Here is a 60948-nt window from a genome sequence, read left to right as displayed (position 1 = left end):
AGATAGAGAGAGGAGAAGAGATCGGGCTAAGTATTTCACATGAAGAAATTAATGTGATTCTCTGCATGTGATTTTTTTGTTTAGCTTGCTACAATCCATACGTGTCAACTCTTCATTCGCAGGTCTTAAACATGGTATTTCACTCATCCAGCTGGTAGCACCTCTCATACATGAGGGTTTTGGCGTGTAAGTCAGTTACAAGTTAGGCTACTTCCAAATTAAGAAATCACCATGGCGGCTTGAAAGGGAAGAAAATCCCAAAATATTAAAACATAATTAGGCAAAATATTAGTAATAATAATGATAAAAATAAAAATAACTTAAAATCCTTAAATATGATGTCAAGTGTTATAGTACATTTATCTCATTCCTTTAACTAGAGAGCCTTTGATTTTTGCCTCCATGGAATCTCCTCCATCAAGACCACTCTCTCAAGTTTTGAAACAATGATACTTTTCCTTGAGATCTCATCCAAAAGAGTTCTACCCTTCACCCTACTCTCCAAACCCTACAGCTCCTCAAGAAGAGACTATTTATGGTTATCCACATTCCTAAAGACTTGCACATTCTAGGTCTTCAAGTCCTCTTTAGAACCTTTAATTTTTTTCCAATATAAAACTTGAGGTACCCCTTAACTGGTAGAATGATCACCTTTATTTCACCATGTCTTTGAAACCATAAGCCTTAAGCCACATGTTTTTTAACTTAGACTATCTTCGACTCCTATGAATACAACCACGGTCCAAGAGAATAGGAAAATGATTTGAGCAAATCCGTGAAAGTCTCTTTTGATACACCTCTGAAAAGTTAGCCTCCCATGAAGAAGATACTAAGAATTTGTCCAATCGGGACCAAACCTGATTGTTGGACCAAGTAAAAACAACCCCCGCAAGAGGTAAGTCCACAAAATTTGACTAAACAATAAACTCCAAGAACTCCCTCGTAGCCAAAGTAAAAGATGAATCCCCTAATTTCTCATATTGGAATCAAGTAACATCGAAGTCCTCTCCAACGCACCATGAAAATCTCAGCACTAAGCAAACCAGCTACCTCTTCCCACAACAGTCTTCTACTACTATCAACATTTGGACCATATATTGCAGCAAGATCCACATGTTTCTAAAGTGACAAGCCACCAAAAACTTTCCCATACAATCCTTCAAATTCTCCACTATCCTCCTATCCCACATTACCAACACACCACCCGATGCTCCATTAGAAGCGAGAAATGCCCATCCCACATATGAACAACCCTACAACCTTATAATAATAATTCTATTAATCCATCTCAATTTTGTTTTTTTGCAAATATACAATATCTACCTTCTATAGCCTCAACAAATTCTTAATATAAAGACACTTATTGAAATCATTTAGCATCTGAACGTTCCAGGATAAGATCTTAGGCTTTATAAAAAAACAATTATATCCCTCTACCCTTGGATCTACCTTGGCTTACATTGCCTTCCTTCATATAATAATTTAAAAAGCATGTAAGTCTCTTTAGCTCTCTACCATGTTTTGAAGCTGATTTTGCTGAAGGAGAACGACCTGACTCAATTGCAATAAGCAAAGTTTGAAATTGTTCTTCAAATCCCTCACATGAGATGCTCACACAATCTTGAGTCTCTCTCACTTTATTAAGCACCCATTTCAATGGTGAAACCACTATCTCAGAATGCGGAAGCAAGGAGCATAAATGAGTTGGATCGAAGCTCTCCCTCCATTGTTGCCCACAAGACTCTATACAGTCCCAATCCTAAGCACCATCTGTATATCCTCCAACATCTGTACTTCCCCTAACCCTATTTGTTATTTTTTATCTTGCATACAAGAATCTAAAACCTAAGCCTGAATCAACGCATCTTTATTCTCAACAAAAAGCAAGTTTATTGCACATCCACCTCCACCTCCACTTTTGTGTTTTCACACGCTGCCATTTCCTCTTACTCTGGGCCACCTTCCTTCGACTAGGAATGTATCGACAGAGTCTTAAAACTAATATTTACTTCACCATCAACATTGGAGAATAGGACCAGTGTTGTCCTGACACCATTAAACGTCACTAGAGCATCATCCACTGACGCTTGGGCACAGTGCATATGCTCTGTAACTACTGGCGAGGATTTTTGTGAAGTCTCTATCACTTGGGCTGAAACAATAGACTCCCCTAAAAGATATATCGAGGACAAAACTACTAAAATTTTATTCCTGACACAACTTTTCTTCTCACAAGAATGCACCAGTGTAATTACTCGGAAGCTGCTGGCGACTTCTTCTATGTATGCCTCGACGCTAGAGGAGGAGGGGATGATGTCCCCTTATGGATATTCAAAGACAACCATAAGACCCCATGGTAGCTTTGACCAGCCGCTACGAAATGGGTTGGGCTGACTTTAGCTGAGAAGGCCCAACTTTTTCCTTCCCTTTCTCATTAAGCCTAGTCTCGCTCTTATGGGGCACACCGAACAAAGAAAACCCATAGGCCCTAGAGATGCAGCCTGACAACAACTCTTGCACAACAACTTTAGATTGACCATGGGCCCCCACATTTATGTTGGCCTTAAAAGCACACCCCAACCCTAGTCCCAAGCCCAGACCCATGTCAATCTTTTGCAAAATATTATTAATCCTCTCCTTAATCACCAATAACTCACTCCTTACACACTCCAACGTCCCTTCATCTTCCCTAACTGACACGTTGCCCTCGGTAACCTCAACATCTCCTTTCCTAAAATATGGCAAACGATTGTATAGAGTATGCTCGCCAGCTTACCCTTCATCACCCACACTGCCACCTTTAGCACCTGACACCCCACGACTTACGATGGGATTTTGGATGGTCAGAGGACGAACTAGTCACTCCAATTACCATCTTATACTACTCACCTCTCTCAACCGTGCCATCCTTCCAATGAGGCCTATTCAAAAACTCACATTGTCGACCCATACGATTACCATCCTTACCTCTCTTTTCACTCCTCGTCACATAGGACTTCATTTTAACCACCTCAATCAGAGAAACAGAGAAACTATGCCAGTCATTCCCATTTTCTCCCTTCGATATAATGATAAAACCTTGTCTTCCACTTCCCTTATATTATGCTACCACCATGAATCGACCATAAAAATTCGTGCACCTTTGTACCACAAATGCACAATTACCATCCTTGCTTAATTCATAAAAATTCTTATTGTTTTTTAAATGGACGCAAGCCTATAATGTATCAACCAACCATTCCACCATTGCCCCATCCAAAGAGATATATTTACTGACTTTTCTACTCCTCTATGTAATTCTAAGATAATTTTCATCCTCTCTTGAGAAAATAAAATTCTTTGAGTCCACCAATAACCACCCCAAAGAACCCATTACTAAAAAAATAAAGATCACAAATAAAGGACTAGATGGGAAGCGCCAGAATTGGCCATCGGAGAGAGAGAGAGAGAGATTGTCCAAACTATTTTCATATCCCATAACCATTTTCCAAGTAAAACATGTGTGAATTCAAGAAAACTGCAGGTATCCAATCCTCCCTAAAAAATCGGAGAGCATACTTGATTCAATTTATGAGGTAAAATTTGAATTTTTTTTCCTATCCCATCTCATTGCATCCTCTCTATATGTTTGGCCACACTAGTAGGGAAAAATCGACGATATATGTAGGTAAATTTGGAAAGTGTACTCGTAAGCAAAGTGTTCCTACCACCTTTTGACAAGTACATCCCCTTTCAACGAGCTAATCTACGCTTGATCTTCTCAATGAAACTATTCCAAATGGACTTCATCAATATTATCGATGACAAAGGTGTTTAGATTCCTTAATCCTAATTCTCCATTCCACCAAGAGAAATTTGAAGTCCACGACTATCCCACCCAATACCCAAAATTCTAGTACAATTTTTTCCAATCTATTTTTTGTTATAATTTGTAACAATCTACTTGGCAAGTGGGACTTACACATAAGAATCTGGTTATATGAACAAGAAAGAAAAGGATCTCTATTTAATATGCAATAAATAATCCCCCCTTTTGCCGATAATGTAAGAAATATTAAAAAAAAACACATAAAAGAATGAAATAAAGAACATACCAAAAAAGCATTTTAGGTCTGAGCACCGACTCAATCAGAGTGAGTATCCCCTAAATTCGACTCTGATTTCTACTTTTTCAGAGTTCGAATCCAAACTCTGATTCTGAATCTAACTTACATAGGCTCCGATTCGACTTTGACTATGATTTATCAAAGCGGAACAGGTGCGGAGTCGGAAATACACATACATACATTTTAGACACACGCATATCTCGCCTAAAACCAACCATGTTTTGAACAATAAAAAAATCTGAATCTTCCTTCATCACCTAAAACAAACAAATAATACTCAAATTAAATAAGACCCGAGAGAGAGAGAGATATTGATCTAGAGAGATAGAGATTGAATTATTCAAATTAAACAAATTGCATACAGGTCAGGGAGGAGATAAATGACGGGCTGGCGGAGAGCAATTAGATGAGGAGAGGATCCAACAGCTAGGGGCAGTAGTGGATAGTGAGTGAAGTAAAGAGGGTTTTGGGTGACAATGAAAAGAAATGGGTTTCGAGCGACAGAGAGGGGTTAGGGTTATAAATGGAGGCACAAAATGACTTCGTTTAGGTGGGGGGAAAATAGCACCGTTTTAATTAATGGCATTGGGCTGAGGCACTAAACTTACAACCTAAACAATGCCATTTTATATCACCCAAACAACATCGTTTCTGTCGAAATGGGCTAGGGCGCTTTTTGGGCTTGGCTGATTATGCGGTTTTGGGCTTTTTTTTCCAAAACCATAAATTTAATTATTTTTTAAAAAAAATTCTAGTTTTTCTAAACACTAAATTTAATTGTTTGTTTTGAATCATTAAAAATTAAAAATTACTAAGTACTAGTATTAAGTTATGCGTAGTTTATAAGTTATAACTACTAAAATTGTTCTATATCTACAATTTCACACAATCATTTTTCTAGGTATGTACTATTATATTAGAATCTAGATAATAGATTAATAGTCGTACGATATATACATTATACATACATGACTTATTATTAGTTAGTCAAGTTTCATCTACCTTAATATATGTAATATGTATGATAGTAATACTATGATGTGTAGTGCGTACATGTAATTGATTACTAATCTATTAATATTATCATTTAACAATCATCACATTTATTATTAGTCTATTATTACTCTTGAATTTAATTAGATAAAGTCTATATTAATATGTAACTTATCTTTGTACAAGACTTATACTATAGTGTCTGATTATATGTTATTATACTATAGTAGTATATATTATTATATTACACTAATGTCTAACTTATTTATGTACTATACTTATTTCTAGTGTCTAATTACACGTTATTATACTTTAGTAAACTAGTATTATGTGTTATTAACTTATTATATTAGACTTATTTCTATAGTAGTGTCTAATTTATCTTTGTACAAGACTTATATTATAGTGTTTGATTACATGTTATTATACATTAGTATTACAGGTTATTATTATACTAAGGTGTCTAATTACATATTATAATAGTGTCTAACTTATTTCTAACCTAAATATATACTATACTTATTTCTAGTTTCTAATTACATGTTGTACTATTATGTATAGTAGTAATACTATCATGTTGCATATACTAAACTATTATTAGTCTATTTATATTATAGTATAAATATATTATTTTATAATAATTAGCTCATACTAGTATACTATTGAATTTAATTATATAAGTTCTAGTTATATAACTATACTAGTACATATGATCAACATATAGATAAATACATATTTTTATAACATATGTACAATATCGGAGTCGGAGCATAAAGTCGAACTCGTAATTGGTTCGGCCTCTGACTCCAACTCTAACTAAAATATTAAAAAAATCCAGCTCTGACTTTGAGCGAAGTCGGAGTGGGAGTGGAGTCAGATTCGAAGTTGAGTTTTTAGATTTTTGCTCACCCTTAAGGGCCTTTATGGGCCCCCATTACTTGGTGAGAGTCCTAGCGAGGATTTATGGTGTTAAGGGTGTCAGCCAAGTCTCTGTTCTCAAGGTTTGGGTTGGATCGACTATCCTCGGGCATCACTCCTGGTTCTAACTCTACATCAAAGTCTATGGTCTAGAGGATGAAACCATAGGTAGGTTAGGTGGCTATGACAAAAACTACAAACAAGATATAAAGACTCCTAAAGATGAAATTAATAGTTTCATATAAACAGTGGAAGAACATATATATGTATGCTTGGTGAGAAATCACCCTCTCTCGGATAAACAAATGGATATATAAACATAGTGAGGAATCACCCTCTTAGTGAAATACACATACACACACATACATATATATATATATATAAGCATGGCGAAGAATTACTCTCTACATAATGTATTTTAAAGCATAGATATTATTTAGGCGAGAAATCACCTTTCACTCCAATAGGTAAAATCCACAAAATGACATTGGTTCCAAAGGCACGATCGCCTTTACGCAGATGCTCATCACATAGATATTCATCATATAGACATATATTGCCTGATAGGCCAACAGGGGATGGACCTTTCCACCGTTGAAATCAAGGAAATCCCTTCTACCCGACCAACATGATGCAAGTCAGCTACATGTATCCCAACATAGGTCAACTCTCACACAGAGATAACATGTTGTACTAAAGAAATGTTTGTCCAGCCAACTAACTTGAAAACGTCAACATGTGATACGTTGGGAGATTCTACATCCCTACTATCAAGTGAGACCAAATACGATATCGCTCTACCCTAGTCACCACGAGGCATTCTCTTTCCATGTGAAGTTGGTGATAACGTCTTGCATGAATGGTTTGGGGAAATCTTTGTCCCATCCCATGATGATTGACACACGTCTCTCTCTCTCTCTCTCTCTCTCTCTCTCTTTCTCTCTCTCTCTCTCTCACAAAGAGATAATGGTTTCTCACACAACGATCATAAATCAGTGAAAACAACAAACAAGTTCAAAGCTTCGAAAAACAGGTAATAAAGGATAGTTGGAATAGTCTAGTTGCAAAAGTTCTATCGGCAGGCCTGCCCATAGTCTATTCAAAGCAACCTGGTGTATGCTTGTTGGCAAGCTTATGTCATCAAAAGCAACTGCAATTGCAAGAGATGATTTCAATCGAAAACTATTTAACATGTGAACTTTATCATAAACTATTTAATATGTATAAACACGATTTTTCTTTTGGGCAGGAAAGGGTGACTAGAGGTGACTACAGTACTTGAACGTGACCATATAAGCATCTTACCCGCTGGAAACTAGACAAGAGGAATCTGGATGGCGAAGAATTGTAGGTGCTTTCTCAAGTTGAGTTTAATTCATAGCTTAGAGTCTTAAACCCCAACTATGCTAGGAAAATCAATAAATTCTTAGGCGTCTAATACTAATAGTTTAAGGTGAATCCATCAATATTTTTCTTGGTAGCAAATTAAGAAACCTTTAAAAGTTGCTTTATTTTGTAGGGAAGATACTCATTTTGGATAAGCTTAAGTATGATAGATAGGCTATTATTGCATTGTGAGTATGGGTGCTACCCGCACCCCCGAACGGGGGCCACCCTAGTCTCACCCCTGTCCCCACATGGTTGGGGGAAGAGTTTGGCTCCCGATGGGTGGGGGCCCTAGTTCGTATGCTGGGGGGCGGATTGACCCCCATGGTCATCCGACCCCCTCTAAACCACAGCCAAAAAAATCAAACTTTGGCATAGAGAGAGATAGACATACCTAGGACTGGGAGGCAGGGTCGACAACTAGAGGAAGAAAGAGAGACAACGATGGACGGCGGGAGTTCAGGCAAGGCCACGAGAGGAAGAGGCACTGAGAGAGGAAAGAGTGAGAGAGGGAAAAGAGAGAGAGACGCTGAGGGGGAGGTGACTAGTGCGAGCAGGTGGCGGTGCCCAGCCACCCAACCCTAATTATTAGGTGACTAGTGGTAATTGGAATGGTATCATTAAGTTGTTCGCTTAAATTGAGTGGTCTTGTGACATGGTGGACTTTATCGACATGTTAAAAATCGAGGAAATGACACATTGTAGAAAATGACTTCGAGTTACTTGTTGTTGTACATGCGTAGAGAGAAATAAGTAGAACTTCAGATCTTATTTAAAATATGAATGAATAGAGCTTTGAGGATAATGAAAACGAGTTTGTAGTTGGACTATAGCAAAGCTTGTGAACTCACCTTTATCCTAATTTACCACTTCAAGACTCCTTGACACCTTGTTTGTAGTCCACCAAATGAAGAATGTTTGAGTCCCCATAATTTAGAGATAATTTAGATAAAGATTCCTCAAAATTGTTTGCCTACCGGCACTATGTATAATTAGAGAGCTATAAATATGAACACTACAACATATTTGTTAACCTTAGGATTCTCATAAATTTTCAACATCTTTCAACTTTTCTCATAACTCCATTCCTAAACATTACTCAAAAAAAAAAAAAAAAATCTATTTTATCTAATAATTACCTAATTATTACTCAAATAAAAAAATTAATACAAATTTTAAAAATTCCAAAATAAAGGATAATCTTAAAAAATTATATTCAAGCAACTTTTCAATTTTATCTATCCGCTTTTATAAACTCAAATGCAATACTTATTTTAAAATATTCTTATTTAAGAATTTCTCTCTCATTTTTTAAAACCTAATCTCAAACAAATTTCTAAAATTTTCAAATATTTCCAAACATTTTTTTATATCCAAACATGGCCTAATCTCAAACAAATTTCTAATATTTTCAAACATTTTGTTTTTGTATCCGAACATGACCTTAGAAAATATACGAACAAAACATTAAATAGAGCGAATTTACATATCTTCCCAATTATAAAAAGTGTTCATATACAAATAATTGGAATGAATTTCTCTAAGTGAATATACAAAATGACATATTTTGATTTATGAAATGGTCCCATAAATTTATCTATGCTTTTTAACCCGACCTTTAGAATTCAGGCCAGGACCAGACCCAGCCCGCCCGGTTTCCAAAAAGAATGAAATGACCCAAAACGACGAGGTTTTGGTCGGGCCCTTAGATCATTTCTTCTTTTCTTCTTCCCCAGCCTCCCGACGTCTCTCGCTCACATCCGTCGGCACCTCCACACCAAGCCACGCCGCCCGATGCTCGCTCTCTCTCTCTCTCTCTCTCTCTCTCTCTCTCCGTGTCCGTTTCCGTCTCTGATTTTCTCTCTTATCTCTCACGTCTCTCCGCCGGCAGGGGCCGTGACATGAAACCACAAACTTTTCTCCTAAATTCCTTAAAAACCAACAAAACCTCATTTGCAAAAAACTGAGAAAAACTACCATCTCTCATTCTGAAGTCTCCCGCCATTACCCCGCTCCCCTAGCATAGCATGCTCCTCGCTTTCTTCCTTCATGTAAAACCAAAGCCGCTTCTTCCATTCAATCCCTTCACCACCTGCTTCTTCTGTACTACTACTAGAACACCCACAATTCCTCTCATCACAGCCACATTTTTTAAACAATGCAAGACCTTAATACAAGCCAAGCTCCTCCATCAGCAAATCTTGGTCCAGGGCCTCACAAACATGGCCACCAGCCTCATGGGCACCTACATAGCCTGCAAAGCTCCAGGGCAAGCAATTTTGGTGCTCGAACGCCTTGTTCCAACGTACTCCACCGTGTTTTGGTGGAACGCCCTGATAAGGCATGCCGTGCATCTCGGGTTTCTTGAGGACGTGCTGGGTTTGTATAGAAAAATGCAGAGACTTGGGTGGAGACCAGACCACTACACTTTCCCTTTTGTTCTTAAAGCTTGCGGTGAGCTTCCGTCATATCGTCGAGGCGCTTCGGTCCATGCCGTTGTGTTTGCAAATGGGTTTGACTCCAATGTGTTTATTTGTAATGCGGTGGTGGCAATGTATGGAAGGTGTGGTGTATTGGATGGGGCACGTCGGGTGTTTGAAGATTTATGCCAAAGAGGGATAGGTGATGTGGTTTCGTGGAATTCGATTGTGGCTGCTTATGTACAAAGCGGTGACGCAAACAATGCACTAAAAATCTTTGGTAGAATGACTGCAGATACTAGAATCTGTCCGGATGCTGTTAGTATTGTAAATACTCTTCCAGCATGTGCTTCATTGGGCGCGTGGTCTCAGGGTAAGGAGGTTCATGGTTTTGCAGTTCGGTGTGGGTTAGTGGAGGATGTTTTCGTGGGTAATGCTATCGTGGACATGTATGCCAAGTGTCAGATGATGGATGAAGCAAACAAGGTTTTTGAGCGGATGGTGGTTAAGGATGTTGTCTCTTGGAATGCTATGGTAACTGGGTACTCTCAGATTGGTAGATTTGAGGATGCTCTTGCTCTGTTTGAGAAGATGCGGGAGGAGAAGATCAAGTTGAATGTCGTAACATGGAGTGCGGTGATTGCTGGGTATGCTCAGAGGGGCCATGGTTATGAAGCATTGGGCGTGTTTCGACAAATGCGAGCTTGTGGTTTAGAGCCGAATGTTGTTACTCTTATGTCTCTTCTTTCTGGTTGTGCTTCTGTGGGAGCACTCTTTCATGGAAAAGAGACCCATTGTTATGCGATAAAATGTATTCTGAATTTGGAGGGAGGTGATTCTGGGGATGATCTAATGGTAATTAATGGTCTCATTGACATGTATGGTAAGTGCAAAAGTACAAAAGTAGCACGAATGATGTTTGACTCGATGGCACCAAGGAGTAGGAATGTGGTAACCTGGACTGTCATGATTGGTGGTTATGCACAGCATGGGGAAGCCAATGATGCCCTGGAGCTTTTCTCCAAGATGCTTGGACCTAAGAATTTCCTAAAGCCAAACGCTTTTACTCTATCTTGTGCTCTGATGGCTTGTTCTCGTTTGGGTGCTCTTAGATGTGGTAAAGAAATTCATGCTCATGTGTTCCGTAATCAGTATGATTCTGCGATGGTGTTTGTAGCTAATTGTCTCATAGATATGTATTCCAAATCTGGAGACATTGATGCTGCTCGAGTTTTGTTTGATAACATGAGGCGGAGGAATGATGTCTCTTGGACATCTCTAATGACAGGTTATGGCATGCATGGTCGTGGAGAAGAAGCTCTCCAGGTTTTTGATGAGATGAGGAGAGCAGGGTGGGTGCCTGATGGTGTGACATTGGTTGTTGCTCTTTATGCTTGCAGCCATACTGGGATGGTTGAGAAGGGTATCCAATACTTCAATGACATGAGGGAAGAATTTGCGGTTGTTCCTGGAGTGGAACATTATGCTTGCATGGTTGACCTCTTGGGTCGTGCCGGTCGCTTGGATGAAGCCTTGAGACTCATTGAAGGCATGCCTATGGAACCGACCCCGATAGTGTGGGTGGCATTGCTTAGTGCTTGCAGGACCCATTCAAATGTTAAACTTGGGGAATATGCTGCAAAGCGATTGTCAGAATTGGAATCTGAGAATGATGGGTCATATACTTTACTTTCGAACATATATGCCAATGCCAGGCGTTGGAAAGATGTGGCCAGAATCAGATCTCTGATGAAACATACAGGGATCAGAAAGAGGCCTGGCTGCAGTTGGGTCCAAGGAAAGAAAGGCACTGCAACATTCTTTGTGGGAGACAGGTCTCATCCACTGTCTCAACAAATATATGAGATCCTTGCTGACCTAATTCAACGCATCAAAGCCATGGGGTATATTCCTGAGACGAGCTATGCTCTTCATGATGTTGACGATGAGGAGAAGGGTGACCTTCTTTTTGAACACAGTGAGAAGTTGGCGCTTGCCTATGGCATCCTAACATCACCAGAGGGAGCACCGATCCGAATCACCAAGAACTTGCGGGTCTGTGGTGATTGCCACACTGCCATTACCTATATATCCAAGATCATTGACAATGAAATTATTTTGAGAGATGCGAGTCGATTCCATCATTTTAGGAATGGATCCTGCTCGTGCAGAGGCTATTGGTGACGAATGAATTATGCATGTCTACTTTTTTCTTTCTTCTTTTGATACAAATGTAACTGGCACTGAGATTATTGAGTGATATGGATAAATTTTAGACTATTCTAATGGAAGCCAAAGGCAACATTGTAGAACAGTAAAAATAAAATTACATGTGGTTCTCAACTGCTAGCATTCCACAATTCTCACTGACTTGATCAGATCTCTTAATTATGATACAAAATTGCTTGACTCAACACTGATGCAACAGGAGGAATTTGGAATGAAATAGCAGGCGCTGATAATTAGCTTTTGGGTGAGGTATCTATTCAGGCTATTTAATTGCAGCAATATGTGGTTTAATGGACAACAGCCTCATCTAGTGATGTCCAACAGCCTAAATGAATGACCAAACCAACATTGATCTGCTGATACATTGTGGTTGGCTCATGCTTTACTTCCGAGCAATTTCACCGATTTGTTGCATCCTTTTATTCTGCTTTACTTCAGAATAAAAGGAAAGCATGAAAATGTAAAGAAAGGAATAATCACTTCAACAATGAAGGTTTTGGTATGCAGCAAGGAAAAAGGAAAGGCAAATTCAGAACAATATGAAATAAAGAGGAATATAAAATGAGTCAAAAAGAAGAACGCCACATGACTTATCACCCCTAATACTGCTGATTGGCTCCAATGTATACATCCTAGAAGATGAGACGGAAATGGTTGTCCATGCTCGAGGACCATTACAGTTACCATCAACATTAATTTCCCCACCCACAACTGCTTGAGACCATTCATTATAGCGTGTAAGGTACACGCCACAAGAACCCACTATTTTGGTGTAAATTGATTAAGAGAACATTTATTTAAATTTTTGTTTAAAAATTCCAAAGAATAACACCCAGTTGCTTTATGATGTCGATCAGTTATGACGATGGAACTAATAGAATAAAATGTCACATCCAGGATAGCTTTGGCTTGATGATAAAATGTTTTGCAAAGAATTTTCACAACTCTTCTCAACTCCTATGTGCACAAAACAGCACAAACAACCTCAAAACGGCATGGAGGTCATTCAGAATTTTGTAGGCATTGTTGCTAAAATGCCAATGCGAGCTATGGATTGTAGTGAACTGCAAATTGTTGTTGGTTAACTCCTGTTGTTTGGTTGTAGAAGTTGTGCATTACATCTATGCTAGATGGCATGGATGTTGATTGTTGTTGGTTATCTGGCCTGTATAGCATCTCTGTGCAAAATTCTAAGTGGATAGGGTGTGGTCATGCTCAGATAGAGAAACCACCTCCGGTTACCCCCTCCTATCCTTTTTGTCCTTAAGAAAAACTATGTGCTAGGCTTATTTCTGGCATCATTCTAGAGAACTGCACCTATATGTTCTTAAGCTCTGCTTCCAATAAGGATGTTTTTTTGTTTTGTTTTGTTTTGTTTTTCCCTCCTTGAAAAAGAGATCCCACGGCCATTTGGTATTGGTTTTTCTTCCCAAGGAACTGTGTTGCAAAACATACGGTGGGATTACAACTTGAAACAAAAATAAATAGGTCAATTTCAACTCCATGCACCACCATTAAAAGAAAAGGTGAAATAGTAGGAAAATTGTGTGCAAAAGAAACTTATAACCAAACTTAAGGGTAACTTCAAAACTATATCCAACTAGTAGTGCTACTCATCATCCTAATTATCATTATCCTCTCATCATCTCATGATGTGGTATTAGATGATTAGAGACTACTTATTATATTTTATTTGTGAACCTATCATCTAATGCCACATCATGAAATGATGAATAGATTTACTCATCTCACAATGCCAAGATACCGGGATAACATGGTTTAGATTTGAAAGGTTGACATATGAATCTCCAAAAAAATATTAATTAGGTGCCGTTGCCTATCAACTTTTGAATTTTTTTTTTTAATTAAAAAACATGCAAGAAATAATCCAAGAGTGATGAAAATTCAACAGTGGGATGAAAATCGAATAGCATTAAAACAAGTAATTTTATTGTTTTCGAAGTTCAAATACTTAAATCATTTACATGTATTCATTACAAAGGCAAATGCTCCAAACCAAGCAATCCTCCTCTTTCTTCAGTCACTAGTTTTACAGGTTGTGTAAGAAAAATGAAACAGGGTCAGATTCTCAACATAAGGCTTGCCTTAGTGTTTTAATCAGCTACCCCTTTTTTCTCCTTTTTTTCATTGGAAAGCCTTTTCCAAGGTTCCATAGAAATGGTCACTAGATAAGAAGTTCTAGTTCGAGAACTTCTCAATACTCTCTCTTACTGCACCATCTGCCATCAAACCCTAAAATTCAACCATTCAATTATGTCTTCCACAATAGCCTCTCGTTCCAGTTCAAAAAGGAGATCATGTAAGCATCCCTCATACAATTTGATGGCTTTGTCAGCCGAAGAAGCTTCTTCATACAGTTTCTGAGAAGCTTCTGGGTCAGTTACAGTGTCAGCAGTGCCATGGAGAACTAAAAAAGGCACTCTCAATTTGCTCAGATTCTGCTGCAAGTAGGAGGTCATTTGGAGAATCTCATAACCAGTCCTTACCCTGATGGATCCAGTATACACTAGTGGATCTGAATACTTGGCTATTAGGGCATTTGGGTCCCGAGAAACTGGTGTTCCCTTCTTAATAGCAGCACGAAGTTGATATTTTGGCAACAAAAATGACAAAATTGGGGCCAGTACCTGCCATAAAGAAAAAATATGATAAGGAAGATTCTACTAACTGATCAATATGCCACTTTTACGGGGTGTATTTTTAAATTCAACAAAGTGGTACTCGATAAAGGTATCTCAACCCGTGAGCAGTTGGCAATCAGATACAATAGAATATCACTACAAGAATATTCTCACCGCAAAAATGGGATGGGATGGCTCAACTCCAACTGCAGGTGATGTCAGTACTGCACCAGATACACGGGCTTCCACCTTTGGGTCATGCATTGCCTAAAATTACACGAAACAAATACAAACCTAACATAAATTCCAGGTCTATTGGGTCCGTAAAGAGATTGAAGTTTCATTATCAATCGGTGGATAAGTTGCACATTGCAAGTATCATATCCTACAACCAAACTTTACCTTCAGAACAATTGCTGCACCTGTTGAATGTCCAAAGCAAAAACATGGAAGCCCAGGATTCTCTGCTAAAATCTTCCTGATGAATGACTTCTGTACAGATATTAAGAGTTGCAGATGCACATCGTTAAAAGCAAAACAGTTTATTTTTGCTAGCAATTAAGTTGAACACAATGCCCCTGTCCATGCCTATATGCTAGGAAAGAATTAATAACCAAAGATTTATGTTGATTATTTTGACTATATTCTCATCAGCCCCCCTTGTAAATGAACCTCATAACATACCATATCTGTAATAGCGTCATCAAGCGAATGAACATATGCATGCAGCCCATCACTTCCACCATGACCTACGGGAATAGGAACGAACAGACAGATGAGAACATATATACTATAACCAAAAAGAATGAGCTACTGAACTGGAAAAAAAAAGCATCAGGTAGCTGGGGCTAAAGTGAGCTGTACACCCAAGGATATGAGATTTTATTGTTACATTTTAATCCATCCCGTCTAGCAGCTCAAGTAGGTGTGCGGTCAAATTTGCAAAGCTAATAAAGAGCCCAATTATAATATTTGCAGCCACCTAATAGAAGTGATTTGTTGAGGTTCAGAAGAAGACCAAAAAAGCATATTTTTAGCTTAAGAAATTAACAGCACAAAAAGAAAAATAAAAACATAAAAGAGAAAAAAAATACAATCCAATTTGCCCATATAAATTATAATATTACAAGGGTAACAATAGAGTTCAGTACATATGCAGAGGTCAGATCCAAACACAAGTTACAAACACCACCCAAAAGTGTGTATTAAGCATATACCTATAGATCAAAGTCCCGTGGTCACATGCATCTAGATGCAAGTTCGATTATTAAAATGTTTGACATTCTTAAAAAGTTTGACTCTGCAAAGGCATCACATTCCCAAACTATTGTTATCAATTCAAAAGGCTCCCACCAATCAGGAAAAAAATGAAGAACTATAAAGACAGATTTGGATTATGAATCTGTTTCCCCAGCACAAAAAGAAAATTAAAAATGTAAAAGAAATAAGTACAAGGTTATATGGAAATCGTTTAGAAAAAATGTTCGCCATTTCCTTGCCCCAAATACTAAAAGATGAAGACTAATCTATATTTAATATATAAATCCATGCCAGGGATATTAATGGAGTACACATAATATGTTAAGAGAAGAGGGCCAAAAATAACAGGCCATGTTATAATACATCACGGGCAATCTCCTTCACATGCAGTAACAGAGTTCAAAAGGGAAAAAAACTAAAGGAGAATGCAAGTACCATCCGAGTCCCTTTCTATGCACTTTGTGGATTGTTAGTTCTGGGCTTACTTAACAAAAAATTATTGGAATGCTTTGGATTATATATACGTTTCTTCACCATTTAATTTGAGATCCCTATCCCATTCTACAGTTCAGAATCAGAGATTCAGGCCTGAGAGGTATCATATTGATTAAACTCATAAAGTAGCTTCATGAAAACATAGTAAGGGCATTGCAAATTGGATATGCTCCTTAACTTACAATTCTGTTCCTTCTTTCTACTGAACGAGAGCCCATCAATTATAATGCTTTGGTAAGTAAGAGAGCACATCAGTCAATTATATCAAAGATACTTTTATCTACCTTTTCTTTCACACATTTCATAAATTGCTTCAGCAAGACTGTTCATAACTTGCAATATTGAGAAAGAACACCACTAAAAAAACACTGGGTATCATCAATATATCTTTGATTTTATTGTTCGTGATACCATCATAAAAGAAGCATATGGAGATACACTAGGTCTATCAAGGAGGTAATGAGAGTCTGATATCATCTCTGATTTTAAAATAAATCACCACAAAAACTAAAAAACCAAAACTTTTTTTTTTTTTTTTGATAAGTAAAAATATTATACATATATATATGTCAAAATGAGTAACCAAGTACACTGATGTATACAAGAGAACACCTTGCCCATAATAGAAAACCCCTAATAACCCAAAAAGCCCGTGAAAAACAACCCAAAATACACCAAGCCCAAGCCCAACCCCTTGTTTCTCGTAGAATTAAAAACTCTGCCCAAAAACCCCACCCCAACCCCTTGTTTCCCGTCTTCACAATGCCCTCCCTTTAGACTTCCCTCTAGTTGAGCTACCACCCTTAACATCGTAGTTGATTGTCGAAAAGAGACGCTGTAACTCCATGCTTTTCTTGAAACTTGATTTGGTTTCAAGCGAGATGCTTGCCTCGATCGCAGTAATTAATTCTTTAAATTGGTTTTCACATCCTCCATGTGAAATTTCAACAAACTGCTGAATCTCGTTAACTTTAGGTAGAATCCAATCTGCTATTGGAGGAAGAGAGACCAAGGGAGCCACAATATCCAACTGCACTCCCGACTCTAGGCAAGGCACCAATGCCAAATCCATATTCAAATCCCGTACCTCCTCAGCAACTCCATTGGTTATCTCCAATGGTATGACATCAAGTCCCTTCACCTCTGGTGACCCATTATGTGCAACTTCAGCGAGTCCCTTCACCAATGGTATGACATCATTTTCCTTCAACTCCGACGAGGGAGCCATTGTTTCTTCGGGTACAAAAGTCACCTAAGGCGAATGGCATTCTATTACAGATGTCTCTACGCCGATACCCGACGTAGAACCCACTTCAAATAACTCAAACTTCCTTTTGACCTGCCATACTCTTCTGGATCTGGTTATAGGAACAAGGCCGAATCCGATTTTCCGTTTTCTTTTATCTGAATTTAAAGGATTCGAGCCTATCTTAGTCTTGTTCTTTACAACCTTGTTGCCTCCAGTTGAAAGTAGGTCTATTTTAGTAGACAAAAAGCTATCGCTGCCTTCAATTCGACAAGTTGGGTTTCCATCTCCTTTAAAGAATTATGTATCGCGACATGCTGGTTCTGAGGCGTGATCTGCAAACCACTTACATCATTCCCCTCACTATGAACCCCAGAATCATGACCGGTCTTCAGAGCTGCCACATATGATCGTCTCGCCACCGTGGATGTACTATGGTCTTTATGATTCACCTCCAAGTTGATATTCTCATTCTTCTTTAGTTTTCCTTTAACCCATCAGCGAAAAGCATATCCGCAGCTCAGCGTAATTCCACAGCAAATTTCTCCCAACCCTGACCTTCATACCCTTCAGGAATGGCTACAAGACTCCGCCGGCCTCCTCCACCATATTCAGTGACAATTAAAAACCTAACATGCTTATTGGAGCATCTTTGAGCTATGAATGTTCTGCTGCCTTCGCGCAAGTGTTTTGTGAAGTCCAAATTTTTTCCTGCTTGTAGTACTGCTTCCATCATAGTCGTCAACCATTCTAGACCACTGCGACCCATCACTACGGATCTCCACACCCTTCTACTTCTCTCCACAATTTTTAATGATGATCTCCATGATTCTGGCAAAAGCTCAAAAGCCTTCGATTCCACCCAAAAGCGCACCAGCTAACCCATACTGATCAACCCTTCGACTTCAGATGCAAGGGCATCCCACGCTGAAATGCATCATTCTGTCGAGTAAAAGCAGTGCGCGAAGGTGGCTGGAGTTATCAGGTTGGGAAAACCAGAGCCCAAGGCGCACCAGGTTCGTAAAAGCAAAACCCCTTAACTAAGATAACGGAAACTTCCAGTCGACGGAGAATGACTGGAGTCAAAGACCCCACAATGGGGTCGCCGGAGTCCGTCGAACACGTCTGTAACGATGGCTAATGCAAAGGCTCAGGTCGCGTGAAGTAATGGAGGAAATAACGGAAAAAGACTCACAAGGGCTCACCGGAGTCTGTCGTCCAAGTCTGTGGCGGAGTTGAAAGTGCACGGCGACAGTACAACACCTTCGACAGAGATGAAGTGAAAAAACCAAGTTCGCCGGCAAGGACCGACGCAGGATGGCCCTCAGCGAGGACGCCGGGGTCCACCGGCCTCATCTGTGACGGAGGTGAGATATCACACTCCGATTGATGATGGGTGAGGGGTGGCGGTGGGTTGGTTGAGTTAGGGTTTCTCGCTTCACTGTTCACCCACGGGAATCGCAAGGTGTACGGAGAGAATCGCACTAGTGGATTTATCTCCTAAAAAAACAAAACTTAAGAGGTACGAATGAAATAAAATTTGAGCATTGATATATAGAAGAACACGTACAGATAATGATGGCTTAATTAGAAGGTGAAACTCAATGGTGAGCATGTGAAGATGATTCTTGGACTCACCAATCCAATCCATTCCATAAGCCTTAAAGCCATTAGCATTCAGCTGCTTTGCAAAATCATTATATCTGCCACTGTTTCCAATAACAGAATTCTTGAGAAATACATCATACTTTATTGGCAATTGAAAATGACTTCAAAACAGACCTGTGTTCATTCAAGCCATGCATAATAAGAACCACCCCCCTGCACAAATTAGATGACAATTAGGCCTTTGATCCCCAACAAAAGCTGAAGACCTGGGTGAAACTGCTATAGAACCCAAGAACAGTAAGAACCACTTCAAGGGGCCAACTTTGGGCAGGAATGACAGCTTCATTAATTCAAAGATGGACCTAAATAGTGAATACATGTTGGACCAACAATAATGAACTGACTTGGACCAAGATTCCTAAAGTTTTTGTCCGAGCTCTAGGGTCTAAACTGTGGGTTCCACAACATACTATTGTCCTTGTAAATAAATGCTTAGTAAAAACTGTAGAATCCAATCTACACCTATCTCTAATCCTACTGTCATAACAAATTTCACAACATTATTATTGTCCTTCCTCGTTAGACGACGAGTTCATCTTTATGATCACCACTCCCGGGATGCCATTTTTCCCATAAGACGTCTGCCTCTCAAGCCACATAACAAAAAGAACAACTGAAAAAGCCAATACACTCCTCATAACAATCTAAAAAGATACCCATTTCGGCAGTTCCTAAACTACAATTAAATAACCATCAAACGTTGTTTCAAGAAAGAAAAATGAACTGAAAACAATGGTAATTTCCAAAAAACAGCAGATTCTGTGTTCCAAGGAACAGAGAAGTAGATTATTGAACCGATTTTTAGAGATTGAAACTATCTATAAAACTAGAGGAAGTTCAAACAATATTCCCAAAACCACCAAGCTAATGAAAATAGAAAAGAAATAGAGAAACCATTTACCTCTTCCTGATTGAAACTGGCGTCCATGACTGCGTGAAAATGGTATCGCCTCTCGTCGTAACAAACAGAGAGTACTCCCTCACCAAGCTCTTGTCATCACCATCATCCTGCAACACTCTCCTCATCGCCAGAGCTCTCCTCTTCGCGACTTCCTGCTCCACTACGCCCCTCTTCAACCACAGAAGAATCTTCGCCGGGACCCGAACCAAGGGTCCACCGTCACCACCCTTCCTGTGATGATGCTGGGTCCCGCCGCTTTCCTCACGCTTCTCTTCCCTTCTCGGCCACGAGGATGACGGGCTCCGCCTTCGCCTTCGCCCACAGACCGGGACCAGGAGAAGCAGCACAAACGCGTTGATAAGCATCACCAGGCTCCTCCACACCCGAGGCGAGAGAAGCGCGTTCATGCGCCCACTAGCCCCAGAAGTCAACATCAGCGACAACGGTGACGTATCGAGGGCGTTCGCCATTTTCTTTGTCTTCCACCTGAAAACCAATTCGGGTTTGTATCGGGTCAACCCCACCGATATCAGGTTCCTCTTTGTGACATGTAATGGCGAAGGCTTCGCCAAAAGAACTGGGATTTGAATTTCTATAGGGATCGAAACCGATGTCTTGCTTAAACAGCTCATAGACAGAGAGTAAACTAAAAAGCTTCTTTCTATCTGTTCCTGTTCGAAACAAAGCTCTTCTCTTTTCTTTTCTTGTGATTGTAAGTACAGTGTTCTGCCTAAGTTCGAGGATGAGGATGATTTTGCCCTTTTCTCTGCGTGGCTTTGCTGCTTCTGCTTTTGCGAATGTTTTTGTCGTTCTGATCTCTCAACCGGGATTGGTCAGACATTGCCACGTGTTTTAGGAAAATTATGCACTAAAATGGATGAGTAATATTGGAGATAATAATAGATAAATTATTATAGTAGTGTATACGTCGTACTTACTGCATAACTATTTTTAATTTATTATTTTTAATATTCATTTAGATAGATGTGTGATCTAGATAATATTATATTATGTATACAAAATGAATACTCTTAATAATAATTTATATCTATATTTATTCAAAATGAATATATGAAAAGGAGACAGAAATGAGGTGTCGTGTTGAGAGGGACACACCTATCAAAACACGGCACGGCGACGTGGCCGGTACTACTAAATTCTTTTCTATTTTTCTACTTTAAAATTTTAATTTTTTAAATAATTTTGGTAAAAATAAAATATAATAAATAATTTCGAATTATTAATTATTTTTCAAATAATTTGTAAATAATAATAATAAAATATTAAATAATAGTAAGAATAAAAAACATAGAAAAATAATGATAAAATATTAAATAGTAGTGTTGTGATCTCAATTATATCAAAGTATTAATAATGGACTCAACAAAATTATATTTTGACTAAAAATTAACTATATTGCATGAAAATTCATTATAGTAGACTCAACAGAGTTACAGTACTTTTAACTTTGATCATTTTCACTGGCCAAATCTGTTGAGTCCAAGTTGCTGACCAAATATTAGTTTGGCATAAAAAATTTCCTCTCTCGCGTGCTATTCATTTCACTCGAGCTCACAACTCCAAAAAATTCATATTCATTTCAAAAGCACGAAGCACCCAAATCTCAAACCCAACCATAGAAAGTAGTCAGTCTCCATTAGTCATCATTTTAATGACGTGGCATTATCTTGTTGGAGTGCTTCAAGTTCTAATTCTACAATATTAATATTATTTTATGCCAATTTTTTCTTTTAAAATTTTATATCAACGTTAGAAAATTAATGTATATTTTTTTTAATGACAAATAAATATTCAAATTGTAATTAAAATTAAAATAAATAAAAATGTCAAAATCAATATTTTAATATAATAGTGATAAATTTAAAGAGTCTATAATTTGGTATTGTTAAAAAGTGGCTACATAAATTTATATAAGTGAATTCTCTAACTAAATTTTTATCAAACTTTATTGAGCCCACTATTAATTCTCTCAAGTTTTAGGATAGTAGTCAAATGGCTACTAGGTAGTCAAATGGCTACTAGATAGCATTTCTTTTTAAATAGAGAAAGAGTAATGATACCGAACAATACATTTCAAAATATATACACATGTTTTAAAATGAGGTTAACTTTTATAAGTTATTGTAATATGTATGTCAATACATTGTATTTGTTACTTTTAATTACTAATGTGTTTTATTATGTGATTAAGTGGGTGATGCTTTTGGCTCGATCTTAACCGTTGAAGCTAATAAGGCAGAGTTAAAAGGGGCACGTGAGAAGCTCGTGAGAAGCTCGTGGCTTTAATCTGAAGGCTTATGTGTTGAAACGTTGGATCTCTACACGTGGTGGCATCTGTTGCAATCTATATATACATCCTCATGCGTTGTAACATAGCAGAGTGTTTTCATTTTCTATAATTACAGCTGTTTTGAGAGAGAGAGCAGAGAAGGGAGCGATTCTAGGGTTTTAGGGTTTGCTCTTAGAGAGAAGAAATCTATGCGATTTCTTGTGATTTCAGTGAGGGATTTGTAACTCTAGTGTACTGAGGCTTCTCTGTGAAGTACTGTTCATCAATAAAAGACCTCTGAGGCTTCTCTGAGGCCATTACTGCCGTGGATGTAGACCATTATGGTCGAACCAAGTATATCGATGTGTTCTTTCATTTATTTCTTTTATTTTCTTTTACAGGTTATATTTCATTTTCTTTCTTGTTTGTTGTTTATGATTCTTGATAAGTTTCGTGCTTCATATTGTTCTATACTGCTCGATAATTGTAATCTGGTTAAATCTTGTAATATTGGTATTTCTTTGGTTATGGTTGGTATCAAACTGCGATCCTTGTGATTATTGTATTTTCTGTTTGGGTGAAAAACTAAAAGTTTTATAACAAAGAAACATAAATGTTTTATCACAAAATTATTGAAAGTTTTCGTAATAAAAACAAATATTTTTTTTATAACAATTATATTACAAAAATGCTCCTCATTTTAAAATATAGTTGTGTAAAATATTGTGAAAAGTTATGTGTTTATAATTTTTATAGAGAAATACTCTAACCACAAATAGATTACGTAAAAATAATCTTACAAACTGTCAGTATGTTTCCGCATACAGGATGTCAGTCCGTTCTGCGACGAGGACGCAGGGCAATTGTCCCTACCATTTTTGTTTGTGTTAATACTACACCTAGAATTTACATCACGAGAAGAACAAAATAAAAGCCCAAATTATGTGAATGACAGAGGACTCACCAGAGAAGGATGTTGTACCTATGATTCACTAATGGAAGAAGACGCTACGGAGCTAGGTGAGGTGAACGGTGGCTAGCGCAGTGGTAGATTACTGAGAGAGAGAGAGAGAGAGAGAGTATTGGGCGCACTGCTACACCAAGAAGCCAACGAAAAAATGGAGGGAGATTTACGATGAATGCGACAGATTTGGGGCTGAGCTTCGATGAGGACTAATGGGTCTACTATGTGCATGGTAGTGAAGCAAGAGAAAAAGGTACCATGCAACACCATGGATGACAGAAATTGTGGCTGGACGGTTGCCAGTTGCTCGCCTGTGAGGAGATAGGGTGGCAAACGTTGGTTTCGTGGTGAAGGGAGCTTGAACGTGGGGTTGTTGTGCGTGTATAGTGCATATTTCTTGTTGGTCGCAGCAATTTGGGTTGGCCTCCATCAACGGGTTGGAAGGTGGCTTGCATGGGGGAGGTGCTACGTGAGGGGTTTGTTGCCGTTTGAGAGGGCTTCATATGGTGGTCTCTATGGTTTCAGTCTGTTGCCATTTGACAGTGGCTCCACTGTGTTTATGACAAGGCAAGGGCTGAGGTGTGAGGGAGTGGATTTCTCGTTTTTTGTTGCATAAGGCCTATTGGGTGGCTGGAAATTATGGGTGTCTCGGTTTAGAGAGAGAGAGAGAGAGAGAGAGAGAGAGAGAGAGAACTATTGTAAGTGAGATGGTAGTGTGAAGAAGGAGATGGCTGCGAGAATTGAATGTGAAGAAGAGAAAAGGAGTCGTGTGAGGAAGGAGATGGCCGCAGGAAGGAGAAGGAAAAGAGGCGTGAATTTGCGATAAACTAGTGGGAAGGAAACCCAAACGACCGTGCAATAGAAATGAATAAAATATTAATATGAAGGTGATACAGTCATCTTCATATATGAAAAGTGGGATGAATTTACTGTAGATAATATTTGAGATGAATTGTATTTAACTAATCCAAGGTAGACTCAATTTAATGAACATTTTTTAAAATATGACTTTCACTAGCATTTGGCTAATCCAATACCAATGCTATGGCGAGTAGTTAGCTAGGTTTATCCCTTTGAAGGAAAGTCTGCAATCATCTTCTTCACTTTGTTGTTGCTCTTCAGTAACTTCTTCAGCCCGTGCCGATCTCATCTCCGCCGCCTACATCTCTCTCCCTCACACACAGAGACATAAATCTCCATTGAAATGATATATACACCACATGATGCAAATAACTCCAGAATATTTGAGCACCGTCAACAATTTTTTTTAAATATCACGACTTTCACTAGCATGCATCTGGCTAATCCAATGTCAATACTATGGTATTTTTTTTCTAGTAGTTAGGTTTATCCCTTTGAAAGAAACGAAAAAACACCAGAATATTTGAGCACCATCAAGTACTTTTCAGATTGTGTACGTTTCTGCCGTTCGTGACACATCCTTTTAATAAATTCTGGCTATTGGTTTCCTCCACCATCCCCTATAAATACCCTTGACCCCAAAACACTCCAAAACACCCAACACAATCTCGATTTATACCATTCATCTTCTCTTAAAACATTGTTTCTCTTTCGAGTTCCTACAATTTGCAGGTCCCTTCTCTAATAAGTTGCATGCATTGTGAGCGATAATGTTGTCTTTATCAAGTGGTAATCTGTCTATCTAGGTAAGTGGATTTAATTAATTTAGTATTTTTATTGATAATTTATGGGCATTTATTTTTATTAAGCATATATGAAATTATGTTATTGCTTAGAAAAATTTATTTTGCATTGCATAATAATGTTAGTACAGTTTATTCAGATACAAGATTATGGGGTAGATCCCAAATGGAGATGAGTCTACCTTTGGAAGGGGTAGTTCCTTATGTGGGCGAAATTTTTGGAATTGCTTCTTTATATGATACAAGATTTTTAATTCACGTTCAATACTATCATCTCATTTATCATTTTAATTTTCAGTTTATTCTTAATTTAATAAATGAGGCTCATATGTTACACTTAGCTTAATCAATCGTATTTATTGAGACGTGAACTTATCTTCTACTTGTAAAATTTCTTATTTTACAGATATTAAAGAGGAGCATGCCAATAAATAGGCTTAGAAGACACATGAGAGGGTTAGAATGAGATATATGAAATAAGTGTCGTATATATATTTGTTAAAGTTTTATTTGAAATTTTATGAAATAACCATTTGAGTTGATTTGATGGTTTGGACTCAATTTATTATATTTGAAGGCTTTTAGTTCATTTTTCCTTGTTATTATTTAAGTTACCATTGTAACACTAATAGATTCACATTCAATATTTAGAAAAATTGGGGTGTGACAGTTTGGTATAAGAGTAAAGGTTTTATACCTTTTGCAAATTCTAGGATCTTGATAAGTTTTGAAATTTGGTAGGATTGGATAAAGTAAGAGGTTGACTGATTGATGATGATTGCTTAGTTAATTTTGTATGCTTAGTTATTTTAGTTTTGAACAGTTAATTTGATTTTTAGGATGGCTTCTCATCATAATTCCTTCCAATTTTAATGATACATTCAACGAGGAGATTTCGGCTAGACTAAGTCCCAAGGTTCTGCAGTAATATGAGAAGTAGCACAACAAGTTAGGGAAGAAATTATACATCACTTCGCGATTCGAAATGGACATTTAGTGAATGAAGGATGTACTATAGAACAATTTAACTGTTTGCGACTCTGAACTTTTGAAGGAATGGCTGATCTGATTGCTTCGGAAGATTGGATTCAGGACACCGAAGAAATACTTTTTGCGAGGCACTGATGAGCAAGAAGTTTTGTGCTCAAAATTTAATTGACTATGGAAGCAAAACGTTGGTGGATCTCAAGAATGACTCTCTTGGAATAAGGGTTGATGAACATTCACCAATATGGAGAGAAATTTTATTGAGCTTTCTCACTTTGTGTAGCGTCCCATTCCTCATGAAGAATTAGGCGAGGATTCGTGGTGTCCAAGAAGCTTGCCAATGGTCAACACCCGAGAAGAAATAGAATAGGCGTGTAGTTTTCCAGAGGGAAGTACACGTGTAAGATATCCATTTATGGAATTGCAGCAGAATTTCATAAAGAATTTGTTGTCGTAACAACTATAACTACCAAGTAATAGAATAATAAACTTCCCAATAAAAATGGGGCTTCTGGCCCTTCATTAAATCTTAAAATATTATATCATCTAAAAGTATATAAAGTTAATCACCACAAGGGATGGACTGGATACAAGTAATCGCCTAACATAGTATTATACAGGTTGCTAATAAAGGCACAAGGTAGTTATAATGGGAACTAGCACTAAGACGGGTACTAGTCTTCGTACTTAGACTTAGGTGGGTTTGACTTCTCTTCCTCGGACATCATGTCAAGATCTGGACCTGCATCACAAATCTGTGGTCTGGAGAACGAAACCATAGGTAGGTTAAGCAGTTAGGACAAGACAGCTAATGAGAGATAATGCTATCAAAAATGCTATGAACACTTTTCATGTAAATACTAGACAGACACATATATGCGTGGTGAGCAACCACCCTCACTCTTACAACTATGCGCATCCTTAAATATGACGAGGAATCGCCCTTTAGATAAACACATATATATAGGCATATCAGTGAATCACCCTCTAAAGACCTTGCCCTTTCGATATGCAAACTAGGTAAAAACATAATAATATTAGTAAGGCGAGGAATAATCCATCACCAATAATAAAAACCCATAAAAATCATTATTTGGCATACTACAGCCACAATAATAGTTTTTAATCACACAGGTGCTCATCACATAGATATTCGCCTCACAGACAGTTATTCCCCACACAAACAAATTCTTGTTGTACTGGGGATACTTCTATCCAACCAATCAACTCGAGGACATCACCACATGATATGCTAGGGGATCCCACATCCCAACTATCAGGTGTAGCCAAATACGACACCGTTCCACCTCAATCCCCACAAGACATTCTCCTTCTCTTGTGAAGCACGTGGCAACATTTCGCGGAATGGTCCCGATGAATTCTCTGTCCTGTACCATGATTATAGATTCACACTACCAATTACTCACACAGATATAGACATTCATACACAGAGATGTTGAGTTTCCATACATAGGTTCATGCTAGGGGTGTAAATTCAAACCGGAAAATCGGACCGGACCGGACCGAATCGGACCGATTTTACCTGTTTTGAACCGGTCCGGTCCGGAACCGGTTTTTAAAACGTAAAAATCGGTCGGTTCCGGTCTGGTTCCGGTTCCGGGATTTTTTGGACATGACCGGACCCGTTGATTAAAAAAAATAAAAAATAATATTTTTATATATAAGTTTTATACAAAATATTTTATATATATTAAATATTAATATATATAAATTTTATATATAATGTATAATTATAAATTTTTATGTGAAATTTTATATATAACATATATATTCATATATGAAATAATTTCTTATTATAATTTATAAATTATTACATAAAATGTTAATACTAAATCACTAAAAGTTTATAACTAATACTAATATATAACTTATAACTATACCAATAGTCTAATATTAATACTATTATATAGTCTAATATATTAATAAAAGTATAAAACAGTTTTTTTTAAATCAATTTTTTTTTTATAAACAAATTTTTAATGACAAATTATGAAATTTACATTTTAAAAAAATCGAAAAACCGGACCGGACCGGACAGGACCGGAAACCAGTAAAACCAGAAGTACCGGTTTAGGAGGGTAACCGGTGCTTAATCGGTTTTGAAAAATACAAAACCGATACATACCGGTTCGGTCCTAGATTTTATCCAAAACTGGACCGGACTGGACCGGTTACACCCCTAGTTCATGCTTGTGTATTGAAAACAGTTAAAACACTCACATCGAAAAATCAGTGAATAAATATAGACAAAGACATAATGATTAAAATATTTATTCACTTATTTACAGACTTCCAAGAGAATTTACTAACTTTGGCATATGAGACTCTCCTACCCCAAGGCCGCCCTTTTCCAGTTGCCTTCTTTCCTATATTTTGCAGCCCAAATTTTGAAGACCTGAGTTGCCAGAACTTGGTCCAAAGACATATGAAACATGACGTTAACAAATGGTAATGGGTGAAAGCAACTCCTTGAGAGTTTTTGCATCCTCAAAGTTTTCCCCAATTGTAGACAATGAATCAGAATCGAGACTAACAAGACAATGTGTATGATCATGTACCTATGTTTCCATACACCACACAATATTGCAATTTTCTTCTAATTTTTGAATTCTTGAATTTTTAAAAACAAATTTAATAAAGATAAACTAACTACAACTAGTAGAAAGATAAATTTAGTCAATATTCAATGTATTTTCCTAACCAAATCCCCGACAATGACGCCAAAAACTTATTGTGAAATTTTAATTGCACTCATAAGTGCACAAACAGTACCAAAGTATAGTTTTAGCTAAAATAAGGTTGAACCCACATGGACTTGTAAAAACGTAAGAAACCAATCAAATATAAACCAAATAAATTTAATCTAGTTTAGAAAGACGAATTCTCAAATAAAATAAGAAATTAAGAACTAAAAAATCAATAAATCAAAGCAAAAAATAATTAATTTAATTAACTAAATCACCATAAAATAAACTAAAATAAATTCAAAATATGCAAATTAATCTAAACAATGAAAAAACTAGTAATGGAGAATGAACAAAGGTTTTGGAATCCATCTAATTAATTCATAGTAATAATCCGAATTCTACATGATAATCTAGAAATCAATCTTGTTGTCATGGAAAATATCATCGTTGAAGTTTTTTTTTAGAAAATATCCAAAATATGTTCTTCTTCACTCAAAAATATAAAATCTTATCATCACTTGTATTTGTTAAAACAAATCACAAAAAATATAAGATTTTATTTTTAACAAAATTATGAAACATGCTTTCTTTCAACTTATTAAGATTATTCTAGATCATGAGAAAAAATGATTGAACTCCTATCAAGAACTCTATCTTTCTCAATTGATATGAAACAATTACAATATATCGTTGAATACATAAATTACAGAGGAAAAAAATCAATTTCATAAATAATATTACTAATCTTCAATGAGGTTTCATCATCAACCTTAGACATTGAAAATTTAACTAGATCACATGCTCATAAAAATAAATTCCAAAAACTGAACGTAAATAAACATTAATATATTATTTAAAAGAAATTAAAGAAAAATAAAAATTATAATAGATCTACTATTTGTTAACAAATTGTTTACATCTAAGAATTAAAATAATATATTTTTTAAAATCTAAGTTTGAATTTTATTTTAATTTGATGTTTTTAAATATTTAAAAATTATTACTTTATTAAAAATTATAAGCCTATCACTACTCAGTCTATTTATATACCTTGAAGGGACCCTTTCTATCTCGTACTCTGCTAAGCCCTCGTCTGTTTTTCTTTTTTTTATTCTTTTTTTTTTTCAAGCCGCAGTCCAACCCTTCTTTTCAGTTTTCATGCCTTTTTTTTTTTTTTCCATTATCTCCGTTCTTCAATTTTTTTTCTTCCTTCCAACATCAGTTTCTTTTTCTTTATCTTTGCTTTTATGCTCACATCCAAAGCAATTTTTTTACTACTCTGATAAAATATATATATATATATATATTTCAAGACTAATAAATAATAAGAATTAACGCAATATAGTTGTGATAATATTTTATTTAAAATAGTAAAATTATGCACAATTCGACTATTATCAGTGGCTCATCTTAGGCAAGTAGTCTTATCCAAAGTTTTAAATTTCATACCGTACCGGCCGGTACGGTTGAAATTTTCTTTACCGGCCACTAGGCCGGTACAGGTACCCCATATGTTTCGTACTGGTCCAAATACCGGCCGGTACCGATAGTACCGGCCTTAATTTCGGCCGGTACCGTCTGATATTTTGGCCTTCTATTTTTTTTTTCATTTTTTCAAACTACAAGTTTATTTTTTGACCATCAATTCAGACTAGGCTATTTATAATTTATATATATATATGTATTTATATATAATTTATTCATATATAGACTATTATTTTAGAATATAATATATATATATTTATATATATAATTTATTCATATATCGACTATCCCGAAACGGTACCGGTATCAAAATATTTTGTTCCAGTGTCTTGATCAGTACGGCTTCCAGTACGGTATTTAAAACATTGGTCCTATCTCGCTTTTGGGCGGTTAACTCTTCGTCCGAGTTCACCAGCCTCGCTCTTTGTTTTCGTATTCACAGTACACAACTTTTCTAACTCACCTACCAGAGTTGAAACTCTCATCTCTACCTCGTTCTAGGACATGTCAGTTGGGCCTCTTATATGGTGTGCTCGCCTAGATGTTGGGCTAGCTGAACTCTGCATCACCCGCTGCTAGTAATTCCTTAGACCACTATAGCGTTTCTTATGCTTTCTTTTCACTTAACTCTAGAAATGGTTTGTCCCCTTTTGCGTTAGGCGAGACCCTCACAATTATGATCTTATTTATCAGTTTCATTTTCAATTTATTCTTAATTTAATAAATGAAGCTCAAAAGTTACGTCTAGTTTAATCAATCCTACTTACTGAGTTGTTGACTTACTTTCTACTTGTTAAATTTCTTATTTTACAGATATTAAAGAAGAGTATGCCAATAAGGAGGCTTAGAGGACACATGAGAGTCTTAGAATGAGAGCTATGAAATAAGTGTCATCTATAGATCATTAGTTAAATTTTTATTTGAAATTTTATCAAAGAACAATCTGAGTTGGTTTGAACTCAAATAATAAATGTTTTTAGTTCATTTTTCTCTTGTTATTCATCTTAAATATTTGAAAAAATTGAGGTGTAACATCCAACCTCTAAGACTAAGGAAAATATTAGAAAAAATAAATCGCATTTACGTGCAGTCTATAACATTACTTGGTATAATTGATCAAATTCTATATTTAATATTTTAGAAAATAAGAATTAAAATTCAAAAATTAATCAACCGATGTCAACCTAATGAAATGAAATGGGAGTAATTATTTAATAATAACAATAAAGTGAATAATAAATATTTATTATTTTTGTGTAAATCTCTTAGATAGTATTAAATGCTCAATTAGTATTGTGAAATTCATTTTCTGGGTTTATTTGTTTCACACTCTTAACTATTGAGAATAATCGAAATCTATATCTGTTGTCTTCTCAGTAAATTAAATACTCTCTATAAAAAAAAAAAAAAAAGTAAATTAAATACTTATATTAACATCTTTAGGATGAGATTTGGATGCAAGACGTTAAATTCAAATCAACTATAAGATACACGGACTACAATTCTATATAATCATTTATTCCCATTATTTATTCATATACTAGATAAATAGATACATCCATGAATGGTTTAAAACTCAAGACAATTAACAAAATTATTAGAGTAATGTTAAATATTATAGTTTTAGAATGTGTAAATTCTGCGTACTCCATTTAGAAAAAAGTGATCAGGTCGGATTGCTATTAAAATATAATTTTTTTATTGGCAATATAGTAAATAATCACATTTGGTTTTATAATATAAAAGAAAGAACAAAAATTTTATGGGCAGTCATTTTTACATACTTTTTACGCACTTCTATATGAATAAAGTGATTGCAAGTCTAATGTGATTGGCTACGCTATTTTTTTAATATAAAATAATTGTTTTAACCAATCACATCAGTAAAGTGTATAAAAAATATACAAAAATGACTTTATATAACATAACTCTTAAAATAAACAATCAAAATCATAATTACTCATTTGAATTAGAAAAATTATAGAATTAGTGACTGATAAATAATTGGTGTAGTGTGCAAGGAGTACGCAAAAGTGACTGCACATATAATTTTTGAAAGAATTATCTAACCTCTAACTAAATATTCTTTAATCTAAGATTTTATATCAATTTCTTATCCAATTATTTACCTAGATTTTAATAGAAAATAAAGAATATAAAAAAATTACAAAATAGAAAAATAACTTAAATAACTATATTTAAATAACTTTCAAATATATCTACTCATTTTCCACGTAGCTTCAAAAAATCCAATAAAAACACATCTCATATTTTTTTAAAATCTAAAAAATGTTTTTTTTTTTCTTTTCTAGACAGAGCAGTTCTCTAGCCGATTGAACTATAAATTATAATCCCAGTTTTTGTCTACACGGGCCACGGTATCAAATCCTTAATTTGATTTCGATTGGTTTTAATTTAATCATTTTAATTTGACCGTGTTGCAATAATATAGATATCAATATCTTTTCAAGTTGTTACTATTTAAAGTTGATGATGTCAAGTGAGAAAATGAAAGATATATAAAGGGTTTCCCATACCATTTATTAATCATTTTCATTTATACATGAGAATGTTAGATAGAGTTTTTAAATGTATAAGTTTCACGTATTTTTTTTTTTAAAAGTAAGATTTATTATTAAAAAATATATATTTTTTTTTATGTAGATATCAAATTTATTCATTTTTTCAAAAGGAATGCGCGATTCTTTGACACCTAATAATGTAAATATCATTTTTTTTATACATATAGAAATAAATGTCGATATATACATTTCATACATGTCTCTACTCTGGACCGATGCTCGAAAAATCGAAATCGGGTAATTAGAACCAATTTAATAAATCGGGCGATTCAAAAAATCGAGTTGGATGATTGATGACAATTTTGAACCTATTATTTCAAGGTCTATAAAAAGTATTAAAAATCATATATAATGTCATTCAAACATTTTATATCATGCATAAAAGAATATAAAATATAAATTCATTGACTAGTTTCAATAAAAAAATATATGAAGCTAAATAGTTTCAATAAATATATATTTTATGTATTTAACCTCAATTGTCAATATTTTTTTACCTATTAAGTTATAAGCATATGGCAAATGCTGCTTATGGCAAATGTAGTATTTTTGCACAACTACAAATTTAATATAAATTATTCATTCATCATCTAATTATTTTGTTCAGCTAAATAAAATAACATGTGTTTCTGTCAAATTTTTTACAATTCTTATTGAATATAATGATGAAAAAGTTTATATATGTTTAGTATTATCATATTTTTGTATAACAAATTTTTTTTTAAAAAAACGCAGTTGTTAGACAACTTAATGCAATTTTGATTTTTGTTTGTGTTAAATAATAATTGAAATAGACTATTAGACTTTTGTACATAATGGTGGTTGGTTCCTCCGTCTTTTGTTTAGGAGGATGGGTGTGTTGTTTACTTCTCCTCTTTTGGAAGATGAAGTTTTGATGCGGGTTGTTTTTCCTTGTTTTATATACTCTATTTTTGAGAGTTTCTTGAAGTTTAGATAATACCCATCGCAAAATTTTTTGTGTACGAGAAAGCTTATAATAGATGTTTAATTTAACTTGTAACTTAAGTCACATATTTAACTTCTTTTATAGAATGAAATAAAGTCTATTTCTCATAAAAAAATAAAATTTTGAATCGGTTAAAATGGGTCTAAATCAATCTTAATTGGTCAATTATAATGATTTAGTGAACGATTCAAAAAGTTTATTAAATCTTTTGATTTTTTTGTCGATTCAATTTGAATCGACTGAATCAACTTAAATGAAATTTTTTTTCAACCTTGGTTTGGACAACACATGTATTTCTATTAATTCTATCTGTGGAAGGACTCAGGAGAGGTTTGGATTCAAAACTCACCTCAACTCATCTCATTTCATTATTATAATTTTCTTAAATTCTCACACAAAATATAATAAATAATTCAACTTTTTCAAATCTTAAAATAATTTTTTTAAATTCTCATACTAAATATAATAAATAATTAAACTTTTATTCTATTATTCATAAATCATCTTAATTTATTTCAATTCTTCAGTAAATCTAAACCTCTCCTCAAACTCAAATGCAAGAGAGAAACTTCCTGCCTCAAAGGTCCAGACGAAAGAAGTTTCCACTTTCCGTGTTCGTATTACCTCAATTAAAAGAAGTTGAAAAAGTAGTTAGGCAGTTGCAGAGTTGGAGTCAATCCAACTTGCCTCAGCAAACGCGTTGGCCTCCATTCCATTCCACTCGGATCGGTTCGGTTTCTACACACGGTTTCGGATTTCGGGTCTATTTTGAGCTTTGACACGTACTTTTTTTTTTTTTGTAGGCAGCTTTGACACGTACTTGGTTATATCTTCCTTACTCCAAGTCTACGCGGCTTCCAAACATCATATCAAAACAATGTAATTTTTCATGTAGTTTTATTTAAAAGTAAGAACAACTTATCTTTATGTAAAGTCCATTATTTTACCATGTAATTAATTTAAATGCTCCAACGATATTTCATTATAATGCAAATAAAAAGTTATAAAAAATAATAAACATGATATGCTATGGAGATAGCAAGCTTATGGCATACAAGTCATGATTTCATGAGAGGTAGACTCCATAATACTAATCTCGACTGTTTAGATATGTTTTGTAATACCAGCTCTAAACATCGTCAAGCATTGGCAAAAGAAATGAAAAGGGGTAGTCGGATGTGTCTGTGATACCTCTGATATCAAAGTCAAAAAGAAAAAGAGTTAAGAGTTTGATATGAGTGATTAACCTCCCTTCTGTTCCAAACAGCATGAGGTCATATTTAACAAAAAATCTACTCAACCTCCTACTATTCACACAACCTCTACACTCCATATTATTTTTAATTTTTATTATTTTTTTCTTTTATTAAATATTTATTATATGAATAATGAATAAAAAATTTGAAATAATTTAAAAAGAATAAACTCAAAAAAAAATTTAAAAAAAATATTAAAAATTTAAAAAATTTAAAAAAGTATGGAGTGTGGAGTGTGGTGGAAGTTGTGTAGCAAAGCTCCATATTTAATGCGGTTGTTCATTCAAGTATGGGACCTCGACCTCTTGTGAGGGTCATTCGGTATTACATAATGCGACTAATCCTATTGGGGACCGGATCCCAACCTGCATTCCCCTCTTTAATGCGACACATTTGAAAGTATGTTGCCTGTTCTTTCCCTTTTGGGCATGCCAGAGTCTCCCTCTTTTCATTTCATGGCTCGCCAAATCACGAGCCTCTGGTTTCAATGAAGTAAGCCAGGCCTAGCTTGCCCTGGTACAAAAACTCACTTCCATCAACTATTCAACATCATTTACTCGTACAAGACTAAAGAAAGAAAATGTTATATATATGCTTACAATTTTATTTACATAATCATATGAACTGATGTGTTAACTATTGAAAATAATAAAATTTTAAAGTTTGAAATTTGAAATTCAAATTAAAAAAAAAAAATTGATAAAATGAGATTGTCACTTAATACGTATAGTATCGTGTGTAAAATTGTGCATATGAGTAACACTACTCTAATTTTATCGTTATGTCTCTTGTTTTCGTGTACACAAAAATTGTGTACCTAGCAATACTCTTTTCTAAATACGAGATCTCAAAGTCTTCAAGTGGGCCTCTTGACTACCTACTACCTTGATATTTTTTTTAAACTCTTAATGAGTTTATGTTTACAATAAATTTTCACAACTTCCTCACATTTTATACTCTATATTTTTTTTTAATTATTATTATTTTTTTCTTTTATCAAATATTTATTATAGAAATAATAAATAGAAAATTTGAAATAATTTAAAAAGAATATACTCAAAAAAATTTTTTAAAAAAATATTAAAAAATTTAAAAATTTAAAAAAGTATGGAGTGTGGTAGAAGTTGTGTAGCAAAACTCTTATGTTTATCCATCCCATTTGGTGTTGCTAAAGTATAAATATTTAGATTTTAATTAATTATTATGATAATATTTTGGAATCTAATAATTAAATATGTGATGGACTTTTAATTCTTCTAGGTACAGTTGGGCCGCGCAAACGGTCAATAGTTGTCTATGTCATGTCAGCCATTACATTTTAAAAAAGAAAGAAATGCGGAAAAAAGAAATCTGAAAAAAGATTTTGCGTAGATTTTGGCTTGTCCTTCAAGCAGATGAAATACACGAAACCCAGATAGATGTTCAGCTTCGGAAATTCAAAGTTCGTGGAAGTAGAAGAAGCTAAGAAGAAATTCTAGGCCATCCCGTACCCATCATGCATTAGTCAAGGAAGTTGAAAAGTTTTCCATGTTTGAACCCAACAAGGTAACAACTACGTGCGAAGTCTCTCTGTATCTTCTCCCTCTTCGTCTTCTTCTTGCTTTTACATTGTTGCTTTCTAGCTTTTCCGTGTTCCCAGGCCTCTTACAATATCGACTTGACTGAGAGAGAAATGGTGCATCATACGACCATGAAACTACTCGGAAAAGGTTTTATTCACATCGGTGGGTCACAACTAGTGAAATCATAGCTCCATGTTGTAGACCTATTTCACCATTCTACTATTATGCTCATGTTCATTCGTATTATTCTTCAACTGCTTTGTTACAGTAACTATGAAAGGGCATGTAATTAAGGAAGAGTGAGGAAGGGAAAGTCTGAGGGAGGGAGCTGGTCTTTAAAGGGAGCTTGGGGAGGGGACGATTCACAGTGGAGAACAGGTTCAAAGAAAGATGGGAGAGAATGGGGAAGACGAGGGAGAGAGACTGGGATCTCTGGATTCAGAGGGAGGGAGAATGTGAGCCATCCAATTCCAAAACGAACCGTTTCATTTTCCACTTGGATACCATTTGCACAGTGATTACGCATGCTGCTTGTATCTAACATTTTTCTTTAACTAATTCATTTAAAATGCTCTGTTGTTGTTATGCATAAAAGTGGTAGCTAAGATTATTAAAATAATTTCTCTTTTCTCTATTTTTTAGTGGTATTTTTATTATTATATGAGGGAGTAGATAGCTAATCCATTGTGAGAATCTTCAATGGATTAGCTAAAAGATAAATTCATTGAGTATTTAGTTATTAGAGAGCAAAATATGTTCACAATGGATTAATTAAATTCCAAATATTTAGAATTTAGTTACAGTGACTTTCAAATTTTTTTCTAAATTTGAAGGTTATTGTTCATACATCAAATATATATTTTATTAATTATTTATCTCTCTATTTCTTTCTATCACATATTTTATCATAATTGATATATTAATTTAAGTTAGTAATATATTAATTTAATAAGAATATGATTATTAATTAATATATAATAGGTAGAATAGTAAAATATGATAAAATAAAATAAATTAATAATTAAAAAAATTAAATATTTTAAAAATTATTAGTTATTCATTACTATATAATGAATAAATAGATAATCTAATGTGGAGATTTAATGTGAATAATCAAAATCAAATTCATCTTATATTATTCTATTATATATAATAAAAAAATAACTATTCTAATGTAGAGATTTATGTAAATAAAATAATTAAAAATTAAATTTTTCTTACATTCATATAAAATATCATTTAATTTTGACTAATCCATTAAAAATACTCTAAACCATAGAGGCAAAAGCTATCACTTTTGTCGCTAGTAAAAACATGTGTGTTTATATCCAAGACTATTTTACCGTACGAGATTTCAACTCATATCGTTTGAATATTTATTTTATTTTATTATAATAATTTTTTTTATAAAATATAATAAATAATTTAATTTTTTTAAAATTTAAAATAATAATATTAAAAAATAATATTTTATTTAAAATTATCTCATCTCATTTCATTATCTAAATAAATTTTTAATCTAAATTGAGACTTATTATATTTTATATAAAAAATTTTAAAAAATTATAATAATAAAATAAAATAAAATAAAATAAATTCTAAATCCGTATATAAATTTCTTTTATCTTATGGTAAAAGAGTATAGAATTCCCTATCTTATTTGTACGAGAGAAAACGACACGTCTTAAATGTGAAAAATACGGATATCTAATACAAGAATAATGCTACTCTCACCACTCCCGATCCCGCTCTTGGTCCCGCTCGGTGTAAAATTATTTTTTTAATATATTTTTTTTTTACTTAATGATTAAGTAAGTATTTTTTAGTGATATTATAATTTTTTTTATTTTTTTTAAAAATATTTTATAGTGTTAAAAAATACATGTATAAAAAAGTAAAATAAAAAAACACTATATTTTACACCGAGCGGGACCGAAAGCGGGAGAGGGAGCGGGGGCTGTAGGCTGTAGCAGGACTCCTAATACAATTGATTTTGTCTATTAGATAACGTCTAGAAATGAGAGTAAGTGGGGGCCACTCCTAGTCGATGTTACCGATGGCGTGCCGCGTGTCGATTAAATGAAATGAAATAAATAAATAAATAAATAATGGAGGGAGGGAGAGCTTCTGTCGGTCTGTTTTCAAACTGCCTGCTCTGTTTTCTCTCTCTTTTTCATTTCATTACAAAATCAAACCCACAAGACAAGAAGATCGATTCAGAGATTTTGGGACTGAGAAAATGTCGACGCTGATTCTTTCTCCCGTTGCCACTTCCCCAAGAGACGACGCTATAGCGCTTTACCGTGCTTTCAAGGGTACTAACTTTCTCCTTCTTTTGTCTCGAATTTCTTCTTGTTAGGTTGTTTTCATATGCTCTTATCTCATGCCTCGTTTGCTAGTTTTTCTGATCGACCGTTGGAAATTTTTGAAAAATGTTCATGCAATCAGTGAAATGACGTAGATATTATACCTGCTTTGTTTCTCAGAGCCTTCCCTTAGAAGATCTCTTTTGCTTTTTTGTTTTATTGCATAGATTGTGATTGCGCAAATAGGAAACTTTTTTCCTCATAAACCTAGGTCTTGGGTTACAATTTTTGTTCTGAATTTCGAAAATTTTTCTTTTTGTTGATAATTATAATTACCGCCGCTAGATCTCATGCGGTGACATTTGAGGCATGAAATTTTGGCCTTCCATTAGCACAATAACTAGCTTTTCTTTTTGGATCTGGAAGCATAAAAGCTCTGTTCCAGCCAATAATGACGGTCAATTTTCATTTTTCATGCGTACACACGTGCGTTAGTGCTACAATCCGTCAATTGAGATGGAGAATATGAAAGTTTTATTAGGTCCAAATTACAACGACTTTGTGGTAGTATACCAAAGAAATAGACATAATATGTCGTAAGGACAGGGAGATGATTTGTACACCCATGCAACAGAGGTTCAATCTAAGATGGTGTTAATATTTATGAGTGGTAGTTCCTGGTGATATACATCCAGTTCTGCCACCACTTCCCTACATTTTTATTGTACAACATGTTGGTAGTTATGTATTTGCCAAATTCTCTAATAGGAGCTGTCCTCTATTTTCCTTCTGTGGGCTGTTATGTATGTATATTGCGATTTCCCATTGTGTCTGCAATGGGAAATTTGATGTTTCAATAAGTTGCATTGTGTATGTGGAATACATGTTTCATAATCTTCTTATTTGAATTTCCAGGGTTCGGGTGCGATACTGCAGCAGTAGTCAATATTCTTGCGCATCGGGACGCAACACAGCGCGCCCTTATCCAACAAGAATATAGAACAATGTATTCTGATGACCTCTTTAAACGCTTGTCTAAAGAGCTTACTGGCAAATTAGAGGTACCAATACCTATCTATATATCTAAATACTATATAATTGTTAAAGCATGGACCTTCCCTCTTATAATGTCACATCATCAATTATCTTATTATGTTATTGAAAATTAAATAATATGTCATTAAGTTAAATTCATTAAACGAAGAAATAATAAATATAACCACATCAATAATTTTGCTATGATATACCTATAAAAAAAAATTGTTATGATATAATAATATATTTGGTTAAACATTTGAAATCAATGGTCTTTTAGTTTTCCTAATGGGGCTTTTTTATTTTCTGAACTTATGTATCAAATGGATTCATAAATATTATTTAATTTTAAAAGAAGTTAAAGAACCTATCTATTATAACTTTTGATGATCAGGGTTACCATGACACACTGTATAAATTGCTCGTGTTCCTCTCTTCTCTTAAGAAAAATTTATGAGGTTTCTCATCACTTACATATAAACATAGGAAAGCAGGGGATATAAGATTAAGTTGCTTAACTAAAACTTTGGGGATCAAAATAATAACATTGAGGGCATGTTTGGGAACATAATTGTTCTCGGGTATTCTTAGATATTCTTAAATATTTCCTTTCTAAACATCACTCAAATACAAAACACTTTTTAATTTCAAATATTCGACTGTTTCATCTAATTATTACCTAGTTATTACAATTTTTTCAAACTTCCAAATAAAACACAAAAAGCAATAAAATTTTTTTAAATTTCAAAATAAAAATAATATTCAAACAATCTTTTAACTCTATAATATTTTATTCAACTTTTTCTCTCTCCTTTTCCAAAACCCAATAAAACCTATTAACTCAAACTATTTCAGTAATATTCTGAGATATTATTAGTATCCAAACCAGCCCAGAGATATTCTTAGTATACAATAAAGGTTCTATTTGTTGTATAATACCTCAATGCATGCGAACCCAAAGGGTTGGCCCAAGTGCTGAAGGCCTTGGTCTTGGGGTATCACTCACTTCAAGATCCAAGGTTCAACACTTCATGGGTGCAAACAATTCTTTGGGGCCACACCCCATGGTAAAAAGCCATCGGTTTAATCAATTCCATGTAGGGAAACTTTCGAGGGTGCGGTGCACGAGACCAGGGTTTACTCTGCAAGGGTGGGTCCGAAGGGCCCCTGTCTTGGAGAGGTTCTCCGACATCCAAAAAAAAAAAAAAAAACCCTCAATCCATGCTAACTTAGTTACATAGAATATTTGTCGTTTAATAAATGCAGATCTAGGACTTGTTACACATACTCTTTAATTGTTTTAGGCTGAGGTCTGTGGAGCGTGTCTACTCTTTGATCTGTTTTCTCTTTTATTTTATTCTTTTTTTGTCTTTTTCACTCAGCTACCAGGAAAAATTGTATATGATAGTATTTTGCAAAGAGCTGTGGCAAAGCATCTTGATCAATATCCTTTTTTCTTTTCTTTGGTTTATGTATTTTTTAACTCCTGATCATCTTATAATCATCCCTTAGACAGCAGTTCTGCTCTGGATGCACGATCCGGCGGGACGTGATGCACTAATTGTCTGGCAGGCATTACGTGTAGAGACAAAGAACCTTGAAGCTGCCACTGAAGTAATCTGTTCTCGTACCCCATCCCAGATACAGCATGTTAAGCAAATATATCACTCAAAATTTGGGGTTCCCCTTGAACATGATATTGAAATCTGTGCCTCTGGAGATCATAAAAAGGTAAAGTTTCTTTCTATATTTCTCGATCTTGCTTTAGTCAAGTATGGATATTTTGCTTTGGAGAGATATATCCTTAGCTTTCCATTATAGGAGAATTTTTGAGATTTTTTTCATCCAGTTATCTCATTTTTGCTGCCCTTTTTTTTTCTGTCCACATGCTTTGCATTTTGAAAAAGACCCTGAAATTATTATCGTTTTGTTTTGATTTTTTTTTTTTTGTCACCTGATATTTTGTAGAAGATCTGAAGGCATATGTGTAGTATGATCCTTACCACATGGCATGTGCATTGAAGATTAGGCATATAAAAGTAATAATTAGGTCCCAATAAAGTCATTTATGGCATCTGTTGCTGGATCATGAAATAGTGGGATTCTTTGGTCCTGACACAAGTGTGATTTTTGCAATACTATATCTCTGTGGTGAGGGGTGACCTGATGCATGATTTATGATTATAACTGGTTCCATATGTTCTTTTTCTTTTTCTGTTTTTGAAGGATCGCTCTGTTAGTCTAGTCTTTGAGTTAAGGCCGTTAACAGATTTCCTTACTAATGCTACCTCTGAACTTTTCACGAAATCCAGCTTGAATCACAAACCCTTTCGATGCTTAACCATTTTACGCCTATTCCATGTTTGATAATTTTCTTTTAAAAATATAAAAGGAAATGAATTCATCAATATCTTGATGCAAAATACTTTGTGTAGCTATTGCTTGCATATGTAAGAACACTCCGTTATGAAGGTCTGGAAGTTGACAGAGAGATAACCCAGAAGGATGCAAAGGCTCTTTATAAAGCAGGGGAGAAGAAATTGGGAACAGATGAGAAGACTTTCATCCGCATGTTTAGTGAGCGAAGCAGGGCACAATTGGCTGCTATTAGTTCTGCTTACCATGACATGTATGGAAGTTCACTGAAAAAGGTATATCTTGTTTCCACTGTCTCTATCTTTTTGCTTATTATTGTTTAATTTATATGCCTGAAGAAAGGAGGCCTTTTAACTCTTGCAATGTTTGTCCGACACTAAGCCAAACTGAACTTATCTCAGGCGGTAAAGGGTGAAACGTCTGGGCTCTTCGAATATGCTCTTTTGACAATTTTACGCTGCTCAGAGAATCCTGCAAAATACTTTGCAAAGGTATCATCCACTCTAAGCTGAGCTGTTGTTTCTCTAAGCTGAATTTGGTTACATTGAAGAAGTTTATCATGCAATTATTAAAAAAGGGGACACTTCATGATAAAAAGGCAAACTAAATATTACTTCTGAGATTTCATATTGCAGCAGACGTTATTTGGCGGAAAATGAAAATGGAAATAGTGGTGTTATCTGGTACACGTGTGTCTCTTTATGTTGGATGATCCTAGTTTGGACTACGTCCCTAAATTTCAAACACAGTATGTCAGAACAACGCTAATTAAAAAAAAAAAAATTATGCCGCGTCATGTACAGTAAAAATCAGCTAGATCATTGAAATCATTTTGTTAAAAGCTTAGTGTTTCATTCTAGCACCAGAAAATAATGAGTGGTCTAAAGTCTAGGTCTTGTTTGGTTATACAGATGAGATGAGAAATCTTAATAGTTAGATAATTTGTGAATAGTAGTGAAATGGTTTGATTTAAGATGTTCTATGAGATTTTGGGAAATGAGAGAAAAAGTTGAATAAAAAAATTATAAAGTTGAAATATTGTTAAAATGTAATTTTTTAATATATTTTTTATTTTGGGATTTGAAAAAGTAGAATTGTTTTTGTGGTTTGTTTGGAAGTTTGGGAAAGTTATAATGATTAAGATAATGATTAGATGAAAAAGTTAAAAAATTAAAAATTTGAAATTGAAAAGTATTTGTATTTAAATGGTGTTTGGATGTTGAGATGAGATGAGATAATATGTAATAAGATGGGTTGAGACCATCTGTGAAACCAAATGGGGCCTAAATCTCTACGCAATATTTTTCCTTTGTGTGAATAAGGTCTATAACATCAAATACAAGGATCGATTTCTAATTGCTGGCCTTATAATAGTTTTGTAGCTTTTGCATAACTTCCTTCTGATTGAGCCACTAAATGTCCCCTTCGATTATTCCAATAAATTCCATTGTAAAGATTATAAACCAGCAATGAACTAGTGGACCTAACCCATTGATTAATGACTAAATCCATTTGGATTTTGAAACTCGATAGATATTAAATTATGATTAGCCAAACTGTTTTTTTCTGTTTCCATATCTCATGTTTGTCTGGAAAAGCAGGGGCCAGTTATTTTACTTACTGATACTTTGGGACTATGGTGCTCAAGAATTTACTGACTATTTGCTGAAACTTTGCAGGTGTTGCGTAAATCTATGAAGGGTTTGGGGACTAACGACACCACCCTGGTGAGGGTCATTGTGACGAGGACTGAGATCGATATGCAGTACATAAAAGTCGAATACCTGAAGAAATACAAGAAGACATTGAATGATGCAGTCCACTCAGAAACATCAGGTCATTACAGGACTTTTCTTCTATCTCTTTTGGGTCCCAACCACTAGCCAAAAGAAAGATATGATCGGTGCTTTTGAAAGGATGTGTTTATGCAACTCGATTTAAGTTTTATTGTGTGTGTAAAAAACGTGTTAAATCTTGTAAACATATGTAAAGATATTTCCTGCATAAGATAGGCAACTCAACTTGGCTTGCTGTACCAATAGTGATTTGTTTGTATGATTTGTTGTAATTTAAAGAGCTGCTTTGTTTTATCTGGTCTCTTGTCTTGCTGTACCTGAGATGGATGTGAAGGAGTAGCTAATGCTGCCCAAACCTTTTGCATTCATCAGCATAATCCTTGTTCAGGACCCACTTCCTAAGCTATATGCAATCAAGATGGATAATGGGTCAGGGCTGTGAAGGATTTTTAATAAATCATTCCAAATAAATTTAAAAGGGAGAGGCATTTAGATGAAAGAGCAACTGGCCAACTGTTCTATTTTCAGCTCCATAGCCATCACAAAAGCATCAATGTTAGCATCACAAACAATGTTAACATTTTGGATAAAGAGCGTAAAAAGAGTTAGGGCAAAGAAGCCTTTGGTGACAAAGAAGAAGACATGATCTTTTTGATGAGTTCAAGAATGGAAGGAGCCATGCGAGCAGCAGGATCAGCATGTGCAGACTCTAGAAAGGTGGCATGCATCCTCAAAGCAGCCTCAACTCCAACACCAAGACGTGCTTGCTCATCTTTGATAGCTTCTTCGCATAGCCCACAAACCCAGACTCCTCCAAACCGCTCCTGAACCCATTCAATGTACTCCACTGTGCACTCCTCCCACATCCCACAGCACCCACACTTTACCCTCTTCACCACTTCACTTGCCATCTCTCTCTCTCTCTCTCTCTCTCTCTCTGTGAAAACTTAGCAGTTTTGGGTTCCAAAAACTACATTCATTCCTGTTCCTATACTTCTCATGCTTGTTCTATATACATATATATATATATATATATATATTATTATGGAGGTATAATCTACACACGAGAGAGAGAGAGGAATCTTTTTGTAACTTTCTAAATATTTATGTTGAATGACAATCTTGTTTTCTTGTATGGGAAGTTAAAAGAAAGCTCCAAGGGGGGATGGTCTTCGTGTGCATCTAAAATGGGTATGGACATAGAAAAAATGGAACTGTGAAGTAAAATTCATTACCAGTCACTATTCTGAATCTTCCACTCAAGTTCTTGGCAATATGTTTGCCACTTCTTTTTTCTTTTCTTTTCTTTTTTCCATTAATTTTCTAATTCTTCAATTTCACCTACCGTTTATTGAAAGGTAAACTATCATGCAAGCCACGAGGTCCGGTATTTTGTGAATAAGCTTATAGATTTGAAACTATTGAGATGCAAGGGGATGTTTACATTATGACTTAATATATTGTTTACACATGTCCTAACTACTTTGTCACCAAGCCATGCCATCATACACAAAAATAATTAAAATAATGATTTTTTTTAAAATAAGAATAATTACAAAAACATATATTTTAAAATTCAACACTTAAAAATCTAAAAAATAAAAAATAAAAATAAAAATTGGCATAAGAAAGAGTACCCATGTTGGCAGTCACCCTGTTTGTTGTAAGGGAGCAAGAGATGAGGCAACCCCTCCACCCCCACATAGGGTGGCTCACAGCCCCATTTTATTTTTTAAATATTAGTATTTTTTTTTTATAAAAAATTAGTTACTTTTTATTTTTTATTTTTGGGATTATTTTATTTTATTTTATTTTTAAAAAATAAATACTTTAACCACACAAAACACTAACATATATCCATATCACATCAATTTTTTTTATTGAGATATTATTCTCCCATATTAGAGGATCTACAAGAAATTTTTAGAGAAGGTATCATGATTAAATAAATAAAATATATTTAATTTTAAAAGCATCTCTAGCTTTCAGATATTTTAGATATTTTGTTGTTAGGTTTTTTAAAAAAAAAAAAAAATAGGAGAAAAAATGATGATGGGATATGTTAGTGTGGCAGCAAGCAAACAATGAATGGGGTTAGAAACAATGGAAGTAGTAGGATAGAGTTGCATCGGAAGTTGTGACACCTCACACTCTTTCGTCACCTTTCCTCTGTTTTGTACGCGCATGAAAACATTATACATTCTCGAGAAATAATAATATAATTATTTAAAAAAAATAAATATATATAAAATTTATATAAAAAAATAATAAATTTTATTAATTTTTAAAATAACTGTATGATACTTGTGTATTCCTGACTATATATAACATTACTCTTTCAATGAACTATCCATACCCAGATAATTGAGAATGTTGCATGCAAAAATATAAGAGTTATTATTAAGTAGTTTTAGAAATACGAATTTGTTGCATTTTTTTATTAAATAAAAAATTTGATAAAAAAACTTTAAGGTAACAAATCACTTCATCTTTGTAAAAGAATAAACGAAATAAGTCAATGACAATGGTAACTTTTTAAATATGCAAAGACACCACTTCGACAATATGATAAAGCTTATTGTTGGCGAAACAGTCCACAATGAGTTCCAAAAAGAGCAAGTCAATATTTGCCAAAGGGTACCATCAAGCATAAGGTATTGATTACAATGAAACATTCTTCCCATCATCTAACCAGACACCATTTATCTTGTTCTTACTATTACCTTAATCAAGAACTACACACCAACTAAATGTGAAAAATACATTTCTTCTTGATTTTTTCAATGAAATTGTTTTTATAGACTAATCCTCTGGATTTGTAAACTCCACATTCTCCCACCACGGTGTAAATTAAACAAAGTCATTTATGGCTCTAAACAATTACCCCGTGCTTGGTTTGGAGACCAAGCAACACCAAGCTCAAACTATATGCGTTTGCTTATGCTGATTAGGTTGGTTGCCCCACCACACATCGCTCCAATATAGAAATTTTCACTTCTGTAGAAAGTAATTGCATCTCTCGGTATGCAAAAATGCAAAACATGATCTCTCACTCCAGAAGTTGAATAATGCTCTATGGCTCATACTGTAGCTGAATTAACTTGGATTACCTACATTCTTAGAGATCTCTGTGTTAGGCTTGATTCCCCTCCGACCATCTTTTGTGATAATCTAAGTGTTCTATACACGATAATCAATCATGTTTTCCACGCTCGCAGCAAGCTTATTGAAATTACTTACCACTATGTTCTAGAACGCTTCACACTTGGCCTTCCCCAAACTCACTATGTCTTCGTCTTCTCAATTAGCCGATATTCTCACTAAATCATTGTCCCGATTTGATCTTGAAAGATTACGAACCAAACTCAACCTCACTACTTGGCTCAGTTTGTGAGGACATGTTAAATATAAAATTGATATTGACTCATCCACTAATGAAAAAGAAGAAATAGAGCAAGTCATCAATGGCACTATCATGACAACAAATGACTCCATCTAATTTGCAAAAGAAGAAAAGAAGTCAATGACAATGGTAAATTTTCAAATATGGAAGACATCATTACAGCAAGACGATAAAGTTGGCATCTTATGGCAAGATGATAAAACAGAGCAAGACATGATCTTATGGCAACAAATATTGACTTGTTCCAAATGTAACAAGTCAATATTTACTTATCCAATATATTTATCTTTCCTTTTATGGTTCTTACAGCTTCTAAATCATTATAAATATCCTTTTAAAATTATGATTCGTTAAAGAAAAAATAAAATAAAATATAGTTGCCCTTCTTTTCTTTATTCTTGTGCTATCATATAATGCTTTTTCAAATAAAATTGTTGTTTGCCTTCTTGTTTCGACGTTGGCCTAGCCTTGTTCTTTTTAGGGACCTTGTAGCCAACAATAATGCCCATTTGATCTTGTCCAAAATGAATGCATCAAGAGAGCAGGAAAGAATCTTGGAGGAGGAGATGGGGGCAACGTGACTGTAAATTATTTTTAGGATGCCGTTGTGATAATGAATTGTGTCGCTAGAGAACTCACTTCTATACAAAATGAGTTGCGAGTTGGCCTGGATGACTTTACAACTAGTTGAAAGTATGATCTACCATGAATGAATCTATAGTAGGCCAAGGAAGCCTTGAAATCAAGTACACGTAGTGCTTTACAGCCAATATTATTGAGGAGTTGAAGAGAGAGAGAGAGAGAGAGAGAGAGAGAGAGAGAGAGAGAGAGAGAGATTGCTTGGGATTATCCCTGGCTTGATACTTATCGGAATGTGCTCGACGTGTTGGTGCTCTTGGTGCAGAGGTGATCAGCCAAGACTCTTCTTGTAGTGATGATGCATGCAGACCACGTTATCAAAATGAGCACTGTTAGGGACACAAAACAAAACACAAAATGGTGCATGAACAGGAGAAAAATTTAGCATTAATATTGTTTGTGCAACAGTATAATATTTTGGGTTCTTGTGCATGTATTAATATTTTGTATTTTACTCCATGAAAAGACCATTCCCTATCAAAAGTACTATGCAGTAACAAGAAAGAGAGAAAAATTAAGAAAATCACACAGCATACAAAAAGATCGAACTTGACCCTCGAGTTCATTTGACTCTCAGTACTTGAGTCTCAATTGAGCGAAATATCAAACGAATTAAGCATTCGTTTGGCACTCATTCAAGACTCCATAGACCAAGAATTCATGTGATGTAGTCCCTAGACACTAGTTTAAGGCTCAGCTATTTTAGACTAAGAGCTTGACTCATAAGAGATTAGACTAATTTTAGATAGAATTGTATCAAGATTTTGGCTTTAGAGTTTTTTTAGAATTTAAAGTCTCGAGTAGTAAGACTATATAAAGGCAATATTCCATGGTCATGAAAATGAGTTTTTAAGAGAGTTTTTCTTTATCTCATATGATTCTAAGATTGGCTATTTGGATTAATTTATGGAAGAATTGTGTTATTTCAACGTACTAATGCTAAAATTACGGGCGATTTCACATGATTTTTACGGACACAGTCACTCCGCGAACAATGAAATCATTATTTACAAGCATTGTTTATGTGAGTGTGCACGTGAAAATTGCCATGATTTTAGCGGCTCTCTTATTTCAATTATGGAAATTCTATTTGTACGAAAATTAGTTGGGTTTGCCACGTTGGAACTCGATTTACTGCATGCTGCATGCATCAATGGAAATAGATGATAAAGGTTAACATTAATCTATTTGTGTTACCATCTTCCAAATTAATTGCATGGGTTGTATACCAGCTGCTAAATTGGTAGAATGGGCTTTCAATATGAAAGAGTTTGCAAAATGAGGGATGATCAAGTTGATCAACCCGTATAGTAGGATATATCTTGTATTTATAATGATAGAGTACACTTGAGTTTGAGTTAAACAAATAGAGATAAACATTAAAGATAAGAATTTTACAACAGAATATGATCTCATTCACACGGTGGGTACGTACTTGATTAAAATATCTCGATCAAGTACTTTCTCACATACAAAGTAGTAATCTACCTCTATGTGCTTGGTTTTTGAATGAAAGACCGGATATTGAGGCAAGAGATAACACACTTACATTGTCATATCTGAGCACAGGGGCAGTAGGAAGAGTGATGCGCAAATCACGAAATAACATGCGCACCTAAAATACTACTGCAGTAGCCAAAGCAAGAGAGCGGTATTCAGTTTCAATGCTTGACCAAGAAACCATCCCTTGTTTCTTGGCACTCTAAGATATTAGGGAGTTGCCAAGGAACACATCAAGACCAGAAGTAGAGCATCAATCATCAAGGCTGCTCGCCCAATCAGAGTCACAATAGGCTGAGATTTGAAGTGGACCTGAGGTATAAATCAAACCACGATCTGCAGTAGACTTTAAATAGCATAAGACTCGTTTTCTTGCTTTCCAGTGAGCTGAGGTGGGATAATGGAGATGTTGACAAAGCCGATTCACTGAGAAGGCTGTCTCAGGTCTGGTCAAGGTACAATATTGTAAAGATCCTACCGCATGTCGATAAGCAGTTTCATCACAGAGAGGTTCACCATCAAATTGTGATAGCTTGGAGCTAGAAGAACAAGGAGTTTTGGATGGCCTGGCACCAAGCATGTGTGTCCGAGTGAGCAAATCAGTGATATACTTGGTCTGGCTGAGTTGGAGACAATGAGAGGTGCGAGTGGCTTGGATGCCCAGAAAATAGCTGAGAGGACCCAGATCTTTGAGTGGAAACTCAAGTTGAAGGCGAGATATAAATGATTGTAAAACAACAATGTGAGTGCCTGTAAAAATGATATCATCTACATATAACAGAAGATAAAGTTTAACAGCACCATTGTGATAAATAAAGAGAGAAGAACCAACTAAAGAACTAATGAAGCCAAGGTTCAGTAGGAAAGTAGAGACTTTGTGAAACCAAGCTTGATGGACTTGCTTAAGACCATAAATAACCTTGTGTAATTTGCAGCCACGGTGAGAATGAGTTTCATCCATAAATCCTTAGGGCTGCTCCATTTAGACCTCTTCAAATAGAGAACTATGGAGAAAAGCATTTGACATATCTAATTGATGAATGTGGCACCCAAATTGGATTGCCAAGCATAAAATGATGTAGCCAGTGGAAGACTTGATAACTGGGCTGAATGTCTTAGTGTAATCAAGACCACTGACTTGCTCAAATCCCTTGGCCACCAACCGAGCTTTGAAACCATCAACTGAGCCATTAGGTTTTTGTTTGATCTTATAGACCCACTTGTTTCTTATTATATTGCTGTTAGGTGGTCTAGGGCAGAGGGAACACATTCCATTAGCCATGAGAGCATCAAGTTCCTCTTGTATTGCAGCTTGCCAGAGAGAATCAGAGGCAGCCTTGCTATAGCAGTTGGGCTCAACGTCATGTAAGACACTGTGAAGGTAAGAGAAAGAATGTTTGGTGCTAGTATATAGCTTGAAGTCAAGGAATGTGCGAGGTTTGAGAGAACTAGTTTGAGACCTGATTACCATAGGGTGAGTGGAGGACACTTGGGAAGAAAGTGGATGGATAATAGAGGAGGGAGGATGCTGTATAGAAGGTGGGGAACTTGGTGTAGGGATAGAAAGGTTGGAAGAGAGAGTTTGGTTGCTTGGAGAAGAAGGACTGGGAGCTATATGTGAAGTAATGGATTATGGACCAATGTTAGTGGGATTACTAACAGATGTATCAGAAGTTGAATTGTGAATATTCAACTCGATCATAGGCCTTGCTCATGTCCAGTTTAAGAGCTATATAACCATCCTTCCTCCCTTGCATTCTAGTTTTCATGGTGTGTAAAGCCCCATAGGTAACAATGATATTGTTCGAGATGAGTCTTCCAGTTATTGGTAAAGCCAGACACTTACAATTAGGTAAAGGGGGTGGCCAAAAACTTGGCGAATACTTTGAGAGAATGAGGGAGATGAATGATGGTTTCATTTCTGTCATAGATGTCAATGATGAGGGAAGATTACGAAATGTGTTTTGGGTTGACGCACCAAGTCAAGCGTCATATGAGTATTTCGGAGATGTTATCACATTTGACACGACGTACCTAACAAATAGGTATGGTATGCCTTTTGCTCCATTTGTTGGTGGAAACCATCATGGACATCAATCATGTTAGGGGCTGGCTTGATTTTGAGCGAGGAAACAAGTACATTTGAATGGTTGTTTTGAGTATGGCTAAAGTCCATGAATGGTCGGTCGCCCAAAGCCATCATAACCAACCAAGATCTGGCAATGAAGAATGCTATAGACATTGTATTTCCAGACACTCGTCATAGATATTGTCTCTAGTATAACATGCATAAAATGCCAGAGAAATTGAGATCCTACTCCCAATGCAACTCAAGGTTGAAGTCTAGCATTCAGAGTGCATTATATGATTCACAGACATGCACTAAATTTGAGGACAAGTGGGGCCAACTACTTCATAAGTACGATCTTCAGAATAATGCATGGCTGCAGGGGTTAAACGAGGAGAGGCCTTTCTAGGTACCGATTTATTTGAAGAGTGTATTTTGGGCTGGTATGAGCACGACACAACGTTCTGAAAGTATGAATGCTTTTTTCGATCGGTTGACAATGTTCTCAGAAAGAAGGTGGAGGTTGAGGCAACAACTGATTTCAATTCTCTTAACCAAACAACCCTTGCGTATCCCCATTCGAAATTGAGAAACAATTTCAAATAGTGTATACAAGTGTTAAGTTTAAGGAGGTCCAAAAAGAGATGTTGGAGATGATTATGTGTAATTGCACCCATGTCAGTACGCAGGGATGTATATCCACATTCGATGCTTTAGATCAAGTTTCCATCGATGACCATGTCAAAACATTTAAATACTCAGTTTACAATAATGAATAGGAGTGCGACATTAAATGCACATGTCAGTTGTCTGAGACGACCACTATCCAGAATCGCTGTCCAATTTGGTGCTCATGAAAAAGCCGAGCGGCAAGTGGAGAATGTGTGTTGACTTCACTGACCTCAACAAAACTTGCACGAAGGACAACTTCCCACTACCTTGCATCGATCTGATTGTTGACTCCACGGCGGGCCATCACATGCTTAACTTCATGGATGCTTACTCCGGGTATAACCAGATTCACATGAATCCGGAGGACGAGGAGAAGATCTCGTTCATCACCGACCAAGGCCTGTATTAATACGCGACAATGCCTTTTGGGCTGAAGAACATGGGGGCCACCTACTAGCAGTTGGTCAACCGTATGTTCAAAAATCATGTAGGAAGAAATATGGAGGTCTATGTGGACAACCTGTAGGTTAAAAGTGGGATTCTAGAACAACACTTGAGCGATTTGACGGAGGCTTTCGCAATACTAAGATAGTACTAGATCAAGGAAGTTTTTGGGATTCATGGTTTCAGAACGCGAAATCGAAGCCAACCCCAAAAAGGTGGATGCCATCCTCAACATGGCCCCACCTCGAAACATAAACGAGGTGCAAAGACTGGCCAGGCGAGTGGCAGCTTTCAACAGGTTCATGTCAAGATCCACTAACAAGTGTCTGCCTTTCTTCAAGGTTTTACGAAAGGCACATATATGGAACGCCGACCTTGTACTTGTCAGTCTCCCCCCAGGCAGTCTCTTCGACGTTAATGTGTGAAGAGGATGGAGTCCAAAGGCCAGTCTACTACACCAGTTGAGTATATCATGGGGCAAAAGCCAGGTATCACCGCATAGAGCAACTCGCCTTCACGCTGGTGGTAACTACACGTAAGCTATGCCAGTACTTCCAAACTCACCCAGTAGGGGTTCTCACAGAAACCCCATTGAAAAAGATCTTGTAAAGGTTGAACGCTTCGGGCTGGCTCATGAACTGGGCAATAGAGCTGAGTGAGTTGGACATGGACTACGTGAAATGGAATATCATCAAGGGAGAGCGAACATGCACCTCCCCTGAAGCCTTGGCAAGTGTTCGTGGATGGCTCATCTTGCCAGGTTAGTGGAAGGGTGATGGTGCATATCATTACATCCAAGGGAGAAGAGTACAATTACACCATCAAGTTGGTGTTCAAGACCACGAACAACGAGGCGGAGTATGAAGCATTGCTTTCAGGACTAGCGGTAGCCAGGTCTCTAGGTGCTGCAGAAATTGAAGTGCAAGCCGACTCGAGGGAGTTCACTATGAAGAGCGAAAAACTAAAAAAATACTTGCCACTAGTAGAAGTCGAGCACCCCCACTTCTGGTACTTCCAGATTCAGCAGGTGCTGAGAACAGAAAACTAGAAAGTGGACAAGCTGGCACTTGCCGCATTCGGGCAAGAAGACTCCCCCTACCAAAGCAAACAATGATCCGAACAGTCGAAGTACCCGCTGTCGGGATCGAGGTGATGAAGATATAGCCTGAAGCCCCGAATTGGGTGAGGGACATCCTCAAGTACTTGGACGCCAACGAGGTGCCCAATAATAGGCAAGAAGCAAGAAAGATTAGGAACCGAACAACACGCTACATCTTGATCGAGGGAATTTTGTACTGAAAGGTCCATTTGACGCCTCTTTTGAGGTGCATCTCCCCAGACTAAGCTTAGTATGTGTTGGCAGAAATACATGAAGGGATCTGCAGCGGTCACTCAAGAAGAAAGGCACTAGCCAAAAAGGTAATGAGGGTGGGGTATTACAGGTTCCATGACTTATGAGATGCCGAGGAGTATGCGCGGAAATGCCGTAAGTGCCAAGAGTACGCCAAAGTGCCCCACTGCCCACCAGAAGAATTGACGGCAATCACCTTACGTTGGCCCTTCACCTAGTGGGAAATTGATCTGGTCGGCCCACTCCCCTTGGTAAGGGAGGAGTAAAATTCGTGATAGTAGCTGTGGATTACTTCGCCAAGTGAGTTGAGGCTGAGGCCCTAGCAACCATTATGACGAACAACATCACGCGGTTTCTATGGAAGAAGATAATTTGCAGGTTTAGCATCCCACACACTATCATATCGGACAATTGGAGACAGTTTGATTTCGATCACTATCGTAACTGGTTCTAAGAGTTAGGGATTGAGTTCTGGTACTCGTCCCTGGTCTCCCCCAGTTTAACTGGCAGGTGGAGGCGATCAACAAGACGTTGATGGGAATGCTTAATAAGCGACTTGACGACAAGAAGGACACGTGGGCAGAGGAACTCCCTGTTGCCCTGTTGGCCTACTGGGTCATAGTGACAACACCAACAGGGGAAACTCCTTTCACCCTCATTTACGGCCATGAGGCGATGCTGCCAGAAGAAATCGAGATCCCCACCTACAATGTTCAGCACTTCGAGCAAGATTCTAATGATAGGCGGTTGGAAGAACAACTTGATTTGCTGGAAGAAGTCAGACTGGAGGCAGAGATACGAATAGAGAGGGAAACTTACATTGAAAGGTACATCAGTCCGTGCAGAGATGCTGGAAGGCAGTGAGTTAGGCTCAAGTAGTTCTTTTGCTGGAAATGCATTCTCATCAAAGATGACATGGAGGGACAGATAGACTTTGTTGTTGACTAGTTCAAGGCATTTGTAGCTAGCATGATGATACCCCCAAAAGATACAAGGTTTGGTTCTATATTCTAATTTATGCAAACCTTGAGGTTTGAGTAGTGGATAACACTTGCATCCAAAAACTTTTAGTGCCTTGTAATCTAGATCTTTGTTGTATAGTTTACTATATGGAGATTGATTATCTAAAGTGGGTGTAGGCTGATGATTTATGAGGTAAAAAACTGTGATAAAGGCATCGACCCAGTATTTATTGGACAAATGTGAAAGTGCAAGTAGAGTAAGGCCTGTTTCCAAGATATTAGGCAGTTTTCTTTGTGCAAGTCCATTTTGCTAAGAGGTATAGGGGCAAGTCTTGCGATGTAAAATACCATATGTATGTAGGAATGATTAAAATTGAGTTGAGGAATATTCTCCACCTCCATCAGACTGAGATTGTTTGATGGCAATGGACAATTGATTCTCTACAAGGGTCTTAAATTTGACAAATTGACTAACGACATCAAATTTGTGATAAAGAGAATAGATCCATGTATACCGCACGGAGCCATCAATGAAAATTATATAATACCTATAGCCTGCAACAGAATTGATTGGTGATGTCCAAATTCAGAGTGGACAAGCTGCAATGGTGCAGTGCTAATTCTTTTAGAGTCACAAAAGGGAAGACGTTTGCTTTTGCTTAATTGGCATGAACCACAAACATGAGGTTTATTGAAATCATTAACAGTGACAGGAAGCTTGAAATTTTCAAGTACATAGTGGACTACATCAGATGCAGAATGTCCTAATCTAGAGTGTCATCCTATGGATGAAATCCTTATTCCAATGAAAGCAGTGAAAGCGACATTAGTAGGGACACATCTTCTTTAAGGAGAATGCTTATGCTATCGTAGTGGGTAGAATCCATTCTCACACTGTCCCTCCAGCAATAGTGCATGAGTCCTGATGTCCTTAACAAAGAAAGAAGACTTAGTTAAAATAAAATAGCAAGAATTATCGGCACAAAATTTATTGATAGATAATAAATTTATAGAGGCTTGAGGGCAATGTAATATGTTATTTAAATGAAAGAAAGAAATGTATTTTGAGGTAGAAGAAGTCAAGAGAGAGGAACCAGTGTTTGCTATGTTGAGACTAGCTCCATTGTCGACTGCCACCATTTCTTCATTCTGGTAGGGCTGTTGAATGGATAGGTTCTCGAGCTCACTGGTTATATGGGCATTGGCGCCACTATCTACAATCTAGGTCTGATTATAATGAATAGCATTAGAGTGAGCTACCATGGCTGCAAGCTGAGTTGGAGACATAGTCCATTCGACGAAAACAATCAAGAGCTTGATGGTTGGACCTCCCATATATCTGACATGGGGCACGAGTGTTAGGGGCAGAGGTGTTTGATTGATCTAATTTGGCTTTAGGTCTTGGGAGAAGGCCAAAAAAAGAATGAGGCTTAGAAGCTCCAAAAAAAGAAGGATGGAATTTTGATGGGTGTTTATGCTATTGAGGAAAGCACCGGTTGCTAGATTTTCGAGTATAGAGAGCATACGTGGAGGCATCCAAAGAAATCGTTTGTTAATGTTTGAGAAGAGTCTCATGATTCATGAGTTCATCTTGGAAGTCATCAAATGAGAGAGGATTGTCTTGGGTAGCTAGTGAAAAGGACGTGATGAAAGGGGTGTAGGAAGCATTGATTCCATTGATAATGAAGGAGATGAGATCAGCATCCTCAATGGGTTTACCCACGATTTCAAGTTTGTCAGCCCATGTTTTAGCAATTTGAAGGCATTCAGAGCAAGACTGAGTGCCTTGCTTAAGAGTGCCTTGCTTAAGAGTCTGCAATTGCCTCTTCAAGTGTGCAATGCGAGACCGGGATTGAGATGCAAATCGATTTACAAGAGCATACCAAACTTGAAGTATTAAGGACATAAACTGTAGCGAAAACCTTTTTAGAAAGGGTGGAGTTAATCCAGCCAAGAAGGGTCTGATCCTTCTTGACTTAAATGGTGTACTCAGGACTGAGAACTTCTTATCCCTGAGCATCAAGAAGGAGTTTTGTTGGGCATGGCTCAGAGCCATCGACAATGCCTAAGAGATCACTGCTACGCAGCACAGGAAGGAATTGGGACAACCACTTGAGATGGTGCCCTCTAGCTTCATAGAGATGACTTGAGTGAAGTTGGGAAAATTGAGAGTGGTAGATAGACCAGAGGAAGGGTTTGTTCAAATAATAGAGGAAGTATTTGAGGCCATGAGAAAAGGAAATTGTATGTGTAAGCTACTGGCTCTGATACCACGAAAGAGTTTGCAAAATGAGGGATGATCAAGTTGATCAACCTGTAGGATATATCTTGTATTTATAATGATAGAGTACACTTGAGTTTGAGTTATACAGAAAAAGCTAAACATTAAAGATAAGCATTTTACAATAGAATATGATCTCATTCGCACGGTTTGTGTATGACTTTGGATGAGGACTTATCTTCAGCAATTTTATCTTTAATAACAGCAGAGTCCACAATAGATGGATCTTTATCTTCAATACATATTGGGATAGGCTCAGAGTAGTATTGGTTAACACTGTAGTGAATTCAACCATAGTAATTATACTTCGTCGATCTATTAAAGTTGCATGCTCGGAGCTAGCTTTAGTTCAGGTTTGGATATTGAGTTAATGTGAAATGAGTTGAGATAGTTTATGAATAGTAGTGATATATTTAAGTTGAGATGAGATGAATTACAAATTTACAAATGATTTGAGTTAAATTACTAGAAAGAAAAAATTGAATGAAAATATTATAAAATTAAAATATTGTTAGAATATTATTTTTTTCATAGTATTTTTGTTTTACGATTTGAAAAAATTGAATTCTTTTTTGTGTTTTGTTTAGAAGTTTGAGAAAATTGTAATAACTAGATAATGGTTAGATAAAAAAAATTGAAAATTGAAAATTTGAAATTGAAAAGTGTTTGTGTTTTTTATGTTTGGATATTAAAATTAGATTGGATAAAATAAGATGAGATCATGGGATGAGATTATATATGAAAATTTAAATCGAAAAATCAGACCGGACCAGTTTATGTATAAGGAAAACTGGCCGGATCTGGTCCGGTTTCAGTTCGTAATTTGCGGGACCGGATCAAACCAGTTGGAAAAAAATATAAAAACTAATCTTATATATTAATATATTATACAAAATATTTATATCTATAAGTTTTATATATAATATATAATTATATATGAAATTTTTATATATAATATATAATTATATATCATATATCATATATCAGTACAACAAACATTATATATATTAGTATTGTTTGATCATAAAGTATTCATATTATAATTTATAATATAAAATATTAATCTTAAATATAAACATTTGTCATTTGTTTGATTATATGTTATTAATATAATTATATATAAGATAATGTTATTATAATTTATAAAATAAAAGTTTAATCTTAAAGATGAAAATTTAATTGATCATATGCTTTAAACAAAATATATATAGATATTAAATTATTAATAACATTTTATTATAAGAAGTAAGAACCAAAAAAGAAAGAAAATCATTCAAATATTATTACTAAATTTTGATGGCCTAATAAATCCTCAATATTATTACATTTTATGACCTAATACTTATAGTTTAATACTATATTACTATTAGTAATATACTTTAAGTCTATATATAAATTAGTATATAAATCACTATACTAGATAATCACATATAAAATAATGATATAGTAATACTACTACTAAATTACTATACTAATACTATCACTATAGTCTATCAATAATATAGTTATAATAAATTAAACTCACTATAACAATTAACAAATACTAATATATAGTTATTTTAATCACTATAATTAATACTAATATTTATAATAATATTAATAGTCTAATACTATATTACAAATATTAGTAATATACTTTTAAGTCTATATATAAACTAGTATATAAATCACTATAATAATATAGTTATAATAAATTAAACTCACTTTAACAATTAACAAATACTAATATATAGTTATTCTAATCACTATAATTAATACTAATATTTATAATAATACTATAGTCTAATACTAATATAACAATTAACAAACTCAATATAGCTATAGTTATACTAATAATCTAAAATAGACTATAGGTATACTTATACTAATATAATTATACTAAATCACTATAACTAATAGTACTATATAGCTATACTAATAGTCTAATATTAATACTATTATATAGTCTAATATATTATAAAGCTATAATTAATACTAATATTTGTTCTAATACTAATAGTCTAATATAGACTATAGTTATACTTATACTAAATTACTAATATAGTTATAGACTTTTAGTATAAGAGTTTAATCTAATTAGACTATTAGTAATATACGGTAAACCCTAGGACGTTACCCGCCCCTCTCTTCCTCACTCTCTCACTCTGCCTCAGTCTCTGCCTCACGAATCACAACCTCCATCTTTGCCCTTTCACGGCCTCACCTTTCTTCCTCACGGCCTCCATCTCTGCCCTCTCACGGCCTCTTTGCATCCAATGTTCCCAACCTCACCTCTCTTCCTCACTCTCTTACCATCTCACACAACCCTCCCATCTCTCACGCAGCCGGCAGCCCCTCTCTCATGTCTCTCTGCTTCGACGATAATTTTTCTTGAGTTTATTTGTCTAACGTCAATATTCAATAGTGAAACACTGAAGTTCTGTTTATTTAATCTGCAATGATATGTTTGGGTTGCAGACTTTCTAGTTTTTTTTTTCTAAGGACCATGTTAGCCTAAAGCTCTATTTGTTTTGTTTGATTAAGCATCTGAGATTCTTAGTTGAATGAATGCTTTCAAGTGGCTTTGCTCCATTGCATATCATCTGTTTTAAACTATGAAGGCTCAACAAAAATAAATAAAAATAAAAATAAGGAATAATAACATGTCAGAAATTACTTTGAAATTAACATATGCTTGAAGATAGGAGACTTTCATATATGGATCGGGTGATTAAATTAATTGGAGCTTATAATATTAATATTAATATATATATATATATATGTTCTAGCACATATAAACCCACTATAGCATATGAATGTTTATAGTTAAAAGAATGGTTGTACTTGGTCTTTGATACTGAATGTAGCAAAATATAGTAGTTGGACAGGTTGCCTACAGCTCCCCATCTTTGGTTTAGATATTAATAATTATATAGTTATAGCTGCTTTCATTAAGATGTTTATTTTTGTTACCACATATATAAACTGGAAAATCAGACCGAAAATCGATAAAATTGGAAGTATCGGTTTAGGAGGATAACCAGTTCGTAATTGGTTTTGAAAAATGCAAAATTAATACATACCGATTCGGTCCTACCTTTTGTCCAAAATGTTGGTAGTTGGACAGGTTGCCTGTAGCTCCCCATCTTTGGTTTAGATATTAATAATTATATAGTTATAGCTGCTTTCATTAAGATGTTTATTTTTGTTACCACATATATAAATCGAAAAATCGGACCGAAAATCGATAAAATTGGAAGTATCGGTTTAGGAGGATAACCAGTTCGTAATTGGTTTTGAAAAATGTAAAATTAGTACATACCGATTTGGTCCTACATTTTGTTCAAAACCGGACTAAATCAAACCGATTACACCCCTAGATGAGATGAAGACATATCTCTATCCAA

General features: G+C 35.4%; 4 protein-coding genes across 5 annotated transcripts; 2 read left to right on the top strand and 2 right to left on the bottom strand.

Moving 5' to 3' along the window:
- The first annotated feature begins 9115 nt into the window (after positions 1–9115).
- Positions 9116–12103, top strand: LOC109021281 (pentatricopeptide repeat-containing protein At5g16860). Its single transcript, XM_019003887.2, has one exon. The coding sequence runs from the start codon at positions 9431–9433 to the stop codon at positions 12005–12007; it is 2577 nt and encodes an 858-aa protein (XP_018859432.1). The 5' UTR covers positions 9116–9430; the 3' UTR covers positions 12008–12103.
- A 1877-nt stretch (positions 12104–13980) lies between these two features.
- Positions 13981–21066, bottom strand: LOC109021280 (monoacylglycerol lipase-like). 2 transcript variants are annotated; one of them, XM_019003886.2, is made up of 7 exons: positions 20265–21065; positions 19478–19516; positions 19334–19404; positions 15379–15443; positions 15097–15186; positions 14869–14961; positions 13981–14700 (listed from the first exon to the last, which is right to left on the bottom strand). In XM_019003886.2, the coding sequence occupies exons 1-7, from the start codon at positions 20894–20896 to the stop codon at positions 14299–14301; spliced, it is 1392 nt and encodes a 463-aa protein (XP_018859431.2). In that variant the 5' UTR covers positions 20897–21065; the 3' UTR covers positions 13981–14298. The 2 variants fall into 2 exon arrangements, with proteins under 2 accessions (XP_018859431.2, XP_035546941.1); XM_035691048.1 differs by lacking the exon at positions 19478–19516 and having other exon boundaries at positions 20265–21066.
- A 17786-nt stretch (positions 21067–38852) lies between these two features.
- Positions 38853–44541, top strand: LOC109003535 (annexin D5). Its single transcript, XM_035691230.1, has 6 exons — positions 38853–39044; positions 39951–40096; positions 41583–41801; positions 42506–42721; positions 42848–42937; positions 44126–44541. The coding sequence occupies exons 1-6, from the start codon at positions 38969–38971 to the stop codon at positions 44327–44329; spliced, it is 951 nt and encodes a 316-aa protein (XP_035547123.1). The 5' UTR covers positions 38853–38968; the 3' UTR covers positions 44330–44541.
- Positions 44542–44847: 306 nt separating this feature from the next.
- Positions 44848–45153, bottom strand: LOC109003533. Its single transcript, XM_018981702.1, has one exon. The coding sequence runs from the start codon at positions 45151–45153 to the stop codon at positions 44848–44850; it is 306 nt and encodes a 101-aa protein (XP_018837247.1).
- Between the last annotated feature and the right edge of the window lie 15795 nt (positions 45154–60948).

Source organism: Juglans regia, chromosome 6 (assembly GCF_001411555.2).
Source record: "Juglans regia cultivar Chandler chromosome 6, Walnut 2.0, whole genome shotgun sequence".
NCBI lineage: Eukaryota > Viridiplantae > Streptophyta > Magnoliopsida > Fagales > Juglandaceae > Juglans > Juglans regia.
Note: the sequence above shows the minus strand (reverse complement) of the source record. Positions and strands in the feature narration are given on the sequence as shown.

What these genes read in the sequence shown, in the direction of transcription:
- LOC109021281 (XM_019003887.2), top strand. Translation starts at nt 9,431, where the DNA reads ATGCTCCTCGCTTTCTTCCTTCATGTAAAACCAAAGCCGCTTCTTCCA.
- LOC109021280 (XM_019003886.2), bottom strand. Translation starts at nt 20,896, where the DNA reads ATGAGCTGTTTAAGCAAGACATCGGTTTCGATCCCTATAGAAATTCAA. An exon ending in CCAGTTTCAATCAGGAAGAG is followed by an intron (nt 19,517 to 20,264) that starts GTAAATGGTTTC and finishes TAATTTGTGCAG; the next exon opens with GGGGGTGGTTCTTATTATGC. An exon ending in GTGCAGCAATTGTTCTGAAG is followed by an intron (nt 14,962 to 15,096) that starts GTAAAGTTTGGT and finishes GTGTAATTTTAG; the next exon opens with GCAATGCATGACCCAAAGGT.
- LOC109003535 (XM_035691230.1), top strand. Translation starts at nt 38,969, where the DNA reads ATGTCGACGCTGATTCTTTCTCCCGTTGCCACTTCCCCAAGAGACGAC. An exon ending in GCTTTACCGTGCTTTCAAGG is followed by an intron (nt 39,045 to 39,950) that starts GTACTAACTTTC and finishes TTGAATTTCCAG; the next exon opens with GGTTCGGGTGCGATACTGCA. An exon ending in ATGGAAGTTCACTGAAAAAG is followed by an intron (nt 42,722 to 42,847) that starts GTATATCTTGTT and finishes AACTTATCTCAG; the next exon opens with GCGGTAAAGGGTGAAACGTC.
- LOC109003533 (XM_018981702.1), bottom strand. Translation starts at nt 45,153, where the DNA reads ATGGCAAGTGAAGTGGTGAAGAGGGTAAAGTGTGGGTGCTGTGGGATG.